Source organism: Dipteris shenzhenensis, chromosome 6 (genome assembly GCF_047967505.1).
Source record: "Dipteris shenzhenensis isolate YYH24624 ecotype China chromosome 6, Dip_SZ_1.0, whole genome shotgun sequence".
NCBI lineage: Eukaryota > Viridiplantae > Streptophyta > Polypodiopsida > Gleicheniales > Dipteridaceae > Dipteris > Dipteris shenzhenensis.
Genome location: NC_141601.1, coordinates 4678004 through 4750092, shown reverse-complemented (window position 1 = coordinate 4750092; position 72089 = coordinate 4678004). Strand labels below are relative to the sequence as shown.

The following is a 72089-nucleotide window of genomic DNA, read 5'->3' as shown; positions in this document are numbered from 1 at the left end:
CAAACATTGACAGTCGATGGCCATGGAACATTTCGAGTTGAATGGCATCTTGCTAGTGATTTGAAAACCCTCAAGTGCTTGCATGGTTGTGATATAGGGGCAAATGCAATGAACACATGCCTTTATTGCATGTGTTCGCAACGTAAGCAAAAGGCTGGTTTACAATGGGAATATGGCATTCTATCTTGCAGCCAAACACAAGCTCCTAATCACAACAAGAAGGATCCCATATTGCCCATCCCACTTGAGAGAGTACACATATGTACTTTACACGTAGAACTGCACGTACTTGTTGATAAGTTATTGTATTTGCATCTTGTTTATACTTGGAATTTAATTCCGCAAGAAGTATCCACATGGTGCATTGCAAAAGCTGAGAAGTTACTGTCAGAGATGGGATTCCATGGACATGTCAAACTTAAGGAGGATAAGAAAATATCTGGGGCAACACAGAATCTTCTTGCAAAAGTGTCCATGGGTAGAGGGAAGGCAAGGAGATTCCTATCGAACCACAATCTTGACAAAGACAAACATACATTGTCTCAAAGCAGTGTGGGTTGGGAATACTAGAAAGCATTGTGTGAATGCATGACCAATAAGGATTCTCATCCTCAAGTAGCAACTTTGAGAGCTAAAGTATGGATAAAGGTAGATGCATTGATAAAATTGCTTCACCAAGTTCAAATTGATAAGATGTATTATGAAAGATTCATGATGGTTGTGAAAGAGTTTATGCAATTAATGGTGAAAGCATGGGGGGAGTCACACATTACGCATTACATGGTAATCTTGGCACCATCATAATATTTAGCAATTGCTTTATAAATAGTTTTGGTTCCTGAAATGATTCTCATCATGTTTGTAGCATATTCTCTATGCACACAGACCATGGTTTGTACAAAATTGGGGCCCTTTGTCCATTTGGAATACACAAGGCATGGAGAAGTCACACTATAGAGCCAAGGCAGCCTACTTCAAGAACTCAAGTCATGGTGGTGGTGTCACTTGTAGCACAATGAATCCCTAAACATAATTAAAAGGGGCGTCAAAACATGATGGGCCTATATAAAACATAAAAAAATCCCTAACTCTCATTATTCAATGGCAAGAGTGAAGAACACTGCTAGACCCATAGGACACTGCCTCCACCCTTCCTACTTTAGCTCCACCACCTTGTTGGCTCTTTTCCACGGCTTCTGTAGGAAGAGTAGGGTATTCTCAGTATGCAAGGTTCCGAGGCTTTTTGTCACCTACAAATATATAGGGGTTGTCGTTTGTAGTATACGTGTAGCTTAGGACCTCGAGTCATATTCTGGTGAGAGACATAGGCTTAAGTGTGGTGAGCAAACATAGTGTATTCATGTGTAAAAGGAACGTGTATTATCATGGTTGAGGTAATGAAGGCTTTCGCCTTCATTGGAGGTTGCAAGGTTTAGGAAGAGTTCAAGGGTTAGAGGGAGGTTCAGGGTTTAGAAGGAGGTTCCAAGGTTTAGAAGGAGCTTCCAGAGTTTAGAAGAGGTTCCAAGGTTTAGGAGGAGGTTCCAGAGTTTTAAAGAGGTTCCAAGGTTAGAAGGAGGATTCAAGGTTTAGGGTAGAGTACATGGTAGAGAACTTGTCTCCCTTGTAGATAATGGAGGTTAAGGGTTGAGGAACTAAGGGTTTAGGGGGAGCATAGGAGTGGGAGAGGAAGAAGGTGTAAGAGCATGGGGGAAAGAAGAGAGAGGAGGAGGGAGGAGGAGGAGGGAGGAGGAGGGAGGAGGAGGAAGGAGAAGGAGGAGGGAGGAGGAGAAGGGAGGAGGAGGAGGGGGGAGGAGAGAGAGAGGATGGGTTGCAAGGTTGGAGGGAAGGGGAGGAGGAGTTGCAAGGTTAGGACATGCTTTTGGATGTGGAGTGCAAGGAAGCATGGACACTTGAGACAATTGCTTGGAATACCAAAGTAGAACTCAACACAATGCCCCAAAGAGTGTGGGCTTCATTCCATTATGGGGTATTTATACAAGTTGGAGAGCTTCTCTCTCTGTATGTAGGAATTGTAAGACATTCTTTCTCTGCATGTAGAACTTGCATATAGAATTTGCATGTAGAAGTTGCAAGTTGCATGTAGAACTCGCATGTTGCATGTTGCATGTAGGAGCTGCATGTAGAGCTCGCATGTAGAACTCGCATGTACGAGTTACATGTAGAACTCGCATCATGTAGGAGTTGCATGTAGAACATGCATGTAGAACTCGCATGTAGAACTTGCATGTAGAACGTACATGTAGGAGTTGCATGTAGAACTCACATGTAGGAGTTGCATGTAGAATTCACATGTAGGAGTTGCATGTAGGAATCATATATAGAACTTGCATGTAGAACATGCAAGTTGGATTTCTAAGAGGGATTATTTCTAGCCTTATGCAAGTACAAGCAGAGCTTTGCCGCTACTCTACACACACATTCTGTACTACCTAAGTCCATGTTGGCACAAAGACAACACCCTTCCATGGCATCTGTGAACATGAACCTATCCGGGTCCAGTGGTGCCTCCCCCTACTCTAGTGAGCCCTCCCTAACTCTTGTGAGGTCTCCCAGGATGTTAGATATCAATGCTCCACTCTCGTGTAACTATGCGAGAACCAGTTAACTCTACTTGTAAGCCCCCCATATGAGGAGAAGGCATTTGAGTAGCTCGGTTATCCGATAGGTTCTGGTTTGGACACCAGACGAGGGCCATGTGTGGCCTGATGGCTGGACTACTTTAGATAGAGTTGGAACATTGCCAACTAGGCTACATGCAAGTGCGGGAAGGAATCCCATGACTGACCGCACTGAGGGTAGATGGAGCATTTCCTAGGGCAGCCCACTCTTGGGTTGTGGGGCCCGTTTGGAGCCCCAGATCATCTCAGATGGCTGTGGGCTGAACGGAGCTCGTAAGTTAGTTGCTCTATTTTGCACACCGGTTCTATCGTGTGGTCGGTGGCCTATTTTGGGACCGGCTATTTTGGGCGGACTAGGTCGATCACCCAATTGGGTCTAACTGACTACGATTGGTGGCTATATAAGAGCAAGCTCGTGAAGCCCATTTCATCATTGGCTACAGCAACCCTGATTCCTTAGCATCCAGCCTCCGTCCTCTATTGTTTCCAGCATGCCATCAAAGCTTCTCTCATAGGAGCGCATGGCTGGGAGGCAGCGCCATCTATTGTATCAATTCTACAGTAATCAAAATTTTGATTCTCCATACTATCTACTTTTCTCTCTTGCATATGAGATCATGTTATCTGTTGAGCACAAGCATTGTATTGTTTTCTTACACCTACTACTTCATGATGCTAATCGACGACTACAATAGAAGGATATGGATATACTTTCTGAAGACTAAAGATGAGGCTTTTAGTAAGTTCAAAGAATGGCATGTAATGGTCGAGAAAGAAACGGGGAGGAAGGTGAAGAAGTTGAGATCAGATAGAGGTGGATAGTTCATATCAAGTGAATTCAAAGGTTACTGCAAAAGCCACGGGACCAAGAGGTAGAAACCCCTGCCACATACACCACAGTAAAATGGAGTAGCAGAGTGCAAGATGCACGTCATCTACAAAATGGGCAGGAGTATGATTCAAAAGGGAAATATTTGCCAAAGTCTTTCTAGGCTAAAGCATGTAATGCGGCAGTTTACATTCTGAATTGTAGCTACACGAATGTTGTGAACAAGATGACTCCACTACAGGCCTTTTCTGGTAAGAAACCTTCAGCTGCACATTTCAAAGTTTTTGGATGTGTGTTTTGTGCATGTCCCTGATGCTAACGTGACCAAATGGGAAACAAAGTGCCGGAAATGTATTTTCTTGGGCTACAGTGAAGAGGCGAAGGGAGACCATCTCTATAATCCTGTTACCAAGAAGGTAATAGTAAGTCATGATGTGGTCTTCTCAGAATAGCCACATCAATTGGAGGAGGATGCTTCCTTCCGAGACAACCAAGACCCACAACGACCAACAGCAGACCGAACTCCCCCAATGGTGCTTGGGAGGATTCAAGATAAAGAAGATGAAGAAGAGCCTGCAGAACCATAACGGCAACGACCATTCTCGAAGTGGGGGTAAAGCAGCTTTCAGATGGCAGAGAACCTCTAGCCATGGAGGAGAAACCATCTGAACATCGCCGGTCTAAGAGATTAGAGGAGCAATGAAGGGTGCAAGAACACTTGGTCAACTACACTTTGATGACAGAGGTGATCCGTGCTGAAGAACCCAAGTGTCTTGAAGAGGCACAGGGTGATGATAGGTGGATGGAGGCTATGCAGTCAGAGTATGGCTGCATAATGAAGAAGAACACTTGGGACCTTGTGGATCGACCACCAAAATGCAACGTAATCAACACCAAGTGGGTGTACAAGACCAAGTATAAGTCCAACGGCATGTTGGATAAGTACAAGGCTCGGTTCATGGCAAAAAGATTCGCACAGGTACATGGTTTTGATTATCAGGATACTTTTGCTCCCACAGCTCGACTAACCACAATTTGTAGTGTTTTGGCTTTAGCAGCACAAGAAAGTTGGCCCGTGTTTCAGATGGATGTAAAATCCGCCTTTCTAAATGGAGATCTCAAGAAGGAGGTATACGTGGAACAACCACCAGGTTTTGTAATCCACGGTTCAGAAGGTAAAGTATGTAAACTGAAGAAGGCACTTTACAGGCTGAAATAGGCCCCACGAGCATGGCACCAATGGATTGATGCCTACTTTCTACAAAACGGGTTTAGGAGGAGCCCATCTGATGAAAATTTGTATAACTACAAAGAAGGATGCAAGTGTATGATCGTGGTCCTTTATGTGGATGACCTTGTCATAACAGGGAACCATGAAGAGAAGATCTCTTAGACAAAGAAGTTGCTAGGAAGAGAGTTTGAAATGACAGACCTCGGACTCATGCATTTCTATTTGGGGATTGAAGTTTGGCAAGAGCCAAAACAGATCTTCATTTCACAGCTGAAATATGCTGGAGAGATACTGAAAGCATTTGGCATGGTTGAGTGCAAGACAGTTGGCACCCCTATGGAGGTTGACATGAAGCTTTCAAATGAGGATTCATCACCACTGGTGGACGAAGCGAAATACAGAAGGCTTGTGGGTAGTTTGATTTACTTGTGCAACACGCGGCCGGGGACATCAGCTTTGCGACTGGTGTACTAAGCAGGTTTTCCAATAAGCCCCGGGAGAACAATTGGAGGGCAGGGATGTGGGTGAAAAAATACATCAAAGGCACACTTGATTATGGCATCATCTATACCAAGGGCAACATCTTGACCGGATTCTGTGACTCGGATTGGGTAGGAGACATGGACAACAGGAGATCAGTGACAAGTTACTGTTTCTCACTTGGATCTGGAGTTGTGTCATGGGTCAATAAGAAGCAACGTACAGTTGCTCTTTCTTCTACCGAGGCTAAGTACAAATCTACATGTTTTGCTTCTTGTGAGGCAGTGTGGTTGAGGAGGATTTTAGGGGACATGGGTGCAGTGCAGAACAAGCCTACGTAGTTATCATGTGACAATCAGAGTTGCATGGCGATTGCAAAGAACCCTATGTTCCATGCTCGCACAAAACACATTGAGATTCAATATCACTTTGTACACGAGCTCATCATGGATGGAGAGGTTGACTTGGTGTACTGTCTGACTACAGAGAATGCTACGGACATCTTCATGAAGGCTCTTGGAAGAGATTTGCTGGAGAGGCATCTTCATCGACTTGGCATTGGGCCAAAAAAGTAAGTTTACTTGCAGGTGGACATTGAGGGGGGGTGTTAGATATCAATGCTCCACTCTCGTGTAACTACATGGGAACCAGCTAACTCTACTTGTAAGCCCCCCATATGAGGAGAAGGCATTTGAGTAGCTCGGTTATCTGGTAGGTCCTGGTTTGGACACCAGATGGGGGCCATGTGTGGCCTGATGGCTGGACGGCTTTAGATAGAGTTGGCATACTGCCAACTAGGCTACATGTAAGTTCGAGAAGGCATCCCATGATTGACCGCACTGAGGGTAGATGGAGCATTTCTCGGGGCAGTCCACTCTCAGGTTGCGGGGCCCGTTTGGAGCCCCAAATGATCCCGGATGGCTGTGGTTCGAACGGAGACCGTAGGTTAGTTGCTCTATTTTGTGCACCGGTTCTATCATGTGGTCGGTGGCCTATTTCGGGACCAACCCCTAGTCAGCCGTTTTGGGCAGATTGGGTCGGTCACCCAATTGAGTCTAACCAACTACGAGTGGTGGCTATATAAGAGCAAGCCCGTGAAGCCCATCATCATCATTGGCTACAGCAACCCTAATTCCTTAGCATCCAACCTCCATCCTCTACTGTTTCCAGCATGCCATCGAAGCTTCTCACACAGGAGTGCACAGCTGGGAGGCAGCGCCATCTATTGTATCAGTTCTACAGTAACCAAATTTTTGATTCTCCATACTATCTACTTTTCTCTCTTGCATACAAGATCATGTTATCTGTTGAGCACAGACATTGTATTGATTTCTTACATAGGACCCTTGTGAGCCCTCCCTCGACTCTCATGAGCACTCCCCTGACTCTCATGAGCCCTCCCCCAAGTCCCGTGAGCCCAGTCCCCAGTCTCGTGAGCCCACTCCCAAGCCTTAAGAGCATGAGCCTTCCCCTGAAGCCTCAGCCTACCCCTCAGCCTTCCCCTCAGCTTCCCCTCAGCCTTCCCCTCAACCTTCCCCTCGGCCTTCCCCTCCCCATGAGAGCACTCCCCTGATCGAGCAATATATCTTTGAGAACCTCCCTTCCTCTCAGCCTTCCCCTCCCCATGAGAGGACTCCTCCGCATGATCAAAATGTATTCGATAACCTCCCTAACATAGAGAGGCTTCCTGGGGGCCAACATGCTACTAGGAAGAGCACAATCTTCCCTCTCACAGTGATACAGCCTGTTGTGGAAATGGTACCTATGCCCATAAAGAGGGTAAAGCATACGCCGAGGAAGCCCCATCCCAAAGAAGGACAAAGCTGAGGATGCCTATGAGAGGGGGATTCAGAGGAGGATCAACGCAAAAAAGAGCAGCGCAAGAAATTCAAGGCAGACAGGAGGCCGTGGGACCATGTTTAGGTACTTGTAAAGCCTCCACCAAGAGTCAAGAAGCCATACAGAGCAAAGCCAGGAGCGTAAGCCCTAAGGGAGATCAGACAGATGCAAAAGACCACCGACAACCTGATCCCACGTGCTCCCTTCCAACATGTGGTACGGGAGATCGCACAGGGATACAAGGACGATGTGCGATTCAACACAAGAGCTATGGGGGCACTCCAGGAGGCTGCAGAGCAAGTGACCACCGCTCCTATTCGAGGATGCTGAAGGCGAATTTGCTAAAAGGAGAGTAAGAGCTTGTTGCCAAGCTTGGCAAAAGAGGCATATTTGCGACTTGTTCCCATGATGAACCCTTGGAATATGGTGCTAAATGGTGGCATATGGATGCCTCGATAGAGATGGGAATTCCATCTCTCTACCCAGCATGTAGGGGCTTGGAGCTGCTGATCTAGGCTGTGCTTTTATCCTCCAATGTACCATAGGCAACGAATCTCCCCACTAAGGCTTCCCACCAATCGAGAAATGGGAACAACTTGTTGTTCCCGATAATATACGTACTGCAGTGAGCCATTGTGATGCTTTGAGAAGACTAGCTTTTGAAATTGCGAAGGCTTCTCGTCTTCTCAGTTTGCTCAGATGAGGAACAAAAATTGCAGGAGTGCGCTACCTTTTATGTTGATCGTCTAGGAAGAAGAAGTATTATGACTGTTGTTTAAAAGCACACTAGAAGGTTTGTGCGTGTATGAAAAATCAGGAAGGAGCAAACCCATCTTATAAATTCAAAAGCTAGGTTTTGAAGAACGCCCTCAAAGTACATCTTTGATATTGTGTAGGTTCAATAATATCTATCCATGTGATTGATTAGGCCAACGATAACTTGAATTCAAGAAAAGCACGATGATATCCGAATCAAAAGAACATAATTTTAGAGAACGTGTGCTAAAAGATGGATGCACGACTGTAGCAGACACTCGATCTATCCAAAGCTGCTTCAGTCAAAAATGTGATCTCCATCCATGCTTCGCTTTAACTCTCACAAACCTTCCTTCACTACACTCGAGTCGTCGCTCCGAAACCAGCTACATGCAGTTCGTGGTGAAGCTAGTTGAGAACGAGTAGTTTGTGGTGAAGAAATAATGATGAGGTGCATCCTAGGGGACAAGGACATGGCTCTGGTGAAGTGGCTACGGAGTGACCCAAGTGCAAGTTCCGATCTCTTTTAATAAAATATATCCACATTCTCTACACTATCACATTGTTGAGTATTCTCCATGTTTATGACTGAAGTTACTGATCATTTTAATGTAAGTTTTGAATTCTGGCAAATCCTAAAGGAATTTCACCATAGTGCAAATGGGAAAAGTGTCCGAGACGTCGCCAGGAGCCTAGAAATCCTAAAACCTACCACGGCATGAATTTGGGCATTCTGGAATTTTGCTTTCTAGGCTCTTGCTAACGTCTCGCCCCTATTCTCAATGTACTCAAACTAGCCAAGAAGAAAGATAGCCTGTGAGGCCTTTTGTATATATAAACATATATTTCAAGGGATATTTCAATGAATACATGACTACATGTCTTTATTTTTTGTTTTAAGTTCTCATTGCTCATTCATGAATTCATAATATTTATTCCATTGTATTTTGTTTAAGTCATTGATGATATATTTTCTCCAGCATTTTAATTGTGTTAATTTAATGCATTTCTAGCCAATTTAACATCATTTTCACCAATTCTCGATATCAAAATTTCATTTCTGTCAAATCCTAAAGGAATTCACCATCGTGTATAAGGGAAAAGTGTCTTTGAATCCCCTAGTGGATTCCTAGATATAAATCTAGCTGCAACAGCACTAACGTCCTCCTCTCCTGCTACCAAAGACATAGTTGTTGTCGTTAATGCCCTGCCATGAATGTTCGATCCAAAGACATTGATAGCAGCTAGGCGGTGTACCAAAATGACTTTGTAGGCATTTTGGGTAATGTTGGAGTATCTGGTAGCGTGTGACAATGCCTTGCACTTCAGCAGCTCTGAAGGACCTGGAGGAGAAAATTTGTTGTGAAAGACCACGATATGCTCTATGACTTTGCCAAGGTAATGGGCCAAAGAATGATCTCGCCCAAATGCGCTGTAAACATTACCTCGTCGAGATGAGAATTCATCAAGCTCAAATGCATCTTGCAACAATTCAACAAATATTAGAAGACTGACAAAACAAATTATACCGAAAGAACATCAAAATAAAAAATATTGTTTAAACTTACCACCACTACAGCATCGTCAGCCTCTATCCCTTCCTCATTTGCAATGTTGATGGAAATAGGTGCTGTGTGATGTTCCGTTTGGGAGGTGGACGCTTTCTCTTGGAGGTGGAAGATTCTGCATGAGAGGGCTGTGCATCATATATGGACATGTCTGCATCCCTCATTGAAACCAACGTCATCAAGGGAAACTCTTCCATTGTCTGATCTTCGAAACCTAAAACCCTAGGATCTTTGACATTTGTGTCAACATTGAACCGCGATAGGACTCCAAGTGCCTCATCCTCTCATAGTCCAAAAAGAACCTCTATGTCATGGAGGAATACATACTCTTCTCCATCAATGATGAGGGGGGACAAGGACCATAATTCTAATTCTGGGTCAGCGGTCTCCAATCTAGATTCTTGATCTACTAGGGGCTCTTGATGTAGGCTCAATGCTTGAGCTACTTCCATCTCCTCTATTGCATCATCAAGACTCTCTTCCATGTACATGTCCGAGTCTAGGGACAAGTCTAGGGATGACTAGATCAGCAGTTCTACTAGAGGGGGTGCTAGACGATGAGGCTTCTTCCTCCAAATTTCCTTCTTGGAGAAGGAAGATGAATGTCATCTCCCATGAAAGAAATTTGGTGCCTCTATTTCCTATGATCCCGACGTCTAAGATGTCTTTAACTTCGACCATCATATGATCTCCCTCTAGGGTTACCGCCTCTCATTTTCTTTCCCTCTCATGTGACAACTTGGTTATGATATATATTAAAATGGAGATTGCAAGGAGAAATCATGTGACAAGTTGGCATTTATTTCAAAAAAAATTCATGTGATAAAATATTCACATTAAAACATTGTAGGAGTAGATTGGTAGCAGTGCCAGGCTAAACTAAAAGAACGGCACTAGTGAGATTGGATATGATATATATTAAAATGGAGATTGCAAGGAGAAATCATGTGACAAGTTAGAACTTATTTCAATTTCTTTTCATGCAATAACATATTCACATTAAAACATGTAAGGAGTGGATTGGAAGTGGTAATTGATATAATTGTTAATGTACCTCCTTGTTATTTTATCACTAGTCCAGTTATTTATTTTAGGATTTATAACATAACTACTAGACCTTGAGCTTTGATAATGGGATGCATAGGAATTATTTTACCTTGGACCCTGGGAGCCATCCTAATCCATGAGAGTTTGTGGAGAATTGGCAGCAGTGCCATGTTAAACTAAAAGAATGACACTAGTGAGATTGGCTATGATATATATTAAAATGGAGATTGCAAGGAGATATCATGTGACAAGTTGGAACTTATTTCAATTTTTTTTCATGTAATAACATATTCACATTAAAACATGTAAGGAGTAGATTGGCAGTTGTAATTGATATAATTGTTAATGTATCTCCTTGTTATTTTATCACTAGTCCAGTCCTTTGTTTTAGGATTTATAACATACCTACTAGACCTTGAGCTTTGATAATGGGATGCATAGGAATTATTTTGCCTTGGACCCTAGGAGTCATCCTAATCCATGTGAGTTTGTGGAGAATGGCACTAGTGCCAATCTCCAAAATCTGAATTAGTTTGCCACTCTCATTCTATGTCTATGTAAGTGTTAAATAGATTGGCAGGAGTGCCATGCTAATAGGGAAGATGGAAACATTTATGCATAAAATTTTTGAGAGATTGGTGGCACAGTGCCATTATCCACAAACTCTCATGGATTAGAATGGCACTGGTGCCATTGTCTATCAGAATGTGTCTATCAGAATGGCACTGGTGCCAGTCTCATTTGTGTTAGTCACACAGAGAATCACATCAGTGCCCACTGAAGTTAGATTGTAGAGAATTCTCCATGTAAGTTTGTACAGAATGGCACTGGTGCCAAGATCATGCCATTCTCCACAACATGCTTTAGTTTTCCACTCTCATACTATGTCAACGTTTATTAGATTGGCAACACTGCCATGCTAAAAGGGGAGATGGAAATAGATGTGGGAACATTTATGCATGACATTTTTTAGGCATTGGACATAGTAACATTATCCATAAACTCTCATGGATTAGAATACCACTGGTGCCATTCTCTATGTGAGTTTGTACAGAATGGCACTGGTGCTAGTCTCATTGGTGTCTATCACATAGAGAATCACAGCAGTGCTCAATGAAGGTTAAATTTTAGAGAATGTCTCTCATGCCATTTTTCATGTGTCTGACACTAGTGAGATTGGCTATGGTATATGTTGAAATGGAGGTTGCAAGGAGAAATCCTGTAACATATTCACGTTAAAACATGTAACGAGTAGATTGGCAGCAGTGCCATGCTAAACTCAAAGATTTATGCATGATATTTTTGATACATTGGCACCAATTCCATTCTACACAAACTCACATGGATTAGGATGGCAGTGGTGCCATCCTACTCCATGTGAGTTTGTGTAAAATGGCACAAGTGCCAATCTTAAGCCATTCTCTACAATCTGAATTAGCTTGCCACTCTCATTCTATGTCTATGTCTATGTGAGTGTTAAGTAGATTTGTAGCAATGCCATGCTAAAAGGGAAGATGGAAGTAGATGTGGAACATTTATGCATAACATTTTTGAGACATTGGCCACCACAATGCCATTATCCACAAAATCTCATGGATTAGAATGGCACTGGTGCCAATCTCATTTGTGTCAGTAACATAGAGAATCATATTAGTGCCCATTGAAGGTTAGATTTTAGAGAATTCTCCATGTGAGTTTTTATAGAATGGCACTAGTGCCAATCTCATGCCATTCTCCACAATCTCAATTAGTTTGCCACTCTCATACTATGTCAATGTTAAGTGGATTGGGAGGAGTTCCATGCTAAACATCCCTTTAGCCATTTCAACCTTCTGGCTATGAGGGAAATCAGCCCCACAGGTAGATTCAATGAGTAGACAAACATGGAATTTAGAAAGCTATGGGTGCTACCACTATCCACAAGAATACAACCATCTCTACTTAGTACCTTCCCATCTTTGCACAAGTTAATTTAAACTTGCACACATTATTGTGATCCACACTTGCATTTTACACCATATTCAAACATAGACTTTTGTTCTCTCACATAAGAGATTGATATAATTTTTAATGTACCTCCTTGTTATTTTATCACTAGTCCAGTCCTTTGTTTTTTAGGATTTATAACATACTTATTAGACCTGGAGCTTTGATAATGGGGGGATGCATAGGAATTATTTTACCTTGGACCTTGGGAGCCATACTAATCCATGAGAGTTTGTGGAGAATGGCAATGGTGCCAATCTCCACAATCTGAATTAGTTTGCCACTCTCATTCTATGTCTATGTCAGTGTTAAGTAGATTGGCAGCAGTGCCATGCTAATAGGGAAGATAGAAATCGATGTGGAACATTTATGCATACCATTTTTGAGACATTGGCACAGTGCCATTATGAGGCCATTATCCACAAACTCTCATGGATTAGAATGGCACTAGTGCCATTCTCTATCAGAATGTCACTGGTGCCAATCTTATTGGTGTCAGTCACACAGAGAATCATATCTGTGCCCATTGAAGTTAGATTGTAGAGAATTCTCCATGTGAGTTTGTACAGAATGGCACTGGTGCCAATCTCATGCAATTCTCCACAATTTGAATTAGTTTGCCAACATTTATGCATGACATTTTTTAGACATTGGCCATAGTGCCATTATCCACAAACTCTCATGGATTAGAATACCACTAGTGCCATTTTCTATGTGAGTTAATGATCTGCATGGGTGTGTGCCTAGTGTTAGATATCAATGCTTCACTCTCATGTAACTATGCGGGAACCAGCTAACTCTACTTGTAAGCCCCCCATATGAGGAGAAGGCATTTGAGTAGCTCGGTTATCTGGTAGGTCCTGGTTTGGATACCAAACGGGGGCCATGTGTGGCCTGATGGCTGGACAGAGTTGGCACACTGCCAACTAGGCTACATGCAAGTACGGGAAGGCATCCCATGATCGACCGCATTGAGGGTAGATGAAGCATTTCTCGGGCCAGCCCACTCTCGAGTTGCGGGGCCCGTTTGGAGTCCCAGATGAGCCCGCATGGCTGTGGGCCGAACGGAGTTGCTCTATTTTGCACACCGATTCTATCGTGTGGTCAATGGCCTATTTCGGGACCGACCCCCAGTCGACCGTTTTGGGCGGATTGGGTCGGTCACCCAATTGAGCCCAACCGACTATGACTGGTGGCTATATAAGAGCAAGCTCATGAAGCCCATTTCATCACTGGCTATAGCAACCTTGATTCCTTAGCATCCAGCCTTCGTCCTCTACTGTTTCCAGCATGCCATCGAAGCTTCTCTCACAGGAGCACACGGATGGGAGGCAGCGCCATCTATTGTATCAGTTCTATAGTAATCAAATTTTTAATGCTCCATACTATCTGGTTTTCTCTCTTGCGTACGAGATCTTGTTATCTATTGAGCACAGACGTTGTATTATTTTCTTACATGGTATTAGAGCCTGGACTCTAGCAAGAAGATTTGGTAGTGTGTTTCTATTTGCGAGCAGATTGTGAGAGATGGCCCAGCCTGCAAGACTGCGAATCCCATCGTTTGATGAAAGCAGAAAGTTGGACGGCTCTAACTATCCACTCTGGAAGTTCAAGATGAAGACCATCCTAAGCGCATATGAGCTTTGGGACACTGCTACTGGGGTGGACGTGAGGCCAGTTGTGAGATTGGATCCAGCCAATGTAGGACAACAGATAGTACAAACTGTGGATGAGATTCTCGCGTAGACAAGAAGAAATGCAAATGTGCTGTATTCTATTATTTGCAGTGTAAGTGATTCTGTCATGGCATTAATTCAACATGTTACCACAGCGGAGGAGGCATGGACGGTCTTGAAAAATCGATACGAGACCACGAATTAGACGCGGATTCAGAATCTGGAGACAACTCGTGAACGAGAAATTGTCTGAGTCTGAAGCGGGAGAGAAGTTCATCACCAAGGTGAAGAATCTACGCGATCAGATGACTATGATTAGCATCACCATCACCAGCGAGAATCTAGCACGAAGGTGTATATGGATTCTCCTACCAAAGTACGACGGTCTTGTTACGGTGCTAAATACACATAACAGAAATCGGCCCCTCAACTTTGAGGATTTCAGCGCGATGCTTCTGGAGGAGGAGATGCATCAAAAGATGAGGACTGGAGAAGATTTGGCTTTCTACACTGGATCAAAGAAAGGTAAGGGTAAGGACTCTGGTAACCCATCTTCTTCTGATGATAAAAAGAGAAAGAAGAAGATCAAGTGCTTCTATTGCAACAAGGCAGGGCACAAGTAGAATGAGTGCCGAAAGAAGATTACAGATGAGAAGAACGGAGTAAAGAAAGAGTCCAGCAATAGCGTGCAGGTAGCACCAGTAGAGCTGTTCGTAGCAATTGAGGAGATTTGCATGGAAGCAATTCATGTACTTGCGGATGAACCTTGGATCATTGACAGTGGTGCATCGCACCACATGACCAGTCGGAAGGATTGGTATACCTCTCTACAGTCGGTAGGGAATGACATCCTTGTAGCAGTCGATAATGATGCGAAACGTCCAGTAAAAGGAAAAGGTACGATTGCTTTCAAGTCAGATAGAGTTGTAAAACAGTTGTCCGATGTTCTTTATGTGCCAGATATCAAGAGGAACTTGTTGTCTGTTTCTGCGATCATGGATTGAGACCTCAAAGTTCAATTCGATAAGAATGGTGCACAAATCTTGGATCTTCAAGGAAAGGTCATTGGTAAACATACACGGCGCAACAACATCTACAAACTCTCAGCTTTCAGTGCTCGAGCCAATGTGAAGAACACTAAGCTATGGCATGAGAGGTTTGGTCATCTAAACCTTAGTTCTTTGAAGGAGATGCATAAAAGTGGAATGATTGTAGACCTACTAGAAATTTCAGATCTGCCCGATGTATGTGAAGCTTGCATGATGAGCAAGCAGCATCGACAGCCCTTTCCTAAAGAGGCCAGCAGGGCAAAGGCTCCTCTAGAGCTCATTCACACGGACCTCTGGGAAAAGATGGAGACAGAAGCTTTGGGTGGTTCCTACTACTTCATGACGCTGATCAATGACTACAGTAGAAGGATATGGATATACTTCCTGAAGACTAAAGATAAGGCTTTTAATAAGTTCAAGGAATGGCATGTAATGGTCGAGAAAGAAACGGGGAAGAAGATGAAGAAATTGAGATCAATTAGAGGTGGAGAGTTCACATCAATTGAATTCGAGAGTTACTGCAAAAGTCACGGGATCAAGAGGCAAAAACCCCCACCACATACATCACAGCAAAATGGAGTAATAGAATGCAAGATGCGCATCATCTGTGAAATGGGTAGGAGTATGATGAAAGGAAAAGATTTGCCAAAGACTTTCTGGGCTGAAGCATGTAACACTGCAATTTACATTCTGAATCGTAGCTACACGAAAGCTATGAACGGGATGACTCCACTGCATGCCTTTTCTGGTAAGAAACCTTCGGCTGCACATTTCAAAGTTTTTGGATGTGACTGTTTTGTGCATGTCCTTGATGCTAACAGGACCACCGAAGAGCCGAAACTGTATTTTCTTAGGCTATAGGGAAGAGGCGAAGGGTTATTGTCTCTATAACCCTGTTACCAAGAAGGTAATAGTAAGTCGCGATATGGTCTTCTCAAAACAGCTACATCAATTGGAGGAGGATGCTTCCTTCCCAGACAACTAGGACTAGGATATCCATCCAATACCACCACCAACAGCAGACCGAACTCCCCCAATGGTGCTTGGGCGGATTCAAGATAAAGAAGATGAAGAAGAGCCTGTAGAACCACAATGGCAAAAGCCATTCCCGAAGTGGGTAAAGCAGCTTTTGGATGGTAGAGAACCTCCAGCCATTGAGGAGGAACCATCTGAACACTGACGGGTCCAAGAGATTAGAGGAACAAAGAAGAGCACAGGAACACTTGGTCAACATGTAGAGCTTGTACCAAATCAAAGTACATTGGCCATGTAGATCAATTCCTTAGAGATGCATGCAAGGTTTTGTCTAAATAATAATGTAGATCGGGGGGGTTGAAAAGGTAGTGAGACAACCATAGCAATTAGGGATCTCCTAGTTAAATTCTCCAAGTCTATTATATGCATGTTGAATAAATTAATAGTTTAAGAAGTTTACTCTTATTTGCATGCATATTCACATTTTGAATAGTTATGGCTATTGGTGATTCAGTATCGATAAAGGGATTGACATGTTCACCACATGAACTTCAACAACTTAGATTCTTTTTGTGCAATAACAATTTAGATTCTAAGGTGGAAATATATTTAAAGGTGAACATCCCTATTGACTTACTAAAGCATTTCTTTATGAAAAAATCAAAGAGGAACTCCTTTCTATCAATCATAAATTACATACTAAAAGTAATCATATTGTAATTGATAATAATTTGCACACACATCAAGAAAGAATACAACTCACTCACCTCAAATAAACATAACAATAATCCAATCAACATGGTGCCACATAAATATGGGAAAAGTTTACAAATACTTGGTCCACCCAAGTTAAAATAAAGATGGAAATATCCTTCCATATAGGCAAGCAAACCCATCCTCCAAACTATCCTGGTGATAAGATTGAGGATTGGATTTTAAAATTCCTATTTCCCACAAACAGTATCTTACACTAGTTACACACACACACACAAACTATTAGACTCACTACTGTTTGGGAAAAAACAAGTTGAAGTTTCTTCAATGGGCCTACCCAAGAATATGTTTATGCTATGTTTAGTTATGTGGTGATGGGTTCGCTCTTCATTTTTTTGGGGGGTTTTTATTTGGTCAATGGTCTATATTTGTATTGTTGTGTAAAGCAAGGAGTGGTCTGACCAGTATATGTAGTTTGTGCCAAACTTTGTTGTTTCTTTTTTTGCATTGGTCCAGATATGGTCAATAGTCATTCCATGTACTATTGTTGAGAATGTTATCAGTTGCTGCATTTTGTAGCTCTACATCATTTCTTTGATTCTTATCGTGGGGGCTATTTGTGAGTTGTAGTTGATGTTAAAGTCGCCTACAACGTATGTTGTTGTTTGTTGTGGTATCATGTCGGATAATGTTTTGATATTTTGTGTGAGTATATGTGTTTTTGTCTTTGAAATATGTGGCTAGGCCTAGACCTGGCTGATGATGTCGTGACACTATGGAAAAATGGCATATTTGGTGCTTCACATAGTTGTATGTGTGTTTCTTCTAAGCACAAGATTGTTGCATGGAGGATGCTTTGTGATTTCAAAATGTCTTCTTCGTGAAATTGGAGTGAGCGTGTGTTTCGGCCTTGTAATGTTTTTTCTGCGGTGCTATTTTGGCCGAAGTCTACCTGGTCGAATGTCCAACCGCTTTCCGCACGTAGTCTTGTTATTTCTTGTAGGACTATTTTGTTTGTTTTTATTTGTTTCATTCTAACCTCGAGATGAAGTAAAGGTTTTCCGGATTGCGTAGCCTTGACAATGCTGTATAGTTCAAGCCATGTGTTTTGATCCCACTGGGATCAAATATGTGTGCGTCCATGGTGAGTCCTTGTAAGCGGTGTACTGTTTTGCATGGCTGCAGCTTGTATTGGGAACTGTTTCTGTGTGATCGTGTTCAAGTGGTTGTTGCCTACTTGAAATTCATGTGTGATTCATAGGATAGGGGTCCATTTTTTGTCTATGTTTGTATCATATAAGTTTCTATTTTCATAGCATGTTTTTTGCCTCTTTTCATGTCAATAAATTCCACCTAGACGTGGCACAGTTTCCCCTAGGTTTCAGATCCTCTAAAAATTCCATCTGCTCCGTTGACAATGCCGTCATTGACGTCTAGGTTTCCTGAGCATATTTCAACAATCATTCCTGGTTTCAAGTGGAGTTCATGATGTAGGCCACATGTTTTCCTAGGGTCCTCTGGGATTAGTATTGTTTTGCTACATGTTTTTTGCCTAATATCAATTGACAGAAGAATGTGTGGTTGACATGATAGGTTGCCGAATATGTTTTGGTTGTGTTGGTTATTTGTGTTGTTTGTGTAAAATAAGTGCAGGATGTTGTTTTTATCTAGTGGTGTTTTAAGGTGCACAGTGTTTAAATAGTTAATGTCTTGGTTATTTTGTGCTCCTGTTCTGATTCTATTATCTCCAAAAATGCTTTGTTATCTTGGTGCATTGGTTGTTCCAATTCAAAGTACTTGACATATGATCTCCAAAATGAGCCGATCATTGTTGTTGTTGATTGCTCTAAGAATATTCGAGCATCTTTCACTAGACCTTCTTGGCAAAGGTCGCCCCGCACAGTAGTACATCAACCCCACCAAATGGTTCATTGTGATTATGTTTTATTTCTTGCATTTGCATGTTCACGAGGAATGTGTTAATGCCCACCAATGATATTTCATCTATGAGAATAGCCCCGACGTCCTTGTATTATGTAGCCAAAGCTTGGAGTTTCTCTGTAGAGAGCTGAGGCTTGCATATGAGCTTGTTGGCAATGGTAGATGGAGTGCTGCATGCAATGTGTTGCCATTATTCCTCTTGTTGCCTTTTCCATGTATGCTACTAGCAGGACTTTTGGTAGCTCAATGTGCGAGTAGTGTCAGCGCAGTGCCTCTGCTATCATTGTTGCAACGAAGGTTTTCTCTATTCATGTGTTCCCTATTATGAATAGGTGTATTTGTTCTTCTTGGTTTGTTCTTTTTTTTAGCATAATGTCATCAAAGAGTAGCCGCTGTTTAGAGTTCATTTTCCTTGGTTTGGTTTGTTGGAGTGGGTAGAGCTTGTTCAATTTTTTGTAGCAATCCATGTCATTGGCAAGATCACATTTTTCTATGGATGCCACTGGCCGTTCATCACTTACAACTGTAAGGAAGCTACCGTCATTCATCGCTTGCAACTATAAGGAAGCTGCTGCTGCTACTTGCTGTCATTTTGGGCTATGTGGCATCCTTTTGAAATTGTGTAGTGAGTCAATGCTCCCTTGGTTTTCTTTGTACATGTCTTTCTAGGTTTGGAATGTTTTGTCTCCAAAGTGTGTTCAGTGGAGTGGAATAGGAAGAGTAGGCATAGTTCCCTATAGTGGTTCTCAGGTTCTTTCATTTTGTTGTAGTTATCGTAACATATTATTCTTTCTTTTCTTCTTTTTTTAGTACGTCCTTGTTTTATAGTGTAAGCACTTGAAAATGTGGCCAAGCAAATATAATGTAAGTTTTCGTGTTTGTTCAAATACTTCATGACAATGTCATTGAAGAAGATGCCAGTGCTCTGTAGATGAAGCAACTCTAGTTGTGCACGTCTTTTCAGTAGCAATGCTTTGTCAGTAGGCACGCTTGTGTCTATGTAAATGAATTCTCTTGTAGTGCTTGTTAGAAGCAATGACAGACAAGTAGAAAGCCTGTTGTGCATTGATGTTTTGTGTATTTAAAAGTGCATTTCCAACCTTGTGAACACTCTCATTCACTGTTGCATTGTCTTGGAAGCTTTGAATGATTGCATTGTTTGTTTCTTTGTTGATTTTGGTTATGCATGATGTGTAGTAAGATGCTACTATGTGAGGGTTTTAAAAAACTTGTATGTCAATGTTAGCTCCCCATAGTTTGGTTAAAGTTGGATTGAAATTATTTGTGTAAATATCTTTTGGATCTCTTCTCATGAATATTTTTGGTTGAGAGATGATGCTTCTTAGTGCCATTTCATATGCCTTTTCAAAAAGGTTGATCTTTTGAAGGAATGAATCAAAAGTCAATGTTGTGGATGTTTTATCTTGTGTGCAAGATTGAGTTGCGCACTGTCAGTAGTTATATATTTGTCAATAAATTGTTCTATGGTCTTGTCATCAGCGTCGTTACAATCGGGCCCTTTGCCTACCCAGAGCAGCAGGCCATGATCATGTTGGCTCCCTCTATCTTGAAATTCTGTTACAAACAACAAGTCTGATATCATTCCCATAATAGTATTGTCCTGACATTGTAACGTTTTGAGGGCTCTGAATTTATGGACATAATATTGCGGCGTTGTCACCAAGTTTGATTTGATCACATGTTGGATATTGTCAATTGTTTGGTCTGCAAATAATGTGACGAAGAATGTCGGCCCTAGTTGTCTAATCATTGTGAAGATGTTACGTTTCAGTAGCTGCTTGAATCAGCTGAGGTTCTCAAGCAGACAAAATCCCGGAACCCAATTTTTGATTGCAGCAATTGTTCAATGTTTGTGCCTAGTACCACTGTTTTGCCTCAATTTTACGTCCTTGCATTTGTCCTTTGCGTATACGAACCCAAACAGATAATAGCACTTGCCATACCAACACCTTCATTGCTTTGAAAAACAAGTTCTAGATGGACCATGCAAATTTCCTATTCTCGTTGCGAAGTTCCCACTTTACTATGTTCTGGTAGCTTGTTCGGCTTGGTATGTGATACGTACAAGCGTGTCCATAAATAGACTTGGGAATGCAAGTTCTTCACATTGTTAGTCTTTTTTTTTTTTCCAAGAAAGAGACTTCTATTAAGTAAGAGAAAAACCCCATGAGAGCAAGCTCAAAGTGGAATACATCATGAAATCATGACGATAAATAAAACCCCCTCAGAGTGAGGTGGAAAACAACCAAGGCTGAGGCTGAAAGTGCCACCTCAACCCTGTATTAGTCTCAGAGAAGGAGAATCCTTCCATTCCCTGAAGAAAGAAGCCCTCCTAGCTGAGGTTCCATGGAAGTCTCCCTGCATACTCGTCCATACGGCCATCAAAGTATGTACGGTGTGTGTCGAGATACTAGCCAATGTGTGCGAGGGATGAACCTGAGTACCCTCCAAAGCCTCTATGCATCTGGCTCTCCAGATATGCCAAGATGCTATGCTCGCTAGAATCTCCCAAGAAGTATCCACAGAGGCATGTATAGCTGTAAAAGGAAGGTGTGGTACACATCCAACGAATAGGACTCAATCTGATGACATCCAACCGAAATGGCCCGAGAGGACTCAAATCTCTATAGAATACCTGAGTCCCTGTAAGAGAAAGCCAAGCCACTATGTCATAAAGAATGGGGAGTGGGCGAAGTGACTAAAAATCCTGGCTACCCCCATCCAAATCATCCTCGCCTGTCTGCAATCCCATAAGCAATGCTGAATAGTCTCCGAAGCAGAGAGGCAACGAGGGCAAGTAGGGTCGGATCTCCAAAGGTTCACTGCAATCCCACCATGGATAGAGAGCCAAAAGAAGATAGTGATCTTCCTATTCCTGTGGGATTTCCAGAGTCTCCTCTAGAAGCACCTCTACAGATCCGTAGTGATATCAAATGTCTCCCAATGAGGAACTCTAGAAGGTCTCCAACCTCTACTACTGAGCTGAAATCTCATGGCATTATTGACCGTGTAACAAAAGAAGGGGATGCTCTTCTCTTAATGCCCAGCATCAATCCACTCCCACTCTCTGGGGTCCCACTGCAAATACCTGATGGGAACTCCCCCATAGAGCCAAAGCCTCCAAGACCCAGTGGAGAGTAGCCGGGGGTCTGGGTCGAGGAACCACTCTAAATCTCATCCTTGCACCAAAAGACCTACAACCCTGATAGGCTGAAAAGTAGACTCAAGCAAGATGTCCTCTATGGACCTGAGCAATCTGCCACCATCTTGCACACTAAAAACTAAAGCATCCTCCTGTGCATCTCGAAAGGCCAAAACCTGAAGCGGAACACCGCCTCTCATAAAAGTACCTGCCCAAGTGGAGCAAGTGAGTGGCATATCATCTGTGTCTACCCAAACCTCTGGAAGGGCTGCCTCAATCTGTAAGATCCTCCCTGCACTCCCTCTGAGATGTCCTGTCAACCTTGATTTGGTCTCCTCTGGAAGCCTGTAGAAAGCTTTCCAAGACTCCATAGATGATGCAGGTTCCCTCTCCCACCTGGACCACTGATGTAGAGTGAGGCACCCAGTGGTCTCCCATGATCATCTAAAATACTATCATTCCACATGATGGGTTGCCTATCAATCGCTTCACGAGAGGAAGGAGGAATCCTCCGAAGAGTGCTCCTGAAACTGCCCCAAGCTTTCAGACTTTGTTAGTCTTTTAAAAGACTAAGAAGAGAAAATCCTTCTGAAGGGGCAATGATTATTGATTTGTTCTCAAAATCAATAACTTGTTGGCTTGTGTAAATGCCATGCACGAAGGTGTCAGTTGCAACATCAAGTGCAGGAGTGTGCTCGTTCATGTGCGCTACTGTTTATTAGAGTTATTCTTCTTCACAATGAATATGTTGGACGTGTTTGATCCAAAGGTGATTGATCTTAACGTTGTTTTTAATATAAAGAGGGGTCGCAAGCATTTCTTGCAATGCCTGCATTATTAAAGTGGGACGTACCAAGCCGATGATGTAGTTATGATCATAATCCAACTGGTGTTGGATTGCTACTGTCACTGCAACATAGTCGTTTATGAATTGGGGAAGAACTTGTTGTGCTCTGTCAACATCAGAAAAAACGTTTATGACGCTACCGTAGAGCCTAAGTTGGCCTTCATATGGCAACTACCTAATTTGTGCAAAAGGTATTCTTATCAAAATCAGTCGCTCCTCGATTTTGTTCAGGTTGGATGTGGTTTTTTGGGGGGTGGGCATCGACATGTCTTCCTTTGAGAACTTGGATTTTTTCCGTGAATGGATTTGGTTGTAGCATAGTGAGCATACAAGGACTTTGTTTTCGGTTTGTTATGTTATTTCATTTAGCTCTTCATTTATGGATGTTGTGTCGATGTTTATTTTTTTCAATTTTGATTTGAATGTCAAACATCCACAAGTAGAGCAGGCAAAGCTCGGTGTGTTTTTTTTTTTGGCAAGATATGTCCTCTTTGCATTTTGCATCACTCTTTTTTGTATCAGGGAACTGGCTTTGTTGGCCTTGTGAATAGATGCTCCTCCAATCAAGTTGTTATTGATATGAATTCCCAATACTTGTTCACTTCGTACCATGCATTCTGCTTCATTAGCGTTGTTAGAACCGAGAGCTGCGGCTTTTAGTCTGTAAATTTTATTACACGTTGCCTCGATAGTGTGCTTGCTTTCATAGTTACTTTGTTTGTAAAGGGTAGCAATTTGTTTTGCCATCGAATGCAAATTTTCTTGCAAAAGATGCAATAGGTCTAATTCCTCACTGCTCATCCAAATATTGTATGTTCTTTTGTTTTGTTTCTTTGCCAATGGCATAATTATGTGAGGAGTGGTTGATGCATTTATTAGTAAGAAACTTGGTTGTTTATTGTTCGAGTCGGTCAATTCCATTATTTGAACAATTGATTGGCCATCAAAAAGGAGGATAGAGAAAGAATGATGAAGAAGTTGATGTAGTGTTTGAAGGCAGTTAATGATCAGAGGTGGGCAACTGGTGGAGTTTTGAAATGCAGACAATATTGTGTTGGTTGCTTTGTCATTTAAATGTGGATCTGTCGCTTGTTGTTTTATTGTACTAGTTGTTGGATCGTCGATGTTACTGATGATAACGTTCTGTGCAAGCATTTCAAACATCATGTCGTACGTGTATGCAGGATAGAGAGAGATCAAACAAGAAGGCAAGTCAGTTTTGTTTGGGCTTTTATTATTGAATTCTCTGTTCCAATCGACATTGTAAGAGTCCAAGTTAATTCTTGAGTCCATTGATAAGGTAGAATAATTGAAGGCTTATGTCATGAATAATCTTCTAGAAGGCTATGTGTCCTTAGTTCTGTATGCAAAAACAAAAGAAAAAAACCTTCAAAAGTGGAACTCATCGCTCAAAAGGATTCCCAAGTCAAATATAATCTTGGAAACAGCGTAACCAACAAAGATGGAAGGACACATGGGAAGAAAGATAGGGAGACAAAAAGACAAAGAAAGAGAGAGAGAGAAGTACAATGTGAACTTTAAAACATTATGTTCAAATGCTATTCAAATACATGGACAATGTATCACATAACATTTTTATATTGCTTTGAAAATATTGGAGTAATTGCAACTGTAGAGAGTGCTTATGAGAGCAACGTTTCATATAAGAAGGAGAAATTGGCCACTGCAATCTAGCCTGTAAATGTGAGTTTGTAAGTATCACGTGGGAATGTAGTAAAGACAAAAAAGCCACACATCACATTATACCTATGAAGCCAACGTTTTTCGTAAGAAGAAGAATTTGAAGAGCAAAATGTAAGTTATGAATGTCAATTTGAAAGCACCATGTGTAAATATACCACAGGTAGCAAAGTAGCATGACTAATAACATTTGTACATTTTTTTTAGGTTGGAGTATTTACAAACCAAAAAAGTTGAGCACTAGGGTGCAACAACAGTAGCAGATACACTGAGTAAAGGAAGACAAAGGTTGGCGAGGTATATAGATGGACTATACCTATGAAGCCAATGTTTTTTGTAGGAAGAAGAATTTGAACACCAAAATGTAAGTTATGAATGTCAATTTGAAAGCACCATGTGTAATGTACCTCAGATAGCAAAGCAACATGGCATACAACATTTGTACAGAATTTTTTTAGATTGGAGTATTTACAAACCAAAGAAGTCGAGCACTAGGGTGCAACAACAGTAGCAGATAAATTGAGTAGAAGAAGTAAGGTATACATAAGGGCCTGTACATTAGAAGGGTTGCCAAACTAGGCAATCTTTGCAAAGGAGGTCACAAAGCCCAAATTGTTGATGGTAAATTCTCCGATGGGCCTCTTTTCGAGCAGCATGGACCATGTTGCGACAATACTCCAATTGTGGAATTCTAGAAATGGACAATGAAGGGCCAGTATCTCATCTACATGAGGAGCACGTAATTGTACGGCAACCTGAGTAGCATCACGTAAGACAACATAGTCCTTCAAAGAAGGGAACTGAGAAACACTTTGGATACCATCACAACTATAACAATATGGTCGCATAGGATCCTGGCTCACGCGACAACCGCCACATGCCTCATAGTGATACTCAACCAAAGGATTGTTGAGGCTAACAAAGTGTAGAATGCCATGTACCTACAAAGAAAACATAGAGGATTGTTATACTATCAAGCATTGCAAGTGATTGGATCTGTTAGTAGAGGTAGATAAAATATACCTTCTTGCCATAACCTAACTGGGACACTTGAAGATTACTACCCAAGATAGTGAAATCAAATACACCCAACGCGTGCCTTGCACGCATATAGGAAATATTCTTGGCAACATACATTATGATGCCTTCATCAACAAACTCGTCCACCAATCGAGCAAGGGTTTGCCTTCTATCGGCCATGAAAGACAACTGTTGCATGGAGAGCTAATCAAGAAATGGAAAATTATTAGAAATCTCTAGCAAAAAATGCTTTCAGTTTGGACATTTGGTTGTTACTGTAGCTCGATCCTCAGGGTTTGGTCCATTGGTGACAATGATTTGATCGGTTGGCCGTCCATCAAGGACGACTTTGACAATCACCAATGCCAGTGTGTTAATGACTAATGTAAATGGTGCACGCAAGTTCTCCATTTGATTTGTTGCCCAAGGTGCATAGCGTCGTATGATCATATCCGGAACAACATATAGCACCATCAAATGGTTCACCCTTCAGAACTCTTGTGGTTGCATCGATGCACAAAGTAAAAGAGGATGTTCCCCCCTCGCCACAGCCTTGCTTGCTAATGGTAGGGTCCTCAATTCTATAAAATTCATCAACTTGGAAAACATCTTTAAAATCCAAAACGTGTGTGTGGGACATGTAATGTAATGGTCTTTGAACATGCATAATCAGTGAGATCTATATGCATGTAGACGGGATATGACACATCTTTTGCTTTGAAAGTACCATACTTTGCCAAAACCTTTTTTTCAAAGGCAGAGTGATGTGATACAAACTCAGACAGTGCACCTATTGATAAGGTAGGTAAAGCATTTGGATTGATAGGATTGATGCCATCATGAACGTTGGTCCTGCTAGGGCCACTTCCATCATTTGAAACAAAGACATTTTTTATTAGATTTGGAGGGTCCACATTGTTGTTGCAAAGGCTCTTTCTAGGCTGCGTCCCAATATCTGAACTACCTAAAAAATGTCATTATCATTTGGGTGAGAAGTATTCAAATGTATCCGATAAGTTTTTGGCTTCACAATCTGCTTTTGAAATTAGTATCTCTTAAAGTCGTATCCTATCTTTATTAATGAATAATTTTTTGAATTACATTGCATTATAATGATAAATAATGTGCGTTTTTGAACCCAATGCTTTGTTTTTTCCAAACTTGCAAGAGAAAATACAATAAAAACTTGGAGCATGGTCTCCATACATTACTAGGAGAACCAAATATGCTTAAGTATTACAACATATTCAAAGCTAAAAGAATGTGGCTATGAAAGCATTGCAATCTACAAATTTTAAAGTTTACAAGTACAAAAGCTCTTCTTTCTTGCAATGGTGTGCTTGAAAATGTGAAGAGAACATGACTCTTGACTTTTTTTTTAAAAAAAAACTATCTTTGCATAATTTCATTAAAGTGACTTTTAGTCTAAATGATATGCAAATAAAACGAAAGGGTAATAATCTTATCAATTATAAGAGAGGAAATAATAAATTCATTTATGTAAGAAGTATATATTCTTACCAACCTAAAAATTTCTAACAAAAAAACAAATATGATAAACGCTTGGAAACAAATGTACACATCTCAAAAAAAGTATATGATCAGTTGAAATAGGGTTCTAGCTTGAAAAAATTAATGTAAGTACCACTCTTCAAATTAAATAATATTTACAAGAACGAGTGCAAGGATTAATAAATTGTATGCAGAAGAACAAAATGCAAGTTAATATTATGTGTCTATGATTTCAGAGGGCCCGTGCTCCTTCAGAATTGGAGGCCTTATATATAAATTTAGCTGACACTTCATTCTTATGTTGCATCCCTTGTCATGAATGACTTGTCAAACTGAACAGCCAAGACTAAATGTAAATCTTTGTGAAATATGTAAAGATGTTACAACAAAAAACATGCCAAAAAACAAGGCTATACCTTTAGCGCCGCAAGCTTGCTTGGCAGCTGCGTAGAACGCAATCTTCAGGTTTTTTTTGGAACTCAAGCTGAGACAACTCCATGTTGCGCAAGCGCTCAGACAACTCGCATTGGTGGACCAAGACCTATACTGACATAAAATTTATAAAGACACCTTGCATACAACAGCAATCAAAGGGACTTAAACAAACGAAAATGAAGCCCATATAACTTGCATCGGATCAAAAGGTTCAATCATTGGAGCTACACTTCAAACTGATGTTTTTGAGACTCCTGTGCGTATCAAAATATCTAAGAGAAAAAAACAAGCGGGTTTTTCCAAAGAGAGAATTTAATGAAGAGGTTCCCACACGGTTTCCGAGCTGCAGTATCAGAGAAGATGAATGCAAATGGGTCAACAGACCATCGACTACGTCCACAAGTTTTGGAATTTGCTCTCTTGCACAAGTCCTTCAACCAGGTTCTATATGTTGGCCTTCAAGTTTTCCTTGGAATCGTCTTCTGGCCCGCGTAAACAGTCGTCAGTTGCACAATTGTCACTCAATATTACATTCAATGACTTCTTCTATAACAAATAACGAGTATCGACATTAGCAATATGCACACAATTAGAACCGATTAAATATGCATATTGGAATCTTGACACGATAACTCACATAATAGAAGGCACGTCCTTCAAAGGCATTTTCCTGGATTTTGCCATATCCATCAAGCCTTCAAATAGACATCTGAATAGATATTTCTCAAATTTGATCAAAAAAAGTGAAATTCTACGCCCTCCAAACAAAGACACAGAACATACTGCAATTCAAGATTATTGGTGATGACATGAATTGGATTTCAATAACGTAGGTCCTAAAATATATCTCCACGATTAAGCTTTCTGATGACAAGTTCGTAAGGAATTTGTAAATAATATGAGAAACCCGTTGAACCAAAAGGCAGAAAAGAAAGACGAGAAAACAAGAAAGACACTGGACAGACGAAAAAGAAGATGCAGATTTCAGTCAGTAGAAAAGCAATGCTTCAACCGTGCACGTAGATAGATAAGAGAAACCTCGAGGAAAAATGAAGAAATACAGTGCAAACAAAGATCTTTCTCAAATTCTCCGCTACTAGTATCCATTGATTCTCCTGAGCCTACCGATCCATCATTAGAGATAGCTTGTTCCGCTCCTGACATATTGATTACTACCTCCCACTTGCTCTTTTTTTGCCCATGCTTTTCTCTTGTAAGCCGATGTGTTGTGGAGCAATGTAGAAACATCCGAAGGAAGGGACATGTAAGCTGCTTTCGTCAATGCATGCATACCCTGAACAACAACAATGATAAGGCATGTAGACGACACTGAGAACACGCCTGCGCTCCTCGCCTGGAAACAGCAAGACAAAGCAAACTTGCTCCATGCAGGCCTCCATGCAATTCACACCACAAGAAGTAAGAGGAATAGAGAACGCACCTGCGCTCCTCGCCTGGGAACAACAAGACAAATCAAAGCTGTTCCATGTAGGCCTCCATGAACTCCGCACCACAAGAAGCAAGAGGAGTGGTGCATGTGCCATGCGTGGAGCACCCGAAACAAGAACAACGATAAGGCATCCACACGGAGTAGAGTACTCGCCTTCGTCGCTTGGAAACAACAACAAAAACCAAAGCTGCTCCATACAGACGTCCATGAAATCGGGACCCCAACAACGAAGACGAGCGGCACAGGTGGCATACCCAGTGAGCACATTCCAAGTGGCAAGGCTAGAACTCCACCGGGCGCGAATGCAAAGAAGGAATTCGCTTCTTGGAATGGCCATCGGCTTCACCTAAGCCTCCATATCTGGCAGGCCAAAAAGCCCTCCTCCTCAAATAGTTGTCATTTGTCAACCCATTGCCTTCTCTGTGAAACCGGACCAGCAAGCCCTGGCCGATCTTGCAGGTGAAGCGCAATGTGCAGAGGCTCAGTAGCAAGGTTTGGGGACGTGTTACCGTCACAGTTGAACTACCTGGCACGGCAGCTCCGACAGTAGGATCAAACAGGGTCGAACAAGGTGGTGGAACGGTTAGTGTTCACGAGAGAGATCCCCTGAATAGCATGCATGCATAGCAAGGTCAAAAAACAAGAAGGTCCTCAACCAAAACATGCATTTGCTCTCCAAACCATCTCCCCCCTGCTTCCCATGCCTCCTTCGCAGACCTCTCCTTTGCCCTTCGCGCTCCTTGAGCTTCTCCCCTTCCCCGCCCAGCTTCTCTCTTTGCGGGCCTTCCCAGCTCAGATTAGTACTCCAAAAAAATGGGTTCGTGTTCCCTCAGCTTTCTTCCACGATCGTCAATTCCGCGGCCTACAATTCTGGCACCGAAGAGACCGAGCTGGATGACCCTATAGAATCGGGTAAGCGTGCCAAGGTAAGGTTTTTTCGTTCCAAAAAGCAATATTGAGCTTTTGCATAATGCGCGCATTGGTGAGATGACGTTGGCGGTGATGCAGCAAATGGTTACATTTGCGACATTCGAACCCAACGTTTCTCCATGAATTGCCCTATTATAGAAAGAGTTGGGCTCTTGCACGAAGAGAGAGAGAGAGAGAGAGAGGGGTGGGGGGGGGGGTACCCGAGGTGTGTTTGGGGGGGGGAGAGGGCTGGGGAGGGTTGGTACCCATGTTAAATCCCTTGTAAGAGAGGTTGGTACCAATGTTAAATCGTACATTACCCGATGTTACGTTCATTATAGACCAAACCCGTATTTGTTAATCAGAATCCAGATTCCCAACCCGATGCATTTACCATTAGAGAGTTTTTTTTTTTGCAAGCTGCATTTTGAATCTCCACAATTTTTTGCGCTAGATAATGCTTAAGAAGGGTCGCCCTGTGACTGACATACTGGCTATGGTGTATGGGCTGAGTTGGAGTGACAACGGAATCGCGTAATCAGTCAAGGAGAGATTCGTTGTAGTTCGTGAAACCAAGAATTGACACCTATGGTTGATGTCTAACATGTGCTAGCTGCGCAAGCAACTCCCTATAGGAGTTTCCTTATCAGGCTGCATGCCCTTTTCCTGCCTAACCCTATCAGTGTCAGCAATCCCCTCATTGTTTGAAATAGCATGATCCTGTGAGGCCATCACTGCAACCCTGGCCTATAACTTCTCAGCTCTCACCAAGATTTATGGCACCACTCCACACAAAACCTTCTGTCTAATTTGACAGAGCCCTCAGCAAGAGGTGTAATGCATATACAGCTTGATTTTGTACATTTTTCCCCTTATGTTTAAGGTTTGCTGTCCACCCAATTCATAAACCTTTAGATTTTCCTTGGTCTTTAAAACAAACTATCCTCTGGGCCTATCATGCTAGGCAATGTCCTTCTAGGACCCTTTTCTTTCCAAATGGGGCTTCCTGCCGGTTTACATCAAACCCTACCTGTGGCGTGGTCTGGTAAACCGAGCATGGGTTTGTTGCAAGATACCTTGGTAAGGCCTATCCATTGACGACTAACAAGTTGAAGGATAGATATCCCTTGAGATCTTCGTAGCCTGTCAGACTGTGTGGAACGATGCCTGTATGAATGCGATGGCTGAGCGTTAGCTTGCCGTCACCCCGCTCGGACCTTAGTAGTTGTCCAGCTTTTGTTCCACAGTTAGCATGTTTTCTTTGCTGAGGTCTACGGCTCTCGTCTGGGCATCACATAAGGTCTTGATATATGGTCAATCCCCGCATACAGAAACAAGCGTTGATTAATCTCACTCCCAAGAAGAGCCCATCGACCAATAGCTATGCGTACTCCACGTTTGTATGGCAGTTCCATTCCATTTGGAGATCTCCCATTCCCCACTCTCTTGTGTATATGGCAAATTTGCCAGCAGACTTCGATGGAATTCCCAATCATGGAAAGACAAAACGTAGCGGAGACCAGATGTGTGCATATCACGGATTCAAATATGTTTACCTGCTATGCCAGATTGGATACGCCCATCAAGCATAATTGCACTTCCAAATTGTTTTCCGGCCATCCACGACAGAAAGATCACAGGCATCCTTAGCAGCAAACCTTTCGCTTTCTCACCACAATTTCCTAGCCAGATCACTTATCATATACGTTGCATCGTAAATGTGGGCTCTTCTCCAAGGAAAACTCGTGCGTTCTCTTTTGTCTCATGTATCCGTCTGCTCCCTCGCCTTTCAGCCAGACTCAACCCTCGTTCTTTGGATCATCATTACCGGAGAAGGCAGTGAGTCACGCTTTGATACCAATGTAACGTGGTAGGCAATTCTGGCAACTATGTCACACACAACGATGAAAGGAAATTCTGACGATGAGTTTTCTTCAGCCTCTCTCTCTCACATTGACTTTCTCTCTCTCTCTCTCTCTCTCTCTCTGTGCACATATTAGGGCCCAAAACCAAATTGGGCTGGACCCCCCTTATGTACTTTATTTCATAGAGACTCAAAACTGCAGCTTCAAGTTGATTACAAGACGTGAGAAGACCAGAGTACAATGGGACGTTAGCTCGTCTCATGGCAAGTGCCATGTGTCATTTTCCTAGCTATCACTAATTACATGCCAAATAGATTGGCAGCTGTGGAGGCTTCTAAGCTTGGGGTCACATGCTGATGTAGACTTCTTTTGGTAAGCAGCCTTAGCCCCTAAAAGTAGGCCAAAGTCTATATCTATGTATGTTGATCACCGACTCATAGCTAGGAATCCCTGGTCAAACAAGCAGTGATATCACCCTCAAGTCTCAGCAGTGTTATGAGCCTCTACCTCTCAATCTAGAATATCTGGGATGATAGTCACAGCTGGCCCATGGCTTTCTGTATGGTATGTGAGAGGTGGATCCATGACATACGTAGAGAACCAATGTTTGAAGCAGCATGATGTATAGGGAGGTTCTCATTTCTCAACTTCCAATGTGTAATTTTTGGCATTTACTATGAAGGCTTTATAAATAGTGCTTTAATTCCCCCTAGAATCAGGTATAAATTCTCTCTCCATATGCTTTTCTTCAAATATGAATGTGGTTTGTTTGTGTTTTGTCCCAATGGTCATGGTTTTTATCTTTGTCTTGGCAAATGTTTAATTGCATGCTAGAGAATTCGCAAGATTTACTTAAGGCATGGAAGTGTCTTTGCTAACAACTTTCAGGTCTTGCTAAAAGAGCTGCATCATCTGCATATAGTAATAATAGAAGGTGTAGCTTGCTATTTGTACCCCTATATCACTGTGTGTTTTCATGCACTCATCTAGCTCATTAATAAACAAGTCAAATAAAGCCAAGGAGAGGGAGTATCCTTGTTTGAGACTGATATCATTGGGCATAATGACCATCCATTTGAAACTGAGCCATTTACAAGAGGCCTTGCTAGTTCAGCGAGTAATTAAGCTTATTTCAAGTTTTGGAAGATTGCCAGCCTTGTTATCCATGCTACAACTTTTGCTACCTTTAGTGTTGAATGCCTTTCTTTCAAAGCAGCAGTAGAGTGCATCTGCCCTTTCGCTACCTCTTCTCTTACCCTCACGAGGTGGTCAACTGTGTTTATATTTGGCCCAATACCTTCTGCTCAACTGCTTACTTTCTGCTCTCAAATTGTGCCATACAGCTTGGTCATGAGGCTGCTCACCATGACTCACATCTTTATAGTCTGCTCATTTCAAAAAATCTAAATTTGTATGATTGGACTTATTCTAGTCTTACAAAGGTATATATCTATTCGGAGATCTCACGGGTAGACTGTAGACTGCGCCTCCACAACGTACAAGACTGGGCAAAATAGTCCTATATATGCTGCTGATGTGGCCGACCTGGTCTGCTGACCTGGACGACCCAACCGACCTGGTCTGGTCTGTTAACCAGACCTGGTCTGGCCGTTTAACCCAACCCTGGTCTGGTTGGCTGACCCGATCTTGGTCAGGGTCAACCGCCAGCCCCAACCAGGCCTCAAATTAGGCCTTGAACCAGCCACAACTAGGCCTCAAATCATGCCTCAAACCAGCCTAAATAGGTTTCAATGAGCTTCTAACCCTGGCAATGTGCCCTGGCTAGACCCCCTCCTAACCTACAGAAATACACTGAGAAAGGATGAAAATGCTACATCTCTCTCTCGACAGGCACACCCACATAGAAGCCCTCTCTCCCTAACTGACAGACAGGAAATGACTAACTCTAACAGAAACAACTTGTGGCATTTATGAAAGATCCTTATGAGAGGGATGGAGTAGAGTGAGGGAAAACAAACCTCCTTTTCAAAATTCAAATCCAAGGATGTTATCATAACAATGGATGGCTGAGGAAATTAGCTGATTGAGAGGTGTCAATCCACAAGGTCTCCTTTGTGAGGAAGGACAAAAAGCAAAAAGAGGCCCTTATAACAATAATAAGAGGGCAGGCGCTGTTCTACCTTGTTTGCAGTCTGCACATAGGCGCAGTTTCCAGCCTATGTGTGTGGTGTTCCAGGGTGCAGTTCGTGCCCTGGTTTGTGATCATTCTTTGGAAGTTTTCTCAGCAGTACATGCAGAGTTTTCCTATATACTCATGTGCGGTCTATGTGCGGTCTACTCTCTCTCTAGTTGCAGTTTGCTGTCTCTCTCTGTTCACAGATCCACTTTTTATCTCTGTTTGTATATTCGGAGATTTATGTAGGATTTTCGTGCATCTCTCTTGAGCTGTTTATATTACTTTTTTTCCCCTGTTGCTGATTTCCACGGATCCCTAGCGTCTCTCTGCTCTGTGTCATATCAGTTGTTGCATGGCACCCCTTGCTTATAAACACATGGAGGTTGTTTCTTTTAATGACTCGTCAATTGACTGTTCATCATTGCCATGCCATTGTCTTAATATTCACACATGCTTAAAGCGTGCATGCTATAACTTTTGTTTGTACTCATGCGATTTGTTGTAACCCTATTTCATCCATGGGGATGATTTGTTTTTATTGGTTATTTCATCCCATGCTACTTGTCTATTGATATGGAGATTGCCTTTGATCAAATTCCTGATAGAAATGGGGCAGGAAACAAGAGAGAGAGTGCAGAACATCGAATGTGCAATAGAATAAAGTGTAGCAATACAAAAGGGGGGATTAGGTTTTGTCTAAGTGACAAACCTTATCCTTCACTAACCGTAGTTAGTGAACTAACTGTGGGTAGGGGAAAAAACCTCTAAAGGAGGGAAAAGTGCTTCTAACCCACTTATTGACTTTACATTGGTCACTGCCTAGAATTTATCAATAATTCTAACACCCCCCTGTAGTGCCAATGTCATTTACAAGGAAATGATCAATTACCAAAAGGAGATAAGTTCAGGGCACTGCGAAATGCCTCAGACTTCTCACGTGGAAGTGCTTTGGTGAAGATGTATGCAACATTGTCATGTGTTGACACATAGATCATACTGATCTCTCCTGCATGCTTTTATGACTACCATCATGGCTACAAAAGAGTCAGTGTACTTTGAAGATGCAGGTGACAAGCCAGTGTACTTCTCTCTGACATAGTGATAGTGAACCTCAATGTGCTTCGTGGGAGCATGAAACACAGGATTCTTTGCCACTGCTGTAGCACTCTGACTATCAGTGAGAATCTGAGAAGGACCCTCTAATGAAAGATGAAGATCAGCAAGCAAACGATGCAGCCAAACACATTCAACTGTCGCTGTGACAGCTACCCTGTACTCAGCTTCACATGAGGAAGTAGCCATTGTAGATTGCTTCTTGCTCAGCCAAGAAATGCAAGCTTTGCCTAAAAAGAAACAATTACCCGTGTATGTGCTGAATTTTCAGAAAATATAACATCTCTACTAACAAAAATCTTGTGTGTAGCAGGATTGTAGAGACGATAGCCTTTGTTTTGTGAACTATATCCCACAAAAATGCATTTGAGTTCCTTATCTGACAACTTGTGTCTAAACTCCACAGGCATGTGGGCATATGCAACACAACAAAAAACTCTGAAATGGTCCATTGAAGGCTTTCTCCCATGCCATGCCTCATAGGGAGTGATTGTCTTCAAAGCCTTTGTAGGAGCCCGATTCAAAATATAGTTGGCACACATGAGGCCTTCTAGCCAAAACCTGTGAGGCAACTTCTTACTTGTGAGCATGCATCTATCCATCTCCATGGCAGTGCGATTCTTTCGCACAGCTTTGCCATTCTGTAGAGGTGTAAGCCTCACTGTAAGCTGATGCGTGATGCCTTTCTCCTTAAAAAATGTCTCAAATTCATGAGACATATACTCCCCCCCTCGATCTGTGCGAAATGTCTGCACCTTGAGTTTCTCAGCCATAGCCACAAAGTGTTTGAAATGCATAAACACTTTTGATTTTGCCTTGAGACCATAGACCCAAGTGTAGTTGGTGAAGTCATCTATGAATGTAACAAAATAGAGATAACCCCCAAAAGCAGGTGTCCTCATGGGACTACAGACGTCACTGTGAGTAAGCTGTAATTTCCGTGTAGCTTTCAGTGCATCATCCTTCTTGAAGGGAAGTCTATGCATCTTGCCAAGGATGCAACCTTCACATGCATGAGGAGGAGGTGACTCCAAAGGAGGCAATGCATCAACCATATCATGCCTCTGAAGTGTCATTAAGCTGCCATAGCTCATGTGCCCATACCTGGCATGCCATAACTCAGCATTTTGCATAGCAGCAGTGGGAGTGCTAATTGATAATGCAAGATCGGATCTTTTTTCATATAGATCAAGCTGAAAAAGACCCTAATACAAAGTGCCAGACAACATCAAAGCATAGTCATTCTCTTTGTTTCTGACTGCACACTCATCATAAAAAACAACCTAAAATCCTCCTCTATTGAGTGAGGATACTGAAAGCAATTTCTTCTTTATCCTTGGCACATAGAGAACATTTGAAATTCTGAAATCTGTGCCATCAGTGGATGTGAGAATAATGTCCACACACTGAATAAGAAGAATTATTCGCACAAGTCACCTTCTTTTTGGTGGGTGGAGGATGCAGAGATACAAACAGACTCTTCTTGGAAGTGATGTGCTTTGAAGCACCACTGTCAAAATACCAAGTATGAAGTGTCTCATCGACACTAAGAGAGCATGCATCCTTTGAAGGATCATATCTGCAAGTTAAGAAAGCATATGGGTCATCATTATTAGTCGTTGTGGCAGTTGAACTACCCACTGAAAAATCTGAAGTGCAAGACAGAAAGGCATAGTGCTCTTCCACAAAGTTGGCTGCAACATCTCCCCCATCATGAGAATGTGGAGCTGATGCATCTGACACAGCCATACTGGAGTCTGGAATCCCTTTTCTTCTCTTTGGCTATGCGCTTCTTTCATTCTCCAATATAATGACCTGGCTTCTTGCAATAATGACAGATGCCCTTCTTTTTCTGCTTATTTGTATCACCCTTTGCCTTATAAGAAGGCTATCTAGAATCAGCTTTATGCTGATGTGTGGGCTGATTGGCATGTGGCTTTTGTTTCCCTTTACCCTTGGGCTTGAACTTGGAGAGCATAGCATGCTCGCCAGCCCAGGTTGCCATATTTCTGTGAGTTTGTTCCTCTTGCAACAGAAGTCCTACCAACTCGTGAAAAGAGAGAGGATTGCTGCCCCCCCTCAATGACAAATTCAGCGAGGTGGAAAAACCGAGATAGGACCCTGGAAGAGAGTTTAGAGTAGTGGTGATCATGTCTGAATCCGGAATGACTTCATCAATATTCAGCAATTGTTCTCTCAAGTCCTGAAGCTTTGTGAGGTGAGTATTCATGTCTCCCTCCTCCATATGCGTATGGGAAAGTTCTCGCTTCAGAAAGGAAACTCTGGCATCATTTCTTGCTGCAAACATACTCTCTAGTATCTCCCAAGCTGCCATAGATGCCTTGCATGACCGAATATGAGGTATAATGAACCTCTTGACAAAAAGAGAAATTACTAAAAGAGCTTGTGCATCTCTAGAGTCCCATCTTTTTTGTCTGCTATGGGAACTCCTGGAGTGGTTGCTCCAACTACTTGTGCTGCATTTGTACCTCTACCCCTGCCTCCAGCTGTTGGTGTGACAGGTGGTCGCTGTATCTGGTCTTGCTTCATCTCCACTGACATAATCCCAAAGATGTCTGTCAACCAAGATATTGCGAACCATGAAACTCCACAAGGAGTAGTTGGTGCCATCCAACTTATCCTCCTATGTGAGAACTCCGAACACCTCATTGGGGTTGTTCTGAGGCATTTTCTCCAGATAATCTCAAAAAATACAGCAAACTGACCAAATAAAATCCCTTCCTGGGATGTAAAATGCACAAGTAAAATCTGTAAAGAAAAATTTGACCACAGTGACAAATACTATCATAGCCTATCAAAGGCTCAGAATGTGCTTCAATTATCCTGGAAATGCTCTCCAATGTCACTCAAAATTGCCTGCAACAGTCCCAAAATGCTTGTACACTGCCAAATTGCATCAGAATGCCAAAAGCCCCAATTTCTTCAGGGAAATTGCATCCAAAAGAGGGAAAATTACCTGAAAGCCCAAAAAATGCAAGAAATTGCAGTGTAAAGCAAAAAGCCCCAAAATTTTGCAAGAAATCGCAACTCAAAAAGGGACAAATTGTCTGAAAGCCCCAATTTGCAATTTGTTTGCAAAAGAACTAAATTTTACTGCCAATGTGTCCAAATGAGCACACCCACAATCTCAAAATGCACTTGCTTGAATCCTCAGCCAAACAATGGCTCAAAATGTACCATAGTAAAACAAATGTGACTCAAACTGAGTCCAAAAAACTTGCAAAGCTCCCAAATTGCTCTTCCACTACAAATTTGCAATATAATTGCAAAAGCCCCAAATTCTCTGCAAAAATTGCAAGCAAAACCGAAAAGCCCCTAATTCTAGAGCAGATTTTGCAAACTGATTGCAATGTCTGCAAAGGAATTCAGAAACCCCAAGTTCTTTGCAAAAAGAACCTCCTACAAAGGAAAGCGCCTGCAAAATGATCCTGCAAGAAAAACCTGTATGGAGGATCTGCAAATGAAGCAGATTGTACTTCTATTTGGAATGTCGGAAGCTACAGGTGCTAGCAGTGCCATAGAGTTGTACGATCGTTGTGATGAAGCTGCGCACACGTACGGTAGAACAACGGGAGCTGTGTACGGATTCCCACGCGCAGGTACCACTTAAATCACTGCAAGGTTAGATCTTTTTTGTCCTCGAGAGGTCCGTGCCATCTTTGTGTATTCTCACTATTGACTAGTGCTCTTTGTACCCAATTTCTTTGAGACAAAAACAAGCATATTTCTGATTAGGTTGGATGAAATCCTGCCTTGTCTCAGGTGTCTTCAAAACTCCAAGGTGACCCAAGGCGATCGTCAATGCATGTGACAAGGGGTGTAGGCCATTCTATGGGCTATCCATAGGTGCCACTCATGTGAGCAGCTCGTTTTTGTCTTCATTCCCAGCTTCCATTGCTTGCCCTAGCCTATAGTGGTATTAGAGCAGGTCAGGGAACCCTCTAGCCATTTCCAGCCACCCAAAGTCCTTTTGGAGCCATTGAGAGCTGTTTGGCAGCCCGTTCTACTGCTGGTCTGCTCATTTCTCCTTCACAGCGTGAACACCAAAGCTTGTCCAAGCATTTCCATCGCAGGAACACTGCATTTTGAGCAAGAAATCTGCATTTTGTACCATCTCCTGCAGAAATCAGTGCATTTATTGCTGCTGCTGTGCTGTACTGCCTCATATGTGTGACAGTATGGATTCTGTACAGTCTGTACAGCCTCATTAAATGCAGCCGTCTGCTGTACAGACAGCCGTACAGTTAGTACAGACTGCATTTAATGCATGTACGGTGCATTTAATGCACTACGAACTGCATTTACTGCTGTATGGGGAGCCTTTATTGCTGTATGGGAGTTTGTTTGGAGTCCCTCTCTTCAATTCAGAGCTATTTTGAGCTGTTTATGGAAGCGTGCCAACCATTTGAAGCCTCTTCTGAGCAGATTTCTTCATTTGGAGGCTCGTGCTTGGTGTTTAGAGCCATTTGAAGCTTGTTGCTGTTATCCGGAGACCTCTCCTTGAGCCCATTGCCTCTCATTTGCTGTCCCTTTGCCTCGGGCTGTGAGATTCTATCCATTGGATCCCTCTCCACTCATTTCGAAGTGCTCTCCTCCTTGTGGGAGCACATTGCCTTGCTGTAATTCTCATATCGAGCCTTCTCTTGGCACCCTTCGTTGCCATTTGTTGTCCATTTCACTTCTTCTTCAAGGGTGACTATCTGTGCTCGCATTCGGTGCATTTTCTTTGCAGCATTTTTGGGCTATATCATTGGGTAAGCCTCTATTGCATTGGTTCCTTCTAATTTCTGCAAAACAGTCCTTTCTTTGCTTCATTGGCATTGTGTAAAGGCCCCATGTTGCCTTTTGGGAAGTTTTTTGCAGCAGGTACACCTTGAGACAGCCAGGCATTTGTAGTGAAAAAGCTTTGAAGCTTGAGCAGAAATTTGCCTTTTTGTTTCGAGACCCTCCTCTCATTTGCATTGTCACTTTTGCCTTGAATTTCAGCACTAATTCTTGGCAGTAAGGAATGCCTTGATTGCTCTTTCAGTGAAAAGGGTCATTATCCCTCATATCCGGTCTTGCAAGACAGCTAAGCAAGCATGGGATCAGCTTGCATCCTTATATCAGGTGTAGATTGAGGCTAGGGTTGCCTATCTCCGCAAGTAGTTGAAGGACTTGAAGCTTGAAGAGGGTGGTAATATGGATGCCTATCTTACCAGTGTGAAGGATTTGAAAGAGCAGTTGGCCAACATTGATGAGGTGGTTCCTGATTCTCAGCTTGTTTCTAATACCCTTGATGGGTTGCCTGACTCCTACCGAGGCTTTGCTACTACTTTGAGGTTCGTTGCAGGTGGCAATGCCAACCATTATTCCTTTGACCAGCTGGTTGCTCTCTTACTACAGGAGGAACAAAGCCGTGCAAACATAAATGCTTCTATGGCTAGTGATCAAGCCCTTGTTGCACAGCATAAAAACAAGGGCAAAGGCAAGGTTTCAGCTGGTAAGCCCTCTCATACACATGCTCATCACCTCCATGATGCCTCTTCTTCTGGGGAGAAGAAGAAAAAGAGATGCAACTATTGCAGGAAACCGGGGCATGATATTTCTGAATGCAAAAAGAGAATTGCATCTGAAAAGAAGAAGAAAGAGTCTGGTCTTGTAGTTACTGGTTCTCCTACTCCAGATGATTGACATGAGTTTCTGATTTTTCTTGATGCCTGGTTCTTTTATAGTGGTGCCAGCAAGCACATCACTTCCTGCCGGAAGTTATTCAACTCACTTGAGCATAAATCTAAGAGGGGGATAGTTACATGTGCCAATAATGCATCATATACATTGAAAGGCATTGGGCAAGTTGCCATTACTTTTGTTTATGGTGGTCTAGTCACTCTAAACAACGTGCTTTATGTACCAGGCATCCGCAAGAACCTCATATCTATTTCAGCCATAGCTACTTGTGGCTATCAGGCTCTCTTTGATGGTGTTTGGTGTGCGGTCTATGATGCTACACATGCCCTTACCATGGTGTTGACGGGCACATTGACTAGAGGGCTCTACTGGTGGTCTAGTCACTCTAAACAATGTGCTTTATGTACCAGGCATCCGCAAGAACCTCATATCTATTTCAGCCATAGCTACTTGTGGCTATCAGGCTCTCTTTGATGGTGTTTGGTGTGCGGTCTATGATGCTACACATGCCCTTACCATGGTGTTGACGGGCACATTGACTAGAGGGCTCTACAGACTTGCTACATATGACAGATGCTTGGATGATGCTGGACTTGGAGATGTAGATGCCTATGTTGTTGCTACTTCTACCATGGTAGACATTGATTTGTGGCATGATAGGTTTGGACTCCTCAACTTTGGGGCTCTAATGAAGTTAAATAAGGATGGTATGGTTGTTGATCTTCTTAAAATGCATATGCCTTCAAAGCATGTCTGTGAGGCTTGCTTGCTTGGTAAGATGCACCGTTCTGCATTTCCCAAGGATGGGAGAGTTGGTGCATCTTGCAAGCTATATTTGATTCATAGTGATGTTTGTGGACCCATGTGGGTTGTGGCTCTTGGGTGATTTTATTATTTTGTCACAGTCATTGATGACTTCACCATATATACTTGGATTTTTGCCTTGAAATCCAAATATGAGGTTTTTGCATTCTTCAGGCATTTCATTGCCTTGTTAGAGAATGACAGTGGGCTGAAAATTGCCCACATTAATATAGACAGGGGAGGTGAATATATGTCAAAGGAATTTGCTGATTTTTTGGCCTCACGTGGCATACATCATCAATGCAGTGTGCCTTGCACTCCTCTGCAAAATCCTGTGGCTGAGAGAAAGAATAGATTAGTCATGGAGATGGCCAGGTGTATGTTGGAAGGCAAGCACTTGCCTAACAAATTGTGGTCGGCTGCCCTTGTGTGTGCAAATTTCATTTTGAACAGATGTCCCACAAAGGCATTGAAAACCTTCACACCTTATGAGGCTTAGACAGATCATAAGCCCATGATTTCTCACATGAGGACTTTAGGATGCTTGGCATATGCACATGTGCCTTCTCAGACACGCACAAAGTTGGATGATAAAGCTGAAACCTATTGTGGTTCGTTCCCATAACAAAATAGATAGAAAAACAAGAAATCTGCGCGATAGAAATAATCAAACGGAGATTGAAAGCTCAAAGCTGAATATACAATCACTTATCCCAATAGAGCTTCGTGACAGAGCACGGGGAAAGAAAAGAGAGAAGCACCACGCACAACACTAGGGCCCATAAATAAGGGTTGAACCCTCCCTCTCAAGGTCTTTATTGCAATAGAAAATACTTTGTACAACTGGCTCTGAGAAGAGCATGAAGCTGAGTACAACTCTTGAATGAATCTAGGAGGCTTGGGGCCTTTCCTTTATAGACTAGGCCTAGCAAAAAGCTAGGGCCTGCTTTCTAAAAGCTACATTACATAAAAGCCAAGATTTTTAGGTTTTCTTTTTAAATCTGGTGCTTTTGGCACCTTTTTAATCTCGTGGGCCCTCCTTTTAATTAGGTGCCCCCTTGTCCATGCTTTTAGGTCTCATGGGACGTGCTTTTTGTGCTTTTCTCCCCACTCTTGTGTCCTTTTTACACTCTCTTAGTGTCACGGGGGCGTGAAATTCTAGGTACTTTAATGTACTACAAGACCGTGACAACTTTGGTTTTAAAAGTCCAAGCGTGGGCTTAATAATGTGTAATTAAACGCGGCATGGTGCCTAGCACATAAGCGTAATTAATCCCTAGGCCCAAAGGCATTCCAAGGAATTAAAAGAGTGGTTGTTGGGAAATGATGATGTGGCATTTTTAATGGGCCCCCTAGAGGGCCATGTACCTTCAGTGGCCCCCCTAGAGTTCCAGGTGGCTCTAGTGCCTTCTACATGCTCCTTTGCCATTCCTGGACCTTCCTGGGCCTTCTAAACTTCACATGTGTGGTTTTCTCTCTCATCTTCTCCCTTTATTGAGATTTTGGACTGGTTTTTCAACCTCCTTCAACTGAATTCCGTTTTTCTTCATAAGTCCTCACCCGTTTGGATTCCTCGACTTCCGTTTGGCCCGATGGCTTCCCCTCTGCCTCCCCTTCGTAGTGATATGCTTTTCTCTCCGTGCGTTTGGTACAACGGGCAGAGCTGAGCACTTCTTTTGCTGGTCGAATTTGCAAAAGTGGCTTTTTCTGGACCTTTTTTCTTCTACCGCCTCATGGGCCTCTCCTCTTGCAAAGCTACAGCTTTCTGTTGAATTTCGAGTGGTTTGACGTGCTGGTTGACTGGTTTTTCTCAGTTTTGGAGGACTTTCCGGCGATGAAACTTCTCCAAAACCTTCTCAATGCATTCCTCTCTGAAGCACGCTTCTTTTGAGCCCAAGAACTCCCACTTCTTTGCGACAGAAGTGTTTCTTTTCGCATTTTTCAGTGGAATTCTTGCTGGTCGGCTCTTGTAAATGCTCTTTCTTCGTGCCTTTGCACTCCTCTTTGGCTGAGAATGCAATTGGGCATTGGCTACTATGTCCTCTTGGCGATTGAGGACTTGGTTCGAGTCTTCAGGGCTTGGTGAGTTGTGATTTTGCTACTGCAATTTCTTTTTGCCATAAGCTATTGGTTGGCCTCGTGTGCCGCCTCTTTCTTGGCTCACAGGTGCCCATGCAGTGCTATATGAGTCATTCTTTGGTTGGGTACTTTGCTGATTTTATTTTGGAGCTTTGAAAAGCTTTGTGAATGCCATCTGGAAACCACTCAAAGAGAGGGCAGCTGGGGTGCAGTGTGATTGCATCTGGACAGCCAATGGAATTGCACTCGGAAAAGAGAATGCCTTTGGGTTGAGCCTACGGGTTAAGTGCACTTATGTGATGGTGTTATATGCTTGAAAGCCTTGCGAAGGCTTAGTGAATTGGGGCTGCGTGCTCAGTTGCAGGGAAGGTCTCCCAGATGCAACTTGTAATCATTTCACTGTGAAATATAAAGAAATACCGAAAGGGGCGCCACGGTGTTTGGGGCCAATCGGGTGCACTTGTCTATGTCTGTTGAGCAGGGGCATTCTAGCCTCCATCCCTTTTTCAGTGGTTTTGTTTGTGAACAAATGGGTAAATGCCAAATGGTGATCATGCGATGGTTAATGGTTGTGATATATGCTTTGTGAGCTGTAAATAAGTGCTGAAGTGATTAAAGGTTTAGTTCCACTGCCCTCTGAGTGATTAGAGGCCGGTTTCACTTAGGTCCTACACATTGCACAAACGTTCGAGCACTTTAACCCAGGTTAGCGGAATGCATGCATTCCTAGTTCTTGGACTAATCCTAGTCCCTTGTAGGCGCCCCCATAGTTCTCTTTCACTAATGCAAAGCAAAAGTCAAACAAAGCTTATTCTAGTTAACCAAAGTCAACTTTCTTGACCATCGTCAATGCAATAAAGATTCCTCTTTATGTCTTGGGAGAAGTACCAATCTGGTGACAAAAGCTGTCAAATGAATTTTTATTGGGTGTGGCTTAAAGAGCAAGGGCTACAAGCTCTACGAGCCCCACACGGGCAAGGTTTTTGTCAGTAGGGATGTTGTGTTTGATGAATCTTTGTCCATGCCTCTGCTGGATTGTCAAAAACAGCCTATTGTTGCATATCTCTTGAATAGCTTGATGCCTTTGTGTCCGTCAGGCTCTCTTGATGATGTCACATATGAGGTTGCTCCTCCTCCTTTTGGTCATTTGCAGCCACATGTGCAATCTGAAATTTAGCATGATATGCCTCAGCTTCATCAGGATATTGTGCATCGGGCTCTTGACCAGGAGAGAGCTGAAATACAAGAGCCCAAAAAGGTCCGCTGTTGGCTCCTTGACACTCCAAAAGACAGCAAAAAAGATGCTCCTCTGCGAGCAGCTGTCCGCAAAAAGCATGCTAATTTGGTTGCTACAGCATGCAATGAAGAGCCACTATGCCATAAGGATGCCTTTCAAAATGAATGTTGGTTGAAGGCTGTGCAAGCTGAATTGGATTCTATCTATCAAAATAACACTTGGGAGTTACCTCCTGGCAAGAATGCCATTGGGACTAAATGGGTTTATAAGATTAAATGGAAAGCTGATGGTTCTGTGGACTGTTACAAAGCCCATCTTGTTGCTAAGGGCTATCAGTAGCAAGGTATTGACGTTGAGGAGACTTTTGCCCCCACTTCCAGTATCACTACTATCAGGATTGTTATTGCCTTTGCTGCCCACTTTCATTGGGAGGTACATCAGCTTGATATTAAGACAGCTTTTCTTCATGAGCACTTGTAGGAAGAAGTCTATGTTACCCAACCTCTTGGCTTTGAGGTTGAAGGTTCTGAAAGGAAGGTATGCCGCTTAAAGAAAGCCCTTATGGATTGAAGTAGGTACCCCGGGCTTGGTATTTCAGGATATATGCTCATTTGCTTAGTCTTGGCTTTCAAGACAGTCCTACAAAGGCTACCCTGTGCATCTGTAAGAGTGGGGCAGATTTGCTGATTTTGGTACTCTATGTGGATGACACGCTTGTGACTGGGAGACATGTTTAGCAAATTGCAGTATTTAAGCTTGACTTACAGAAGACATTTGCTAAGTCTGATCTTGGTCTTTTGCATTATTATCTAAGCATTTAATGTGCTAGCAGTGAGGGGGGTATTTTGATGTTACAATCCAAGTATATTGGATAGCTTTTGCACCGTTTTCAGTTTGAGGATTGCAAGCTAGTATCCACACCATTAGAGCTTGGTTTTCATTTCTCATCTGAGGATGGCAGTGGTGCATGTGATGTCACCCTTTTATCAGCATGCAGTTGGTTGTTTGATTTATTTATGCCATACCAGATCCGATCTTCAGTATGATGTCTCATAGTTGAGTAGATATATGCACAGCCCCTCTATACACCATTGGTAGGCCATGAAGCGTGTCTTCATGTACTTCAAAGGCACTCAGCATTTGGGCCTTCTGTATGAGGTTGATTCTTCACTTGTTATGTTGGATTCACTAATAGTGACTGGGCTGGCTGTTCAGACAACTGTATGTCACATAGTGGGCAACTGTTTCATGCTTGGTACTTCATGCATCTCTTGGTTCAGTAAGAAGCAGACTATAGTTGCTACTTCTAGCTGTGAGGCTGAGTATAGAGTAGCTTTTATAGCTACAACGAAGTGTGTTTGGCTTCGGAAGTTACTCGCAGATCTTCATGCATGTCAGACTGCTCCTATCGTCATCTTCATTGATAGTCAGAGTGCTTTGGCTGTTGCATAGAATCCATTTTTCCATGCCCGCACAAAGCATATTGAGATTCACTATCACTATGTCAGAGAGAGATTATCAGCTAGTGATATTCGGTTGTCTTATATTTCCACTGAAGACAACTTGGCAAATCTTTTTACGAAGGCTCTTCCTCGACCTAAGTTTGAAGCTTTCCGGCAAGCTTTAAGCTTAGTACCTTTCTGTTGGTAAACTGAAAGGAAAGAGTAGAGTGGACACAAATTCAGAATACTTGCATTATGGAATGAAGAAGAGTAAGTCCTTATGTAGGCACCTCTTACATGCTCACTGACATCATTGATGACTTCAGAGCTCCACAATCATCTCCTCAATCTGCTCCTAGATTCTCTCAATCATCCTATGTGGCTTTCCACCACCTAACTATGCTTATGGGCACCTAACTGTGCCTCTAGCACTCACACATAGAAACCAAGGTGTGCCTGAGGCATACACCTTGAGATATCCCAACAAACCCCCCCTCAAGGGAATGCCTCAGGCTATGTCAAGGATACAGCTAGCACAAGGTGTCTCATGCCATCTCATGGTGGCCATGGATCTATCAATGGCTAGGATCTCAAGCTAGCATGGGTTCCCATGGGTGTAAGGTAAACAAAAGGGATACAGAATACCTTCCAATGGTTATCTCCCCTGCATGTACATGCACACAATGTCTGCAGGAGGTACCATGGAGCAAAACACATACACATGGCCTACATCATAAGGTGACCAGAGGTGTTTACAAAACACACAAAACACAATAGTTTATTTCATTCATTTTGGAGGACTATCCAGGCTGAGTACCTTGACTCAACATAAAAAGAGAGATCTGGAGCATACATAGAGATGATTTAAAATGCATAATCTTCAAAGGATGCCTCATCTTGTGGAGGCACATCAACTGAAAGTAGATTGGCATTTTCTGTCTTTGCTTTGGCTCTGCAAAACTTCTCATAATGATTGTTTTTGCTACAGTGTTTGCATGGATTGATTTTGAAGCAGTCCTTTGAAAGGTGATTTGTCTTCCCACAATGATTGCAAGGTGTAAACTTGCCCTTCTGGATTTTTACAGCATAAACTGTGTCATTGCCTTTCCTGAGCTCCATGTGCCTTTCTTCTTCTTGGAGAGCAGAGATAATACCTTCAAGATTAGGATTAGGAAGATTTTTCAAAGTGGTAACAATATGATCATAATCTTCAGGCATACTCTTAAGTAACACTGCCATAGCATCATCTGTAGTGATAGGAGAGTTAATAGAAGCAAGTTGAGTCATAAGACTCCGCATGTAATTGACATGTGCTGCCAAAGGAGTGCCACTAACCATCTTCAATTCAAAGAAAGAGATTTTAAGTGATAATTTAGAGATGTGAGAGCTAGCACCAAAAATCATGTCAAGCTTCTGCCAAGCTTTTGAAGGAGACTCTAAGTCAGAGATATGATGAATATAATCATTTCCTAAAGCAAGAGCAATGATACCATATGCTTTCTCCTCTCTAGCGGGATCCCTTGCCGGGCGTGTCGGAGCTGAGGATTCTCCAGCATTGGAGGCTGTAGAAGAAGAAGTTGAAGTCAGTTTGACAAGTCTTCAGAGGTTTTCCCTCATCAATGCAAATTTCACCTTCATCTGCCATGTGTGGAAGCCCTTTCCATTGAACTTATCTATATTCAATATGGTAGCCATGAGAGGGTCTAACCCAGATATTGGGCAGTGTCTTCTCTCTTACAAGGCTAGAATAACAACTGAAAGGCTTCCAAATATAAGCATTTAATGTAGCAAAGACTAGTGACCAAAAATCAAACAATGATGCTTTTTCTTACATGCTTCATAGAGGTGGCTAAAATGAAAGCTTTCCAATCAAAACCAGGTATAGCAACTCAAAGCAAAGCTGAAGCCACAGTTGTACTGATGTTATTGAAAACTTCAAAAACTCAGAAATGCTAGAGTAGCATTTTATGTAGCATCATCTTCAAAAACTTGTCAAAACTGTCAAAATCAAAAGACTGAACTTGGAGGGCTTGTATCTCACTCTTCAAAGCAAGGAAAAGAGGGCTTTCTGAAGCAAAAGAAAGCTCATATATCAGAGAAGATCCAGCACAGAGGTTGGGCGAAATGGCGCGTCGTTTTGCCCGGGGGAGTTGCTGCAGGCTGAACCTGAGTTTTGACGATTTCTCCTTCGTTACTGAACCAAATGAGCTGAAAAATGACTCAAAATGTTCGTCTTGAGGTCGCCCATCTACTCCTAAGAGGGCTCAAGCAATGGCGCAGCAAGCAGGGAGTATTTTGCAAAGGAAGAATGACGAAAAAATGCGCTGTTTGGAGAATGGCAGCCAGCAGAGACATTTTTTTTTCAATTTCTTGCAGGTGGAGGTTTGCCCAAACAAGGGGTATCTCCAACAGGAAGGGCTTGGAGAATGGCGGAGAACTGAGGGAGAACAGGCTTTAGCAAGATTTGGGAAGAAAGAGGAGAAATGGTGAAGATGAAGAAGAAGAAGAAGATGATGATGTGGCAGAAATGGGCTCAAGGGGGATCAAAGGGCTCTGATACCATGTTGGTAAACTGAAAGGAAAGAGTAGAGTGGACACAAATTCAGAATACTTACATTATGGAATGAAGAAGAGTGAGGTCCTTATGTAGGCACCTCTTACATGCTCACTGACATCACTGATGACTTCAAAGCTCCACAATCATCTCCTCAATCTGCTCCTAGATTCTCTCAATCATCCTATGTGGCTTTCCACCACCTAATTGTGCTTATGGGCACCTAACTGTGCCTCTAGCACTCACACATAGAAACCAAGGTGTGCCTGAGGCATACACCTTGAGATATCCCAACACTTTCGTGACCTGATCTGTTATGCTATGTACAGTCATAGGTTGCTATATCCCTACAAGATGAACATGTGTAACCATGACATTAGTTATTTAGGTATTTTGAGACGTGTCCAAGATACTTTAGCCTGGGTTTGTAGGCCATTCTATGTTCTATCCAGAGGTGCCACTTATTCCTTGGTGTATGCCTTGTAGGCCTAGTTATATGCAGTTAGGACAATCAGTATAGTTAGTACATGTACCAATTAGGACACTTAGTCTAGTTAGGACACCCTATCCTAGGTTTTGTTATATTGGGTGTCTCTTGTACTTTCATTCAGTTTTGCAACAATTCATTACAGCAGCTCGTTTTTGTCTTCATTCCCTCTTTTCTTGAGCTTCCATTGCTTGCCCTAGCCTACAAAGGGATCCAAAAATATTCAAGTTTCAGATTGAATTCATGCTTTGTAATGCCCCTATAGAGCTTATGCTTCTTAGGAAGAGTAGAAGGTGGTTCAATCCAAGTGGGAGGTACGTAGCTGCAGTTGATCTAGTTGGATGATTTGATTCCTGTACAATTTCAATAGATGCATGGTCAAGGTACCTAGGCTGTGCTTGAATGGGGTGATATGTCCATCTATAGACCCAATCTCGTGAACCATTGTGTGACTTGTGTAACCAACACCCTTGGCTTCCCTCTTGCGTGATCTGGGAGGGGAAAAGCAATGCTCAAGCAGGCAGCCTGTCGGCATCCTGTCCATGACCATCTGTTATGTAGGTGATTGTCTGGAAGGTCTCATTCAACTGCAAGGGTGATGCTCCAAATGCTCCTTGCATGATATGATGCGTTTCACGATCCTTAATCACCGAGGAAGTGTTATATTAGGTGAAGATTATTTCAATTTGTCTTTGTTTGCAACATTCATCAGGCCTATAGATGCAAAATAATTAGTCATTGCTTTTCGATCTGCAAACTATTTTGGGCCGGTTTGTTGTTGTAAGCATTGATAGCTTGAGGGCAATCTGTTACTTTTCAAATTATAATTGTAGACACATGCTTCACAGAAGCTCTTTGTCATCTTATGTGATATGGTACAGGCAAGAGTGAAGGGGAAAAAGCTGTTGAAGAAGAATCGATAAGAGAGAAAAGAGAGGGGGTGGTGTGTGTGACAAGGGTCATGCAAGATGAAGCCTGGTTGGATCTTGAGAGGTTTAGATCTTACAGCAGTTGCAGGCAATGTAGAAGCAGGTCGGTTGAAAGAACAGAGTAGCTGCAATGGTCCACGACTCCATTGAGCGGTCAAGATATGGAAGGCACAATTGACGACGATCCTAAGGAAAACAATAGGAGCAGCAAAGAGAGCTACTAGATTATCTAGGCAGCCTGTAATCTCTTGGGAGGTGTCCCATGCTAGTGGGAGGAGGAGATAGGTACATTCAGGAGGCAGATGAATGGTGCCTTCCAGTTGTGAAGCAATAGCCCAAGCTCAAGCTGTATGATTGGAAAAGCTGTTAGTGCTTTTGGCACACATTTTTGGGATTTATCCATCCTCTATAAAATTACTTTGGTTCATCAGTGTGAATCATCCAGCCACGAAGTGGCTCACAACTTGTGTTGGGGTTTGCCCTTGCCCCATCCCTATATACAGTTAATGTATTAGAGAAGTCTCAGACTGTGTTTCCCCCCCTGTTTGAATAGAACTACCTATTTCAAAAGAAGAAATTAAAAAAAAAACATCAATTTCAGGAAATGTTTTGTGATTCTTATTGATTGTCATATGTTCATAGTTTTATGCAAGTGTCGGTGGCTAAGCAATTCTGTTATTTGGACCTTTGGCAGGTTCAAAATAGTGTGGCAGTTGCTGCAATGCTTTCTGTATTCTTGATTGGAATACTACTTTCGGTTGATTATGTAATGTTCTTCAGGCTACATCAGCCCTTGATGAACTTATTTGACATGCACCAGACACATTTTCAGCAAGTAATTGCAAGCAGCTTCACATCTCTTTTTTTGGTATCAGCAGCCATGTCTGCATGGCTAGGCTTCATTTGTGTTCCCTTCCTGAGAAAAATCAAAGCCCAACAAATATTTAGGGCAGAGGGTCCATCGCATTTTTCTAAGTTGGGCACACCAACAATGGGAGGCCTTTTTTTTGTACCTTTGGGACTTATCACAGCTGGATTGGCCAATCGTTTTGCATCCAGAGAGCTCTGCGGGTTGATCACTGCAACTCTAGCTTTTGGAGCCATTGGACTACTTGATGATTTGCTACTTCTGGTACGACATCACAATTATGGACTTCCTGGATGGTGCAAGCTCTTTTTGCAGGTACCGAAGTATACTGAGGCATGCCAAGAGGACGTGGTTTATTGTGTAGGCTCTTTCTCTGATCTAAGAATACAAACATTCTTCTGGTTTACTTGTCCTTGTAATGCGCTCTTTGCTGGACTTTGACAGGCAATCAGTGGTGCATGGTTCTACTTCTGGCTTAGATCTGCAAGTCTATCATCACCATCTAAAGTGTGAGGTTTTACCTTTAGCACGAATGAAAAAGCTGCATTTGTTTTTCACAATTCATTGAACATTTATTTTAAAAATTTTAATTGATGAAAATTTCCCCCTACCCCAAAGCTGCTTGAATTGCTCCACTTTCACTTTTTGCAAAAGAAAAGTAATTTATTTTAGTAAACACTAGAGTCCCTCAAAAAGCTTGCAAAGGGAGGAGGAGGACATCAACAACAAAGTCTATTGCTTATTCTGAGTGCCAAGGTTCTTTGCAGTCTTTAATCCAACATTTACTTCTGTCATTCATCTCCTGCTTCGTGTTCTCTTCAACCTCGCTCCATTTTCCAACATTTGGTATTAGAGCAGGCTACTCCTTGCTCCCACACCACTCCACGCACCTGACCACCCTCGGTGAACTCTTTTGTCGCGAATAAAGTCGATTCCATCCCAAAAAATTCTCTCCAAATTGCTGGCCGCCTGTCCTTTTGGTGTCTGTAGTGCTCACCTTCCTACAGGAGGCCGCCGAGTTTTTGGTGAAAGTTGCCACTAGAGGAGGTGATTGAATCAGTTTTTCTTGCTGGCTGACCTACACATACAGCAGGTCGCCTCTTTTTGAGTGCTTGTGGAGCTGTTTTGGACCTGGCCCCTTGGCGACGATCTTTTTGTAAAAAATATTGCTGCAGCAGCTGTTTCTGATTAGGTCGATTCGGTTGGAGGCTTTTGGCTTCATTAGGTGATTTTTTATGCTGTCCTACTTTTCCTTGCTGGTCGACCTTGTTGGGGACTGTTTTGGAGCCTGTTTTCGACTGGTTTCCTGCTGTTTTTGGAGATGTTGTGCCTGTTTTTTCAGCAGTTGACTGCTCTCATTTAGAGCTTGTTTCAGAGTAGTTTTGCTCTGTTGGAACAGCAGAAGCTACTGTCAGGAATTGTCATTTTTGGTGGAGTTTTGATACTGTTTCAGCCCCTACAAAGGTTGGAAAATCTCCGTTTTTGCTCAGGCTGAGAAGATCATTGTCTGTACAAATCCAGTGTTGCCATTTGGGTACTTTTGAAGAATATTTGCTGTTTTACATCGAAGAATTTTGGGAACAGTCAACTTTTGCTGTCCAAATCAATAGGCTTTGACTCTATTAGGTAGCTTGGCCTTGTGTGCCAAGACTTTTCACTGTAGGTTCTAACAGTTTGGGACGAATTGTTCAAGTGCGTCCTCAGCCGTTTTGAAAGTGAGCATTCAGTCGGCCGTGCATTGTGTTCACGGAACGTGAACTTGTCAGAGCTTGTTGGATTTGTGCATTTGTTAGAGATGGCCAGAATGCAAGAGATTGTTTTTGGTGTACTTGCCTAGGAGGATATGTCACCAAGTTGCAAATACTCCAAGTAATTAATAAAGTTTACCTTTTATTTGACCATTATCAAAGAGTTCTTCATTTTTTTTTGCTATGGTCAAAGAGTTCTTTTATTTGGTCAAAGGATTGACTCCGATCAATGAGGCTTGACTTTGGTCAAGGAGGCTAGGCTTTGGCCAAGGAGGGTTGACTTTAGTCAACGAGAGTATTCTAGCTTTGTTCAGAGAAATTAGATTATGACCAAGGAGTCTTGACTGTCGGTCGAGCTCCCTGGTCATGTCAAAGAGGGTTACCACAGAAAGTGCATTAATTTGGAAGGTGGGAATGTCCACAGAGACTAGGATTAGTCTAAGATTTGATTTTGCATGCAAGGGCTAACAATTAATAGGTGCCATGTTTGAGTGCCTTGAATTAATTGTGCAAGTTCAAAGAGTGGTTAATTCACCTATTTTTATGTAGCACAGCTACAAAGTAGAGGTCACCCATTGCAGCATGTGACCATGGGGCTTGTAGGGCTCCAGAACATGCCACTACTAGCATGTAGTCAATTCTAGTGCATGGTGACGGGGTAGATGCTAACTTTAGGCATTGACCCCTCCCACCTCTGTTGTAAATCAGTGTACTTATGAAATTGGAACATTGAGCTGAGTCGGTGATCTGTACTCAGCAACCTTTTCAAGAAATTAAGATACCTTCCGGGGGGAGGGGGGTCCAGCTCGGGTTCCAGCTCTGGACCCTTGTGTGGTGCGCTGTGGATGAATGTCTAGTATTCCGTTTAGTTCTTTTTCTCCCTCCAGAGTACGTGAATTTTCAACAGGAATGGAGTCGAATGTTTTTAGAGGATATTGGATGGCAACAGCTATTCTGTGATTAAAAATCTGTTGGTTGCCAAGGGACTTCAGGACTTTGTTATTGGCAATGAAGTCTATCCCACTCCTATTGCCCTAGGCACTCCTCCAGGGCCTTGGTATAGGACGTGGGCAATAGGCCCCACCACAGGCACAAGCACCTACTCAAGAGCAGAGAAGATGGGATGCACACGATGCACTGGCTTTGCCTTTGATTGAACTATCAGTAAAGAGGTGATTTATACCTCACATGCGGTTGTGTAGGTCTTTGAAAAGTGCTCGGGGCACTTTAGAAGCAATGTATTAGGCTGGTAATGAGGCAAGAGTCTCATTTTGAAAAGGGAGCTTGATTCCATATGCATATGAAGGAGATTCAATGGAAGAGCATGTCACGACGGTTCAGGACTTGCGTGAGAAACTTCTGAACGTTGATGAAGTTATATCAGATACTCAACTTGTCTCTACTACATTGAACTCCCTATCAGAGTCTTATCTTTCTCTTCTTATGTAGCTTAATTTGTCCTTGAGGAGGAATCTCAACCCTCTCGTCTTTCAGGAGTTGGGTGGGGCTTTTGTTGCAAGAATAGCAGACTAGAAAGAACATGTCAGTGAGTATGTGCGGTGGAGAGCAAGCTTTTGCTGCAAAGATAAGGGAAAAGGCAAATCTCAACCCAAACATGGAGGACAGGCTTCCGGTAACGACAGAGAAGATGGTAAAAAGCCCAATAGGAATGGTATTTTGGACCCATCACGTCGAGGAAGGGCTTATTTGATATGCATCTAGACACATCACGTCGAGGAAGGACTTATTTGATATGCTGTCATCTGCTCCTATTTGGCAAGAAGGTATCTTGTGCCAACGACTATTCCTATCCAATTAGAGGGATTGGTGAGATTTTGCTTACAGGATTTGATGGCTTTACTCTCTGCATCCATGATGCTTTGTATGCCACGAGGATAAAGAGGAATTTGCTTTTAGGGTCCTCATTCATTAGAAGAGGATTTCCTGTCACCTTTGAAGATGACAAGTGTAAAGTTCGTGAAAGGCAAAATGACCGTGCATTGGTTTTATCAGACACACTTTGTCACAGTTATTTCAGCCACATTAGTACTTGGACAGACTTCAGGGTCAATTCTATGAGCTGCACCAGGGGGACACGGAGACGATGAACGATTATGCCAATAAGTTTACTGAGGTGTTCATACAATTAGAGGAAAGTGAGAAGCTGAGCAAGTTTCTCCATGAACTGCGTTCAGACATCTAGTGGTATGTTTGTAGTTTCAAGCCACGGGATTATGAGAGTGCCTATGAGCTTGCTTAGAATTTCGAGCTCATGCACAAGGGTCAAGGATCCAAGCAGGTCAACCGTAAGAAGTCCCAGGATTCCACGCCAAGTGATGGTGGGAATGGGCGGTAGAAGAAGAGCTGGATGGTGAAGGATAGCAACGGCTATGGCATATACTTGGATAGAGCGACACGAGAAACCTATGCCAAAGAGAAGCCATGATTCCATTGTTATGTGCCGAATCATAAGAAAAAAGATTGTCGGCATTACCAGAAGCTTCGAGCAGGAGGAGCTAGACCCCTAGAACTGCTGCTAGCTGAAGGCTAGAGCACTAAAGAGCTGGGTCGAGGCAGGAGAGTCTGCAGCAGTCTAGGAGCCCCTTCCATCCCCCCTTCTACAGCTAGTCCTCAGCCCGGTTCAGTCCGGTACAGCAGCAGATCAGGGACTGCTCTCCAACAGCCCTCAGTTCCAGCTCTCCAGTGAGGGATCTTCCTCTCTACAATTCTCTTTCCTCTCTTGGTAGTGAGGGTTCTTCCCTCCATACAGTACTTATCCCTTCAGTTGTATTCAACCCTATGGGGCAGACAGTTACCTGATTATTGTTTTCCTCTTCGGCGGCCATTTACATCCCTCCCTCAGACTCCACACACACTCCACAACTCCACATGTTTGAGTGCATATTTCATTTCAGTTTAGTTATTGTGAGCAGAGAGAGAGAGAGTTAGGCTATCTCCCTGCTACATTATTACAAGAACTGATATCTGTCACAAACTCTGTCCACCCATAGTGAGGTGCCTCCTCATTTGCATCATAGTGGTTGAGCCATCAGGTTACTGCCTCGCCTGTGAGGTGCATTGATGCTAGAATGCACCACTTTTTTGTCATTTGTAGGCACAACTGAAAAGTAACTTTCAAACTGTTTGAGACATGAAGTCAACACTAAAGGTTCTTGCTTAATGTCATACCGCATAACTCTGAGCTTTTTAGGAAAAGAATTTTTGACGGGCTGTTGGGCTCTCTCCCTTCCTTCCTCTCCATGTGGTCGAAGTAGAGAAATGAGGAGTTGCCGGTCCTGTTCTTCCTTCTGCTCCTGAGCGGTACGCTCTTTGAGCTGTCTGGCCTCCTTGGCCTCAAGGACTCTAACCACCTGCTCCTGATCTCCACGTTCCTTAGCCCACAAGAAGTTTTTGACAATTTCCCTTGTGGGAAAGGGCCCCCTTTCCCCTTGGTTTTCCTGTAGTGTTCAACATCATGAGCTTCTGCAGAGATTAGACTAGGTGTGGTTGGGGGCAAGGGACTCCCCCCACTCGGGGGCCAGTAATCCCCTGGGGCCTGCCCCCAATCGCACCTAGCTAGGTAAGCGGTGCCTCCCTCGCAAAAGCTCATGATGTTGTCGTCATCTACAAATTGGGAATTATAGTGGAAATTTGTCTTAAAAATTTATGTATGGCTTCTTGGGCCTCAAGCAAATGGAGCTCCTTGGCTTTTTGAGCCTCACTATCCCGGAGTTCCTTGGCTTCCCGAGCTGCACGAGCCTCACGGTCTCGGAGTTCCTTGGCTTCTAGACATGTAAAGGAAGGGGGACACATCTAAATCACACCCCCTTAGAATAAAAAAATAAATTAAAAATGCACCCTTACCCAATTTGTGATGCTGATTACATCACATTCAGGGAATTGGCCTGGGGTAAAGACATTTTAGACTTCCTTATAATTTGCGACAAGGTGGCACTACAAGCCAATTTTTCGGCTGCTTATGAACTTAGCTCAGAATGAGCGACCCAGTTTGTGAATTCCACTTGATTCACAATTGTAATCCGACTTGTAATAAACTATCTGTTCCCAGGAGCAGTAACAAACAAATGAGTTTTTTGTCATGGATTCTACATACTTGTTTTGGTTTGCTATGGAGTCTTTGATTCAAGGCTATATAATGAGAATTGCAGAGGATTATTATTCAGAATACATGGTATAAAGGTTGATCTCTTTACTTCCATCTCTGGAGAAACGATAGAAGCAGAACCATGCTGAATACTAAAGTAGACCCATGTTTGGCACCCTTTGCGATAGCATGCGGTCGGTCCATGCTGTGTATCAAAAATTTAACGTTTGAAGCATATTGTGTGGACTCTTGTGGGGTGAAGGAGGCATGCGTTCTGTTATATTTATGATGCTGAGTTTGAGAAGAACCTTGCAAAGTATAAGTTTCATGTAGAGTACAATGAGAAATATATTAATGGATCTGTGATAAATGTGAGCTGATACTAGAGTAAAACTGAACTTTTCCCCCTATGGTGTTTCATTTGTGGCATCAATTTGGCCATCGTGAGTTTCAAATTATCCATTCTTGGAAGAGTTCAGTTTGTGTGCCTGCTTAGTTTTTATTGACTGTTGATAGCCCATAGGTGCTTATGATATTGATATGCTGGCATGTTTCAGAAAAACAATGGTACTCTTGCCCCTGCCATTTCATCACTGGGATCTTGGTAACTGGTATCTACCCTTGACATCATTTTGCTTTGCAGCTATGAGCAACGCTGTAAACCTAACAGATGGCTTAGATGGCCTTGCTGCGGGAACAACAGCTGCAGCCTTTGTAGGCATGGCCTTGGCTGTCTTCCGGAGCTCTCCAGGTAGGCGATGTGACGATGTACTTTCTTCATGGATGTCCCATGCAACATTATTTTTGGTAAAAATGTAGATGTCTCTCGGATAATATGCCCTCTTCATAACATTCACTTTTCTCAGAAATATTTTGAATTAAATATCATTTGGTTAATTTTATAAATGTGTTAGAAACATGGTGAATGGGGAGAGAGAGAGAGAGAGAGAGTTAGGGTGTGAGGAAATAATGCTCAAATGAAGACATAATGAAAGGCTCTCATTCATTCATCAAGTGTGACAAGACAAGTGAAGTACAAGCCTTATGTAGGCTACTCACACACACTCTAGCACCTAGTGCATATGGGATAAGTCCCATGATGACAGGTGGCACTCACACAAGACACACACACATAAACTAGTACTACACACTAACACACTCTTTGACTATGATATCTCCAACACCCCCCTTCAGAGCAAAGAGGTATGAGACCCAACACGCAAGATTAGACCGATCCCCCCTCCATTCCAATACTGCAAAGAGTAAGTCCAACTATCCAACACCTCCCATGTGATTGTGACTTCTCAGTCAGCTTGCGACCGGCAAGGGCAAACCATCACTCGTCATCCCCCCTTACTTTGAACTGGGTGGTCGTTACCATCAACCAAAGTAAAACACAATACAATCATTTTTGGGGGACAACCCAGGGCAAAGGACCTCTTATTGACTCTTCAAACATTCATTTTAGAGGGACTACTCAAGGCAAAGAACCTTTAACTCAAACATAGAAATATTTTCATTCATTTTATGCATAGCAAGGGCAGAGAACCCATGATCCCGAAGTAGCTACCACACAAGAGTGTGCACATCCTGATGCGAAGAGGTATGTCGGTGAAGAACTAGGCGAGGACGCCCTCGAATGATGTGTCGATGAAGGCCACAGGAGCAGCTACCAAGGGACATCATGTCATGACTCTCAATGTGCCGATCGGAGAGTCACCGAATGCGAAGAAGATCTTCAAATTTGAGCAATTATGCCTAAAGGAGGCAAAATGCCCAATGAATGTACAAGATAGTAATGAAATTACATGAATTTTGAGAAATCCCCAAATGTCTACATGCAGGAGACTTCATACAGCTCAGGGGATGCAAAAAACAAAAATGCCCTAAAATTTGAAAACTAGGGTTTAGCAGAAAATTAGGGTTTGGAAAATTTTGGAGCTTTTCAAAATTTCTTGCAGGAGAGTGTTCTTGCAACACTCAGAAGCCCTCAAATCATAAAAGCCCTAAACATTTTGGAAGATTTGAGCAGATATTGCAAAAAACAACTTTTAGGGTTTCGGGCCAGTTAGAGGTCCGAAATCATCAAAGTGGTAGCTGTAGATGCTCCAAGTGCGAACGTAGGTCTGGAAATCTGTTAGGCTGCTCAGCAAGGCACTCCAAATTGCTGCAGCAGATCACCAAGCTGAAAGTCGGCATGCTGGAGCGCTGGAAATAGCTTGGAAGTGACTCTGTCAAAGGCAAATATGCAGCAGCAGCTCAGAAACCCTGATTTCGGCGATGGAGAGCTCCAAACCATCCTTGGGGAAACACGTGCAAGCGCCTTTTGCAGGAAGTGCCGACCAGCTAGCTTACGGGGTGCCAAAGCTGCCTAGAGCAACTCGAGGACAGCTCCTAGACAGTCCGGGTAGAGGCGGCAGGCTATGGAGGGAAAAGCAGAAGCAAATGGCTGAAAAAGGCTCTAAACAGCTGCAAATAGTGGGGAATGGAGGCGAAATAGGGTGAAAAACAGGCAGGAAGATATGATAACAGAGGCGGCTGCAAGAGGAGAGCCAATGGAGAGCTGTGGTGCAGAAACCCTAGGCGGCAGCAGGCTGTAGAAGAGCCTGAAGCAGATTTAGGGTTTCGAATTAGGGTTAGGTCTAGGATGACGTGGCAGCTATGGCTATGGCAGGGCTAACCTGGCTCTGATACCATGGTGAAGAGAGAGAGAGAGAGAGAGAGAGAGAGAGAGGGTGTGAGGAAATAATGCTCAAATGAAGACATAATGAAAGGCTTTCATTCATTCATCAAGTGTGACAAGACAAGTGAAGTACAAGCTTTATGTAGGCTACTCACACACACTCTCGCACCTAGTGCATATGGGATAAGTCCCATGATGACACGTGGCACTCACACAAGACTCACACAACTAGATCACCTAGTACTACACACTAACACACTCTTTGACTATGATATCTCCAACAAAATGTCATCAATTATTTGTATGAGTCAACAATCAGCTTCCTTTGTTTGCTTATGATCTGAAGGAAAGAGTGAAATATAGATTCCCAGTATGATGCTTAAAATATTTTGGTTTCCCCTTAGAACCAATTTGTCTCTTCTTGGTTTTTAAACACTCCAAACTCGGAATTATGCAATGTCCTTTCGTCAATGTCTTTTCTAATATTTTTGGGCTATTATCCTCCTCATCCATGGCTGTCCGCAAGCGGAAAAGGGATAGCAAGAAAGATGCTAAGTCAAAGGGGAAGAAGAATAAGGAGCAAGCTTCCAAATCCAAGGGGAAGAAGTTCAAGGAAGGAGGTAAATCAGTCCGGTTTACCACTTATGATGACGCACGCCACATACAATAGATAGCAAAGGCTATGCAGTTCATACGTCGATTTCACAAGGCTTTTGGGTCACAGAATTTGTAGGAGGATCTCGATAGGCCAGCAATTGCATGGTGGAGTGCCCATGATGGGATTGCCCCAAAAACATGGAAGATATTCAAGAAGGCGTTCTATAGGCAACTCCCCAAACAGTTTCTCAATGAGGTACACATAGCCTGGGAGGGTCTCCACATGGAAGAATGGGAGACAATTGATGATCATAACATGCCTATCTGCAAGTCACGCCTTTTTAGGAGGTACAAGGTAGGTTTGCCCCCTACAATAACAGCTTTTGTCACCACCCTGCCCAATATAAAGATACAAGATTTAATGCATTCAGCTTCAGTAGTGGTTCTTGTGCATACAAAGGAGCTACCTTCTGCTTCAAAGCCACAGGCGAAGACTTCTAACCCCGCTAGGAGAAAAAGAATTACGTACCTCCATCTCTTCCACGGAGGGACTTTTAGCAAAAGAAGCCAAGGGGCAACCAAAGGCGCTATAAGGGTAGAACTAGGTTCACTCCTGAGCAGATTGAGACCAACCAAAAGGAAGGCAAGTGCTTCAGATGCAGGACAGAGGGGCATGCAGCTGCCCACTGCCCCGAGAGACCTGCTGGTCCGAGAATTCTCGATGTACTGGGAATAGTGGCCGATCCAAAGGCCAGAGACCTTTGGGGAAAAGTTAGAGATCAAAAAACTTATTCCTGGTTAACCAACTGCACCATTCTTTGACCGAAGTCAATTCTAATAAAGATTACTCTTTATTTTCTTAGGAGAAGTCCCAAATGGTGACAAAAGGTGAGGGGAAGGGCTGAAAGACAAAAGTAGAAGGGTGAATGGATGACAAGGCTGAGGGTGATGGAAGAAGGGCGCTAGCTAGAGCTGGCCAAGTCCTACAAACATTCTTCTTTGAACCATCTGAAAATTAATTGTCTAATTTCTTGAATGTACCCTGGGGCTACAGATAACTTCATATCCAAGGAGCCAGCCTTGTGGTTGAGGATTCAGACAGAGGAGCTGTTTCACAGAATGTTGTTCATTCAGCTCAAATAGTTCTCAACACAACAAAATTCTCGCTTCTACATTTCAAGGAGCTGACCGGTGCCCCGAGAGACCTGCTGGTCCAGGGAATTCCCAATGTACTGGGAAGAGTGGCCAATCTAGAGGCCAGAGAGAGACCTTTGGGGAAAAGTTAGAGATCAAAATGTGCTGATTCTTTTTTACCTTGGGGCTATGGATAACTTCATATCCAAGGAGCTAGCATTGTGGTTGAGGATTCAGACGGAGGAGCTGTTTCACGGGATGTTGTTCATTCAGCTCAAATAGTTCCCAACACAACAAAATTCTCGCTTCTACATTTCAGAAAAGATTACTTTTGAATTCCCTACAAGATTCAATCTACATTGCTCTGCACTCACTCTGTACCTCTTGCATTTGCACTATTACTCACATTTCTTAGACTTGGCTTCACCTTCTTTCGTCTCTCTCACAAATGTCTCAGAAGACTTTCTCTTCCTCCCCAAGAAGTCGCATCCCCTCACAACAAAGAGGGCCTTATATATGATTCTAGAATCTTTTGGATTCCAAATTTACTCTTGGTGGACTCAGGAAGGGTTTTTCCCTCCCTAGTATTGGCTATCTTGCCCTTAAGTTGGCCTTTGGTGGGCTAATTCCGAATCCCCCATTGTACTTCTTGGTGATGATTCCTTTGACGTTTAATGCGAGTCTGACCCTAGCCATTAGCGAGATTCTTAGGCGGCATGTGGCTTCCCCATTTATCTATGAGACTTAAGAGTGGCTATCATAAGATCCAGGTTAGAGCTGAGGACGTGTATAGAACTACTTGCTAGAGTAGGTTTGGACATTATGAGGCTTTGGTAATGCCGTTTGGCCTTTTCAATACTCCGTCTACGTTTGTCGTGCTTATGAATGATTTACTGCACTGAGAAGTTCGTACCAAACTTTATTGACGTCATTCTATTTATAACAAAAGTATTGCTAAGCATGGGCAATTCCTCAAAATGTGACCATGTTGCGATCATTTTTAGAATTTGTCTAGTTTTATCAAAGGATAGTGTCACCTTGGTTGAGCTAACTTCAGATAATGCACCTTTTGTGAGGGGACAAAACCAATGAGAGAGTTTTAAACTATAAAGAAGTCAATGGCCTCTCAAGTTTCAACCGGTCTTAAAATTTGTTGATCCCTAGAAACCATTTTTCCTAGAAACCAATGCAAGTGGTAGTGTATAGGAGCGGTTCTTCTCCAATAGGGAAGGCTAGTAGCCTTTGAAAGCAAGAAGCTTTCTCCCTCTCAGTGTAATTGGCCAACTCATAAACAAGAGTTGTGTGCTATTATTCATGCTTTGAAAGCATGGAGGCATTACTTGTATGGTTCAGAGTTTTTTGTGGGTGTGGATCACAATACTAGGAAGTATTTTTGTAAACCACATGCTAGGTGGATAGAGCTCATGCAGGATATGAAGGTTAGGTATCAAAGATGGAAGGAGAATAAGGTTGTTGATGCGTTATCACACATTATGCACGAAATGAGTCTCATGGTATTAGATGACTTGGCATCTAGAAAAGGCCAACCTTATGCAAGATACCATAGCAGATGGTATGCTAAAATGCATTGGCAAGGTAGTTGTACCTAGTCAAGATGATCTCAAGTAGAGGGTCATTGATAGCCCATGTGCGGGACATCCGTGACTGAGAAAACATATGACCTCATGAAGCAAGATTTATTTTTGCAAAAAATGAAAAAACATATTCATGAATATGTGACACGGTGTTTCTCGTGTCAAGTGAGTAAGGCAGAGAGGGTGAAGTCATCTGGCCTTTGCAGCCGAAGGAGATGTCGAACGCTAGATGGGTGGTTTCAACTAAGGAGTCTGTTAGTGCCCTATAAGTCATGGGTTTTTTTATCAATCATATATTTCGTCTGCATGGATTACCCAGATCCATAGTAGGCCCATGGGAGTTCGTTTGGAAATCGTCTGAATACTCAGACATATTGTCACATATTAGTTGAGCCTCGGGTGATTCCTCACTCCAAGGGTTCCATACTAATCACATAGGCAACATCAGTACCTAAGTCATCAAATTCATAAATGTACCGAGTAGTGGGTAGTCCATCCGCACACTGCTCACCCATCATCGACTCATCAATGTGGGCAGCCAAATCCATGGCTGAAGTATTATCATGAGGAAAACATTTGGCTGTATTCTTACCTTGTTTGCTGTTTTCCAGGATGACAAAGCCATTATTATCATTATTGCCAAAGAGACATGCTTTGTAGTTGTGTGTTTCAGAAAAAGAACTCTGTTATCAAGAAACATTTTTACGCTTTTCTACACGCCAAAAAGCATCACCCCTGTTTGCTGTTTTCTGGGACAGCAAACTTATCATCAACATTATCGCAAGTGAGACATGCTTTGTAGGTGTGTTTTGCAGAAAATGAACTTAAATTATTTATCAAAATATAATTCAGGTGTGTTTTGCAAGAATTGATATGTTTTCAAAGCGGAACAAAATCTTGATTATTGGAGACATGTAATTCAAATCAAGTTGAGTGGCTGTCTTTACCATAGGTCCATGACGCTCTTCATGAAGAGTAATCTACTTTTCATTAACTTGAAATTGAATTTCATGATTCCTGTAGTCAATATTTATAGAAGGGCTCTCAATCAACGTGTCTACCCTATCTAATCTCATAATATGGGAAGACAGCTTCTTTGTATCTACACTCAAAGAATTGGAACCATCTCTTCCCAAAACTCTGTAGCTCCATGCGCAAGATTAACCATATAGCGGTGGCTACCGGGAAAAGTTGGGATGCTCAGCTTCTGTATAAGAGAAGCATCATTAACATTTCGAGTACTTCTGCATCAAATAAAAAGTGAACAGGATGCTCATCAATGTAACCTACCATACGGATTAAGTCATGGGGTCCAAACACATCAACATTGAAATGACACTTGTCGCAATTTATGTCATCACTAATGCACACCAGCAAAGTTTACAAGGTACCTCATCGCTATTGTGGTCCATTCTTGATCCTTAGAAAGAGCAATGGCGCCGCTTACAAGCTGCAAGTACCTGGGTACATCTAGTCTTTCATGTCCGTAGACTGAAAAAAGCATATCAGGTGATTGCAACTTGTACGTCATTGATCTTTTTAAGGATCAAGAACGGACCACAATAGCAATGAGATACCTTGAAAACTTTGCTGTGCGCATTATCTAAGAGTAATGGCACTAACTTATATAGATGCCAGGTGTCTTAGATATCTCAAGCCTAAGACTACCCTTAATGTACAAAGGGTACCGTGTGTCCTAACTGTCCCAAGGTTAGAATATGGACCATAGGTTAACTTGGCCTTTGTAACGCTAGCCATGTGTCCATACGTGGACATAACAACAGTAGCAGCTAAGGATGATCTAAGGTGTTGGTATGCCTATACTTATAGATGGTTTGCGAATCTGGGACTCCATGCAGACAGATTGCTTCAATATAGCCTTGAGTCTGCTTCTATTCCGCTCACCTATCACGAGGCTAACTAGGGCATTCGAGACGATCTCATACAGCTACACACATGCAAGACTTAGTTAGTTCCTAGCGAGCTTCCTATGAAGCTCAGCTTCTATAGAGATAATTGTCTACGAATATCAGAGAAGGGCTTCATTGACCCGCCAAGCTACACACGTGATCCGCCTCCCCCCCTCTCTGAGGATTTCGATTGGCAGTTTTAAGTTTCCTCACACCAATTACCCATTGAGACTAGACATTTTGAGGGGATGCCTAGAGAGGGCTGAATGTGCACTTTATGTGATCTATAGGAGATTGAGTTAGAGAAGCCCTTTGCTTTCAAATGCCATGTAAACTATGAGATCTGCGTCCATCACCACTGCCAAAGATGTTGAGCAATCTTCATTCATAAGGTTGTATGATAGAGAAACCAGCTGCTCAAGGCACACAGATGAGATAAGGGATCTCAACTAGTCTCCAACAGGAGGGTGATTACAACATTTTTCCATTCAGATAGCATGGACCAACAGTCCCTAGGGAAATGACGTAGTTGAGGCCCAAAGTTGGAGGTACGACAGACCCACCAATGTGTTGATGCGCACTTGGGGATCTTGCCTCCATGTTCACCAAACCAAGGACACTGTCGATGGGGTAACAATGGCACTTGTCCGACAGAAAGCCACTTCCAAGAAACCATAATAGACCACATAGACTGACTAACATCATGGCTTTATCATGGGTTTCATGCCACGGGAGCCTCGATTACTGCGGGAGCCTCTCTGTGCCCAGACCTTATCCATTCTCAGCTGTCCGGTGGACTTGGTTCCTCACGCAACATACAAAGGACTGCCACAGTGATTTCATGTTAGACCTAGCCCTAGTATACCCTTGTAGGCCTGGGACTGGCAGTTCTAGATTTCAGTTCATTTGGGACACCTAGTCTAGTTAATCAACGTATGATCTTAGGATTATTGGTCCTAACCCTAGCACTAGGGTTAGCTATTATTATGGCCTTTCACTTAATTCAGCCTTGCAATCTACCTATGTTTTGTTCCTACTTTGGTCTCTAGCCTCACTGGTTCCTAGCAGTGGTATCAAAGCAGTCTATTGATTCTGCCCAGCATCTCTCTCTACCTAGGAGTCCTTGCTGGTCGTCATCTTCCTCAGGGTCATGTCTTAGTGGTTGTCACCTTCTTTCTGACTGGGCTTGCTCAGCTCTGAGCTGAGTGGTGACCTGCCTTGCCATTTTCGCAGGCAAGGCACCACCAACAGGGCACTGTTCCTACACGCGCAGGTCACCACCAGTCTTGCACTGCCGTTTTAGTAGGGAGAGACATCTGGTCGCGCCTGTGTTTAGCTCGTTTTTAAACGGTGCACATATGAGGGCATTGTAACTTGTGCCAATAATGCTAATTATGCTGTAAAAAGTATTGGCCAGGGTGAGCTTACTTCAGCATCTGGTGATCTGATCTCTCTTCGAGATGTTATATATTTTCCAATAGTTGAAAAGAATTGCATATCCATTTCAGCTACTGCTTTACATTAATCATGCATCTTTGTGTGATGCCTCTCTGTGTTAATTTTGGACTGTGATAGCTGTAAACAAAGGTTTTGTATGTGGTTATACCTTACTTCTACTCACTGAGATTGGTGTTTCTGTTTGTGACAACTCCAAGGTAAATGCATGCAGCGCAAAAACATTCCAGGTGATGTGGTTCTTGTTTCGTACTCATTTGACTCAGCTGATTCCGATCAAAGAAAGGCATCTCTTTGTTTCTAGAGAACATGTTGACCACATTGGTTGAGACCGCCACATTTTGATACCTTCCGATGTATTCTCAGCAGTAGGATTTTGTCTTGAACCCAGATGGGTCTAAGATGATTGTAAAGCATGAAGAAAGAGAGTGGTAGAGAGAAGAGGGTTGGCCCTCCCTTCAAAAAGTGGCATGTATAAAAGGCCAAATGGTTGACTTTGGTCCTCACTTGTTGTATGCTCTCATTGCAATACAAGCTCTCTTTCATCTCTTGAAGCGTGTTCTATTTCCTTTGCATGCCCTTCGTGAATGCCATGTTCTCTTCCTTCTTCTCCTTCTCCTTGCATACTCCCTCTCCCTTCTCCATTCCCCCCTCCCCCTTTTTCTCCTATGGATTCATGATTGCAACAAACTGGGATTCACTAGAGTAACACCAGTGGATGACATTTGCTCGCATTGATCTTTATCCAAAGTCGTTTGGAGGGAGTACCTTGTCAGTGTATCGGCAAGATCCCCACAACACATGAGTAACCGCCACTGGTCTATAAGGTTCTACTCTGAGGATTTATATCTTGTTCATAACAATTACTTTGTGGTTTCCTCTACTCGCAACAAGCATCATCTTGGTGATTAGCTAGGCAAGGTTCGTGGATCCTCCAAGGAAAATACTCGACAAGAAGAATCGGTTTGATAGATCAAAGTACCATACATAGTCTGTGAAGATGAAGATGAGCTTGATCGAGCAAGATACGTGGGGAATAGTATTTGGAGTTGCCATCAGCACGTCGACCAAAAGATGTGGCAACCTGTGAGACCATGGACATGAAGGCACTTGCTTTCATTGTATCCAGATTGGTGTACTCTCAAATTGCTCAAGTAACTTGTGTGGACTCTTCACATGAAGCATGGGAGCGTCTTCAACGATGTTTAATGAAGTGAATGCTGCCTCTTGGTTGTTCCTTTGAAAAAAATTATATTGTCTTGAAATGAACAAAGGAATGAAGGTAGCCAAACATCTTGCCAGCCTTGGTGCCTTGGTGGATCAACTTGCTGGTGCTAGGGTGATTGTAAGTGAAGAAGATGTGTTTGTTCTTCTTGCCATCATGCTTGAGGCGTGTATCCTATGTAGCGCCTTATTCTTAGTGATGTTGCTGCTGCCCTTGTCTTGGAGGAGATACAGATCACTTCAAGGAAGGAGAATGGCAAAGAGAGAGAGAAAAGTGCAAACTCTTTAAAGGATGAAGAGAGTAAACATACAAGTGCGCAAGCTCTCTTCATGAAAAAGCCTCTCATGTGCCACTATTGAAAACGATCTGGACATGTCATCATGGACTATCGGAAGAAGCAGCGAGACAAGAACCTCAATCATGAAGATGCTAAATCTTCAGCCAAGCATGAAGCCAATCTTGTGAATGCTGAAGTATTCTCTAGACTATGTGGTTCTACACTCCTTCGTGGTCAAACAAATTCTTAGTGATTTACTTCATCAACATGGCATGAGTGGCAGCATGCTACATGTGTTGTATCTAAATTTGATAAGCTTTGTATCTACAGTAAGCTAGTGGGCATCTTGGTCTTAGTGAGTTTTTAGCGAGTCCTTAGCGGTTCCTTGGTCAGGATAGGCCTTGCATGGTATGGATGCTTGATCAAGAGAGATGTTGAGAAATTGATGATTATAGCATCCAATCGCAATGGGTCTATGTATGTGTGACTAGGTGACGTGGGCTGTCTAAGGTTTTTTAGTTTTGTGCTAGGCTATTGACATGTGGATGTGTAGGTGGCCATGCTGCGTGGCAATCAGCCGTATTCACCTCCTTGATTTGGGGCAACGGTGGAATTGATCTAGGGAAGGTGGAGTAGTTAAGTGAAAGGTCGGTGGATTCCTCTCCTTGGCTATTTACAAGCCTTGCGTATCTCATTGGGTGTGTGTGTAAGAGACTGCTGAGTAAGCCTGCATCTTTGCATTTGTATTCTCTTCACGATTAATAGAAGCTGGTGTTATTGTGTGATATCTTGTCTCTCTCATTTCCACATGCTTGCTGCTGTGTCTTGAGTGCCTTTCCTGAATTTCCAGCTCCTAGATTTCTAAGTTTTAACAGTATCAGCGGTCCAAGCTATGGGAAACTTGTATAGAGAGCTTCATTAAACAGCTTGGTGAATTGGTGCAAGTACCTCTCAACCAGAAGTCTTGGAGGCCTTCATGGTCCTTGGCTTTGCCATCTTGAAGCTTCTTGATGACTTTCTTCCAAGATGAGGGACATCCAAAACCTCTTGTGGAGGGCTGATTGGCAATATTGTATAAGCTATGGGCGTAACTCTTCAAGAGAGAAAGGTCTTGGGTGAGGCATGGTGACTTCTTTCTAGAAGTTTCATCTAGAACTCCTTCAAATCACTACTGTAGAGGATGCTTTAGAGTCTCTGTTCGCCGCTGGCAAGAAACGGTCATTTCTTATGCCACCAGTATTGGTACTCTCTACCTGTGTCTACTATTTTTTAGGGGTGCTTTTGATTCATCTCAAAACGCTAGTGTGTCTACTCTTTTTCAGGGGGACTTTTGATTGGTCTCAGAATGCCAATGCTGCCTAATTGCCTTACACTCACCATCATACCACCTTTCAATGCTAGAAAAGGCCATTAGTTTCCGTTAACAAGGAAATCATGGCTTTATCGTTCAATGCTTAGTTTTGGCAAGTGTACGATTATGTAGTGATTAAACACATTCTAAGGTTTTCTATGTTGGTCTTTGATGCCTTTGATGACAGTCGTTGGAATCTTTGGAGTGTCAATGGCTGGAGCCTGTGTTGGTTTTTTGGTCCATAACCATCACAAAGCAGCAGTTTTTATGGGAGATACTGGCTCATTAGCATTGGGCGGAGCGCTAGCAGCCATGGCTGCATGCACCGGCATGTTTCTGCCACTTTTCATCATCTCTGGTGTATTCTTTGTGGAAACAGTGTCGGTAATGCTTCAGGTGGAGCTCGCAACTTGCTTTTACTACTAATGTCGATATCTAGAAACATCATGTCATGCTTTATGTTGTCGTTTGTTAGTCAGCATCCAGCAGCTGCATCCACCAGCCCATTGTTTTCTGACACGCAGCTTCTGCTGATCAAAAGTTCATTTGGCTGAACAGGTTTTCTATTTCAAAGTTACCAAAAAGATCTATGGAGTGGGCCGAAGATTGTTCAGAATGGCTCCTCTGCATCACCATTTTGAGCTTGCAGGTGTCAAGGAGCCCACCATTGTTGCTGGTGCTTACATTATTGCTTGTTTATTGGCTTTGCTTGGTGGCTATCTTGGCTTAATAATATCTGGAAGTGGCTTAGTTGGAGGCTGAAATTGCATTCATAAAAAGGCAGGTTTTGATGGCTGATGTCATCAGTTTTTAAAAGACTGTTAATGAGAGCTTCGATGCCAATCATTGTCTAGTTGGATGGTTTTGAAGACATGAAGCCGTTTCAATGGAAGTTTATCGGATTTGATTATTTCCTGCTTCAGTTATGTTGAGTAAGTGGTGACATTTTTCTTTACTATCACTTAATGGTATCATGTATGGTTAGCATAGTACAGCAATTACTGAATTTATCCTACAGCCCAGGTTCAGACCTTTCAGTAGAGTTGCAAAATCGGACCATTTCATCCGAAGGAAGTAAGAAGTGAAAATCTCAGCTACATGTTTTAGATTTTATGCTAGCCGTTTTGTCGTTGAAGACGGTTAATGTTATGTTGAGACATATTTTAACATGGACTAAATGGTACAACCTGCAAGGAAGAAAACCTTTAATAATGAGTGGCAAAATGGGACTGCTATAGCCCAATTGTGATAGCTAGCATAACAAAACTTTGGACACAAGTTTTTTTGGCATATGGGTCGTGGCTGATGATATACTATTTTCATTTAAAAATTTCCAGCTGAGTAGACGAGTCTTTGCATCTTAAGCATTGTGTATTCAGGCAGGATGAAGAAAACCATAAAGGAAACGAGAAGAACTAGAACCAGTGAATTTATCTTTGACAAGAAAGGTGTTATGCTTGAGAACTCCTGGCTATATATAGAAGTCTAACTAGACATGCGCCAGATGAAAAAAAACTATTCTTCTTGCTTGCAGTTTCATTCTTGCTTGCAGTTTCATCCTCTAGTCTAGATTATTTCCCAACATGGCTTATGGGACAATGGACGTATGTCATGCATAGCCTTGCCTCCATGCAGCTTGGTGATTGGTTCAAATCTGCATGCATGTGATGTTTTGCATGGTTGACGACATGGCGACTTTCATGTAAAACTCCTATGTAGTGGGAGGTTGTGAGAGTCATCGTCATTCTTGTAGTCTCCAGGTGGTGATGAGGATCGACCTCCACAGTTCCAAGGAGGGCACGCGACCCTTGACTTCTCCACACTAGCAAAGTTTTTCGGTTCATGAGCTGTTGGTGATCACGAGCAGATGCGGTTCACTTTGGTGAATATATTCATGGAGTACGAGGTCGAATTATAGTTTTTGCTTGTTGATGATAGAGTCTTTGTGATAGAGTATTTGTGGCTTTCTCTTTCAAGTTTGTAATAGCCTTCGTGGCCTTCTCTTTCAAGTTTGTAAAGAGCTACAAGCCTGGTCGGGCTGCGCTCATAGTGGATTAATAGAAGTGCTTCATGTGTTATTCTCTCAGATCCCTCTCTTTATTCTTATGTTCTTAAAACATATTCTTTAGCTTGTTCATTCGATTAAATACATTGCATGCAATATGGTGGTAAAGCTGTCCTTGGTATCAAAGCAAGGTTGTCGACTTCCTTGAGATAAGTGTCCTTGTGGTGCATGCATGTCTCTGAACGATATACAGCAGTGGACAAGTATTCTGGTGGTGAAGAAATGCAAAAGCAAAAGAGATCATAGGACGAGGTCTTCTCAACGTGCTAGTAGAGGCGTGCTTTCAAGTTCTACTTAATCCACAGAGGTTGTGATGATGGATACCTCCAAGAAAGACAAACATGGAGTCATTCTGGTAAACTTCAATGGCAAAAATTTTGCATCATGGCAATCGGCCACACGTTTGCTTTCATGCAAAAAGGATTGTGGCGTGTAGTGGATGGCACGGAAAAGAAGTTGAAAGAACGTTCTCACGACATTGACAAGATACCTCTTTGGGAGCAGAAAGACGAGAAAGTAATAGGCTTCATGGGAAGAGCTCTAGGACTTGATTACTTTCATCATCTTGACGTGAAAGCAACCGCAGTTGAGAATTGGTAGAGTTGGAGACTCTTTTTGGTGTTCGTATGAAGCATTCAAAGGCAATCTTATTGAGGAGTCTACCCACGGAGCAATATGGAGAAATAGTTTACGTCTTGATGATGGCTCGGATTTTCTCTATTGTGTAGGGATGCTGATGAGTGAAGAAAAGTGCAATAATAGTCCACTGTTTGACAATAGAGCGGATGTTGCAACTAACAAGAAGAAGAAGAATGCACGTGAAACTAGAAGATGCAATTACTGTGGGAAAGAGGGACACTTAGAGAAATTCTACTACACGAAACAATGAGATGAGCAGTTGAAGACGACCAAGGACAAGGCATTAGCAATGGAAGAAGAAAACACGAAGAAGACGTCGATGTTGGTTGAAG

General features: G+C 42.7%; 1 protein-coding gene across 2 annotated transcripts; it reads left to right on the top strand.

Annotated features, from left to right (window-relative positions):
• The first annotated feature begins 29257 nt into the window (after positions 1-29257).
• On the top strand, positions 29258-70122 carry TRANS11 (translocase 11). Of its 2 annotated transcripts, none has more exons than XM_087375695.1 (6): positions 29258-29784; positions 50800-51288; positions 51418-51482; positions 57384-57577; positions 69241-69449; positions 69612-70122. In XM_087375695.1, exons 1-6 carry the CDS (start codon positions 29521-29523, stop codon positions 69813-69815), a joined length of 1425 nt encoding a protein of 474 aa, XP_087231821.1. In that variant the 5' UTR covers positions 29258-29520; the 3' UTR covers positions 69816-70122. The 2 variants fall into 2 exon arrangements, with proteins under 2 accessions (XP_087231821.1, XP_087231822.1); XM_087375696.1 differs by having other exon boundaries at positions 29745-29770.
• Positions 70123-72089: the final 1967 nt, after the last annotated feature.

Excerpts from the sequence above, each read along its gene's own strand:
- TRANS11 (XM_087375695.1), top strand. The coding sequence starts at position 29,521 with ATGCATTTGCTCTCCAAACCATCTCCCCCCTGCTTCCCATGCCTCCTT. Across the intron at positions 57,578-69,240 it reads TGTCTTCCGGAGCTCTCCAG|TCGTTGGAATCTTTGGAGTG; the intron begins GTAGGCGATGTG and ends CTTTGATGACAG. Across the intron at positions 69,450-69,611 it reads CAGTGTCGGTAATGCTTCAG|GTTTTCTATTTCAAAGTTAC; the intron begins GTGGAGCTCGCA and ends TTGGCTGAACAG.